The sequence below is a fragment of the Hyla sarda genome, chromosome 1 (genome assembly GCF_029499605.1).
Source record: "Hyla sarda isolate aHylSar1 chromosome 1, aHylSar1.hap1, whole genome shotgun sequence".
NCBI classification, from domain to species: Eukaryota; Metazoa; Chordata; class Amphibia; order Anura; family Hylidae; genus Hyla; species Hyla sarda.
Genome location: NC_079189.1, coordinates 153081039 through 153153127, shown reverse-complemented (window position 1 = coordinate 153153127; position 72089 = coordinate 153081039). Strand labels below are relative to the sequence as shown.

The 72089-nt window shown below is 43.1% G+C and overlaps 1 long non-coding RNA gene across 1 annotated transcript; it reads right to left on the bottom strand.

The window, feature by feature from the left end:
- Nucleotides 1–23953: 23953 nt before the first annotated feature.
- LOC130302802 (uncharacterized) lies at nucleotides 23954–63383 on the bottom strand. The gene is made up of 3 exons (XR_008852959.1): nucleotides 63338–63383; nucleotides 27299–27407; nucleotides 23954–24117 (listed from the first exon to the last, which is right to left on the bottom strand). It is a non-coding gene; the product is annotated as an uncharacterized LOC130302802 (long non-coding RNA).
- Between the last annotated feature and the right edge of the window lie 8706 nt (nucleotides 63384–72089).

The following is a 72089-nucleotide window of genomic DNA, read 5'->3' as shown; positions in this document are numbered from 1 at the left end:
TGTGGCTGCGCTCGCATACAGCCACCTGCGCTCCACACATGTATCGCTTTGTTTACACTGTTCACTCGCCGCAGCGGGCCGCTTCCTTCCCACTGCGGTTCAGTTGCTAGTGATGCTCAAACATAGGATTTCATGTTATTTTGCTGCAATTCTCACTGGATATGTCTGTTAATGTATATTTATGCTGTGTATGATTTGATTTTACTGTTTTATATATTCTACCCTATTTCAACCTCTTACTGTATTTGCCTCCCCTTTGTTTTGACGACCATTTCTGGGCTATATAAATCTGCTACCATTGTTATTACCTTACCCTCATCTTGTCCGTTTTTTATTTTCTCTTATAAAATGTCCTGCTGAGGACTTTTCAACTATCTCTGGCATCTGCCTCATCCTTCCACAAGAGCCAGCAGTGCCTACTTCAAGGTTTTTTTTTTTTTTTGCTTTGCTTACACTATTCACTCCCAGGATGACTCCTGTCCTTTCCTACAGCCCTTTGGCACAGCAGCGGCTCGCACTATTGGTACCCTGATTTAATGGTGGGTTATATGTGCATTTACAATTATTCTAAGGTGAGCGGACATCTATAAGTCCTTTCTCTTTCTATTTCCACAACCTTTGCTACTAAGTTTGAATCTCCCCCTTTTTCCCATTTTTTTAATACAATAATGTAAACAAAAATAAACATATGTGGTATCGCTGCATGTGTAAATATCCAAACATAAATGTCCAAAAACAGTATAGAGATATTGAAACCATACAGTCAATGGGGTAAACATAACGTCCAGAATTGCAGAATTTTGGTCACTTCAGAGTAGAAAAATTGTATAAAAAGCTATGAAAAAAATCCCATCAAAAGAAAAATGGAACCAACAAAAATAACAGATCACACTGCAAAAAATGAGCCCGTATACAGAAAAATTAAAGAGTTATTAGGGTCATAAGAGGACAATATGGAAGGGGTACTCCGGTGGTTAATTTTTTTGACTATATGGCATCTTCTTTGTAAGTTTATTTTTTTTTTGCAATATACATGTGTTATATGTTTTGGCAGCATGTGTGTGTTTTGCTTACCTGTTTGTTGGGCAGGAAGTTCTGTAGTTCAGAGGGTTTTCTTTTACTGTTGTCCAGTAGGTCAGCCATGTTCTGAGTCTGTTGTGGACAAGATGTCATCACTTTTCTTTCCTTTTTTTTTTCTCTGTCTGCATGAGAAATAAGCCACGCCCCCTCATCTCATCCAGCTGAGTACACAGCTCCTCACCTCACCTCCCCTCCCCCTGCTCTGTATTCTAAGGACACAGGTCTGCACAGGAGAAGATAAATGTGTTCTCTGAAGGATGATAAGGTGCATGGGCTGGGGATGTATGGACTGTAGGGGAATAAATCTCATACTGGGGATGATCTCTATATGTGAAGGGGGAGGGAGGGACTCCTGAATGACATGCTGGGAGTTGTAGTCCCTGTTGTGTGTGTGTATTCTAGTGTTTACAAACCAGTGTGCCTCCAGCTGTTGCAAAACTACAACTTCCAGCATGCCCTGACAGACTTTGGGCATGCTAGGAGTGTTTTTTTTGCAACAGCTGGAGGCACTCTGGTTGGGAAACACTGTTCTAGCCTATTCAGCATACACATCGTGTTACACCAGTGTTTCCCAAACAGTGTACAACTCCTAGCATGCCCAAAGGCTGTCAGGGCATGCTGGGAGTTGTAGTTTTGCAACACCTGGAGGCACCCTGGTTGGGAAGCACTGGTGTATGCCCTACAGAGGTGTGGGGAACTACAACCCCCAGGAGACTACAGAGGCAGCATGCTGGTGTTATACCACAGACTGAAGACTCCTGAATGACACATGCTGGGAGTTATAGTCCCTTTTGTGTGTGTATGACAGTGTATCCCAACCAAGGCTGATTTATATTAGTGTGCTGTGTATAAGGGGGCTGACCCGGGAAATTAGTAGGATGGGTAAAGGGCGGAACAAACAAACAAAAAAAGGAGCCGCCCCAAACCAGCAAGGCATGTGGCATGCTGAGATTTGTAGTTTTCAGCACAGCAAGAAACAGGAAATAGAAGCAACGATAGGAAAACAAAGTGGGGGATAAAAAGACAACAAAGAACAGAAATAGAGTAGCCTAAACAACAATAATAGAAATGAAACAAAACAAATAGGGCAAGTCAAAACTTTTTAAAAATGAAAACTTAAAAATTAAATTGTCTGAGTCCTTAAGGCCAAAATGGTCTGAGTCCTTAAGGGGTTAAGCATACAAAATATTTGCCCCCAATTTTTTTTTTTGTTTCACTGTAGATTTTGTGGCAAAATGAATGTCAATCATTACATTGGTGTCACAAAAAAAAAAAGTCCTCATATGGGTCTACAGGTAGAAAATTAAAAACTTATTAGAAGGAGAGTGCAAAAATGAAAAAAAAATGAGGTTTTTAATGGGTAAAAAAGGGTTTTCCTGGATTTTTGGCTCCTTAAAGGGGTACTCCGCCCCCAGACATCTTATCCCCTATCCAAAGGATAGGGGATAAGATGTCAGATCGCCGGTGTCCCGCTGCTGGGGACCCCGGGGATCGCTGCTGCAGCACCCCGCTATCATTACTGCACAGAGCAAGATCGCTCTGCACGTAATGAGGGGCAGTAAAGGGGCCGGAGCATCGTTATGTCACGGCTCCGCCCCTCGTGACGTCACGGCCCGCCCCCGTCAATACAAGTCTATGGGAAGGGGGCGTGGCGGTCGTCACGCCCCCTGCCATAGACTTGCATTAAGGGGACGGGCCGTGATGTCATGAAGGGCGGAGCCATGACGTCACGCTGCTCCGGCCCCTGTATCACCCGTCATTACGCACAGAGCGAACTCGCTCTGTGCAGTAATGATGGCGGGGTGCCGCAGCAGCGATCCCCGGGGTCCCCAGCAGTGGGACCGTGGCGATCTAACATCTTATCCCCTATCCTTTGGATAGGGGATAAGATGCCAGGGGCGGAGTACCCCTTTAAATATAAGAAAAGGTAGCAAAGTTACTCTAATTGCTAATATACTTCACTTACCTATGTTTGGTGACTGGTATTACATTTCTTTGTCTTTCCTTTCCCTGGAAGTTCATTTTTTACAGCCTAAAAAATAAGTGTTATCTTAGACCTTTCCAAGCTTGCTGTGCAGCCCGTGACGATGCATCACAAGTCAGGTGGTAAAAGGGGGCTTGGCTGCTTTTTCTGTTGTGTATGAAGCCAGCCCCCTGATGATGTTACCGGTACACATGCGTGTATTCTTCATCATGCAGATCCACAGCTTGTGTGTTAGGTTGTGCTGTGTTGCAATGGGTGGGGCGACTGATGTGTTGGAGAAAAATAAGTGAGTTCTTAACAGTGACTGGCAGCTCAATACATTTACATACACAGATAGCTGGCAATCACTCAGTAGGACTGCCCACTGGAATTTCAAACCCAAAATGAGCACAGAGTAAAATATTGAGCATTTCCTTTTTTTATAGGCAGTCTATATTTGGGCTTTGTTTAGTACTTTTAATAGACACAGTTGGGGGTGCTTTTGTATTGTATTTTGTTGCATTTGATGTCTTTTTAATTTGGTGTTGTTTATATCTGTGCAAAAGTAGTAAAACATTTAAAAAAAAAACCATACTAATCTGCAACTGACATAATTGTTCCAACCCACAAGTTTGAGAAAAAAACTAATTTTGCTAAATATTATATTATTTCATAAAATGTTATGATATCGTACGTGATAATGCAAATTTTCAAAATTTTAATAATTATTATCCATATCCATATCCAGACTAAAATTACAAACTATTTTTACACCCAGATTATCCAGTTAGTAGAGGTCACATCTGATTAACATGTTCTATCTCTTTGTAAGGGAAATCCTGCCATGTAATCAATGAACCTGTTCATGTAATGAAAATAATGAACGAAAATAACTGTAGTCTTGGAGAAATCATTTTCATGTCAGATTCTAGTCCAGGAGACATTATTGCGTAAGTGCAAGATGTCCATTTGTCACGCTATTCATTACCTAGTCACACAGTTCCTTAAGGCTTATTATTCAATGACTGCATGTTATCTCTAGTTAGACATGAGCAGGAACAATTTATTATTAGGTGGCATTTGCTGAAGTTAACTTGCTAAAGGTCTTAATGTTTTACTGATCTATGGTGTCTCCAGGCAATGTCCAGCAGCCAGCCTCCTCGTGTAATGTGATAATGAAATTTGAATCTTTTATTAGTTCTCATATGCAAAAATCGAATCTATTGATGAAGATTATGTTGATGATTTAATTAAGCAGTGTAGAATTCCGGGGCAGGTGGAATGATGAACCCCCTCTTTTCAGAAATATATACTAAAGCAGGAGACAGATGAAGGACAGGTACATGGGACACCTTGTTAGTCCACTTAAGGACACAGGTGGAGTCAAGGGCCAGTAATGGGGTGCAATTTTGAGGTAGATTACTCTCCCTAACAAATCTCAAAACAACTGTGCAAGATTATATCTATATGCAGTGGTATAAGGGAAATTCATGGCACCACTATACAATGCATGCAAATGAGTTTGCTTTTGTGGCCAGGAAAGTTTTTATTTAACAAGGAATCAGTAGAAAAATCAAGTGGTAATAATACTACTACTTCTGTAAAGTAGAAAAAATCCAGGCATATGGTGGGTGTGTCCATTAAAACACCATGTACATGCTAAAAATGTTACATGCAAAAATTAAGTATTGCCCCAAAGCAAACACACCAACCTACTAAAAATGCCAATGACATTATACAAGTGGCGCAATGGCACAAGGTTGCAAAGCAACAAAGCACAGTATAATAAGAAAATACAAGTGTAAAGCATATACAGTACATATACAGCAATAAAGTACACATGCATACCCACAGAATAATGATATGCCAAGACGCCATGGTAATGTCTGCCCCTACATATATTTCTCATTATATTGAGGTTTGTTGTTCTGTGGGCTGGTGTGTTAATTTAACCCCTTAAGGACGTAGCCGGTTTTACCTTAAAAGGGTACTCCGCCCCTAGACATCTTATCCCCGGGGTCCCGCCGCTGGGGACCCCGCGATCTCTCCTGCAGCACCCCCTTTTTCAGTATCGAGTATTGTGATGTCATGGCTCTGCCCCCTCACAACATCACGCCCCCTCCCATAGACTTGCATTGAGGGGACAGGATAAGATGTCTAGGGCGGAGTGTCACTTTATGCATTAATAACTCTGGGATGATTTTACCTATCATACTGATTCTGAGATAGTTTTTTGTGACATATTCTGCTTTATGTTGGTGGTAAATTTTTGTCAATACTTGCATCATTTCTTTGTAAAAAGTTCCATAATTTCATGATAAATTTGAAAATTTAGCATTTTTCTAACTTTGAAACTCTATGCTTGTAAGGAAATATAGACATTCCAAATAAATTATGTATTGATTCACATATACAATATGTCTACTTTATGTAGTTGACACATTTTCAGTTCTTGAAGACATTAGAGGGTTTTGAAGTTTAGCAGCAATTTTCTAGATTTTCCAGAAAATTTCAAAATCTGAAGTTTTCAGGGACCAGTTCAGTTTTGAAGTGAATTTGAAGGCCTTTGTTAGAAATCACCCATTGTGAAAACTTTACACCTCAAAGTATTCAAAATGACATTCAGTAAGTTTTTTTTTTTTTAACCCTATAGGCGTTTTCATCCTTACAATGGCTGCAAATTGGAGCAGAAAACTCAAAATCTGAATTTTTAACACTAACATGTTATTGTAGCCCCATTGTTTTCATGGGGTAACAGGAGAAAAAGCCCCACAAAATTTGTAACCCCATTTCTTGTAAGTATGAAAATACCTCATGTGGATGTACAGTGCTCTGCAGGCAAACTACATGGTTCATAAGGGAAGTAACAACATTAAGCTGAAATGGTTTGGGGGGGGGATGACACATTTAGGGAGCCCCCCATATTGCCAGAATAGTGGAAACCCCCCACATGGCACTCCATTTTGGAAAGTACACCCCTTAAGGAACGTAACAGGGGATACAGTGAGCCTTAACTCCCCCCAGGTGGTTCACAATAATTCGTTAAACTTTGAGGTTTAAATGGAAAAAAAAAATTACACTAAATTGCTGATGTTACCCCAAATTTAGTATTTTCACAAGGGGTAATAGGAAAAAAAAGCTCCACAAAATTTGTAGCCCCATATCTCTTGAGTATGGAAATACCCCATATGTGGACGTAAAATTCTCTGCTGGCGAACTACAGGGCTCAGAAGGGAAGGAGCAAAATTTGGCTTTTGGAGAGGGAATTTTGCTGAAATGGTTTTTGGGGTGTATGTTGCATTTAGAAAGCCCCTATGGTGCCAGAACAGCGGGAACCCCTGACATGGAATACAATTTTGGAAACTACACCCCTTTAGGAATGTAACCAGGGATACAGTGAGCCTTAACACCCCACAGGTGTTAAGGCTCACTGTATCCTTTGTCATATTCCTAAAGGAAATTTTGAGGTTTAAATGAAAAATGTGTTTTTTTACACTAATTTGTTGATGTTACCCCAAATGTAGCATTTTCACAAGGGGTAATAGAAAAAATCACTCCAAAATTTGTAGCCCCACTTCTCTTGATTTAGGAAATACCTCATGTGCGGACGTAAAATGCTCTGCTTACGAACTACAGGGCTCAGAAGGGAAGGAGCAAAATTTGGCTTTTAGAGAGGGAATTTTGCTGAAATGGTTTTTGGGGGGCATGTCGTATTCAAGAAGCCCCTATTGTGCCAGAACAGCAAGAAACCCCAACATGGCATAATATTTTGTAAACTGCACTCCTCAAGGAATGTAAAAAAGGGTACAGTGGGCCTTAACTCCCCACAGGTTTTTCACAATATTACGTTAAAATTTGGCATTTAAATGAAAAATGTGTTGTTTTTTTTACATTAAATTGCCGATGTTACCCCAAATTTTGCATCTTCACAAAGGCTTATAGGAGAAAAAATCCCCAAATTTGTAACCTCATTTCTTCCAAGTAGGGAAATATCCTATATGTAGAATTAAAGTGCTCTGCGGGCCCACTATAGGGCTCAGAAGGAGCAAAATTTGGCTTTTGGAGAGAGAATTTTGCTGAAATGGTTTTTTTGGGGGGGCATGTCGGATTTAGGAAGCCCCTATGGTGCCAGAACAGTGGGAAACCCCCACTTTGCACTCCACTTTGGGAAACCACACCCCATATAGAATCCATTTAGGGGTGTAGCAAGTTTTTTGACCCTACTGTGTTTGAGGAAAGTTTGTAGAACTAAGCAGTGAAAATGAAATTTTGGATGCATATTTTGCACTTTTAGCACCAATTTGTTTCACTTTCACAAAAATATAAAACTACACCTGCCAAGGTATTCATCTAGGGGTACAATGAGAATTTTTTTTTGTTTTGTTAGGGGTTTAGCAAGATGGTGAAAATATAAAACTATACCTGCCAAGGTATTCATCTAGGGGAAGAATAGAAATTTTTAGCTTTGTTAGGGGTTTGCCAATTAGATTTTTGGAAATAATGTAATGGAGAAATTACATAATTGCTCACCAATAAGTAATAATGTAATTCCAAGGGGGGGTTTAGAGTTATCCAAAGTCATTGTAAAAATAATTAAAGGGGACAAATTCAGTTATCAAAAGATGTGTGATAAATTTTGAAACAGTCACAGACCGGGCTTATGGACTATAACACAGGGTCACGCCGGCTGATGAAAGCCGGGACCCTGGGCTAATAGCGTGCAGCACCGATCATTGTGCTGCATGCTATTAACCCTTTAGACGCGGCATTCAAAGTCTAAAGTAACAAAAATACACTCCCGGCAGTTAAGTCGGGCTGATCGGGACCATTGCGGTGAAATTGTGATGTCCCGATCAGCTGGAACGCGAGCGTAGGGTCTGTTACCTGCCTCCGGCGCGTCCAATCGGCGATTGATTGCTCCAAGGCAGAATCACCACCTTTTCCCATTTACAAAAAAAAAACCAGTGTAAATAAAAATAAACATATGTGGCATCGCTGTGTGTAGAAGTGTCCGAACTATAAAAATATATAATTAATTAAATGGCACGGTCAATGGCGTATGTGCCCAAAAAAAATTCCAAAGTTCAAAATAGCGTATTTTTGGTTACTTTTTATATCATGAAAAAATGAATAAAAAGCGATCAAAAAGTCTGATCAATACAAAAATGGTACCGCTAAAAACTTCAGATCATGGCGCAAAAAAATTGCCCTCATACCGCCTGTTATGCAGAAAAATAAAAAAGTTTTAGGGGTCAAAATATGACAATTTTAAACGTATTCATTTTTGTGCATGTAGTTATTATTTTTTCCAGAAATACGAAAAAATCAAACCTATATAAGTAGGGTATCATTTTAATCGTATGGACCTACAGAATATAAAAAGGGTGTCATTTTTACAAAAAAATTTACTGCGTAGAAACAGAAGCCCCCAAAATTTGCAAAATTGCTTTTTTTCTTCAATTTTGTCGCACAATTAATTTGTTCCCTGTTTTGCCGTGGATTTTTTTGTAAAATGACTAATGTCACTGAAAAGTAAGTTGGTGGCGCAAAAAATAAGCCATAATATGATATTTTAGGTGCAAATATTGAAAGGGTTATGATTTTTAAAAGGTAAGGAGGAAAAAGGTAAGGACTCAGCGTTTTTCAGTTTTTGCATTTTTGTTTTTCCCTCCTTACCTTTTAAAAATAATAACCCTTGCAATTTTCCACCTAAAAATCCATATTATGGCTTATTTTTTGCACCACCAATTCTGCTTTGTAATGACATCAGTAATTTTACACAAAAATCAATGGCGAAATGGAAAAAAATCATTGTGCGACAATTAAAAAAAAAAAAAAAAAACATTTTGTAATTTTTGGGGGCTTCCATTTCTACGCAGTGCATTTTTTGGTAAATATATTTAGGTCCATACGTTTAAAATCATACCCTACTTATATAGGTTTGATTTTGTCTTACTTCTGGAAAAAATCATAACTACATGCACGAAAATGTATATGTTTAAAAATGTCATCTTCTGACCCCTATATCTTTTTATTTTTTCCGCATATGGGGATGTATGAGGCTCATTTTTTGTGCCGTCATCTGAAGTTTTTATTGGTATCATTTTTGTTTTGATCGTACTTTTTGATGGTATAAGTGACCAAAAATACGCTATTTTGGACTTTGGAATTTTTTTTACGTGTATGCCATTGACTGTGCAGTTTAATTAACATGATACTTTTATAGTTTGGACATTTACACTCGCAGCGATACCACATATGTTTATATTTATTTTTATTTAAATTATTATTTTTTTTAATAGGGGGGGGATTCAGACTTTTATTAGGGAAGGGGTTAAATCACATTTATTAACACTTTATTTTCAAAACTTTTTTTTGCAATGTTATAGCCCTCATAGGGGACTATAACATTGCACACACTGATTTCCTACAGTGATCACTGCCATGCCATGCATGGCATTGATCAGTGTTATTGCCGCTTGACTGTTCCTGCCTGGATCTCAGGCACGGAGCAGTCATTAGGCGATCGGACGTGCAGGAGGCAGGTAGAGATCCTTCTCCCGTCCTGCAAGCTGTCCGGGACGCCGCAATTTTGCGGGAGCCGGCACAGGACGTAAATATATGTCCTGCATCATTAAGGAGTTAGAATTGATTACATAACTTGTTATGCCTCCAGTAATAAGATTGCTTTCGCTCCACAGTATAATATTCCTGAGAAACAATAATTAATAACTGTAGCATTCATGTATCTGTGTCTCTGAAATAAGTGAAGATCAGAAAGATGATGACTCCTTATTTAAAACATATTTATTTATTTATTTTATTTTATACTTTTATAGAGAGAACATTTGCACCTTCCAGCACTTGCAGCAAACTTCTAGAAAATGATAGCTATTACTGTTTGCATCGCACAAGGCTGGCCATGCATAATATTCTACAAATGCCTGTATCATTTCAAAAATAAAATGAAAAAAATACAACATGTTGTATTTTTCATTCCTATAAAAGAGACGTTAACACATCTTGGAAGACAAGTCGTTAAGCAATTTCTTTTTTCTAAACCTATGACTTTATTGCTATTGATTTATGTGCCAAACTGTCATTTTATTGTGATGCTATTGCTGTCAGCTGTTAATAAAACATTAGACTGATGATAAATGTTTTGTCAATGTAATTTATTCTAAGCCTTTATAGACATGGAAAGACTTGGGAAAGGTTGGGATTATCTTTCTGCAGTATGAGCATTTGGATTTGCTCATTAATCTCCTGTGCTTTTTCTATTTGAGCAATGCATTCAATTTGAGGAGAAGACATTCATAAAGTTAATGTCAAAACAATGTGTTACTGGCACAGACTATAATTACTCTGCGCAGGTACAGACACTAAATTCAACTCACATTAAAAATTCAGCACGCTGGGTAGCAGAAACGCATGCATGTAGATTGTATAAAACTATATAGTAAAATATTATATAGCAAGGCCATTTATCTTCCAAGGCAGGGCTAGGCAAGTTTTTTTTTTCTTCTGTACAATCAGTTAACTGTACACTTGTTCAGCACTAAACTCCAAAAAGGAATAGAGAGCTTTATTTATGGAATGAAATTACAATCTTTTCAAACAGGCATTGTCACACGGAAAGTGTCAGTACATTTTATAACATACAGAAATAACATCAAATCGAGAGAAAAAAACAATACAATACAAAAAATAAAAAATTAAGTATTGCCAGGACAGGGTACCATTATCAGAATATAGTGGGATACAAAAAGAGTCCTCAGTCCTGTGGAGATGAAAAAAAGTTATAATAGGAGTATTCAATTCTACTTATAGGGGGATATTTATTAAAACCCGTCTAGTGGCAAAGTTGCTGAGTTGCCCATAGCAAACAATCAGATTGCTTCTTTCCTTTTCGAAAAGGCCCGTAAATTTTTTTTTTTTTAAATGAGTGTGGCCTAAAGTTTTGTGCATTTTACCCTAGATATTCAACGATTTATTTCCACTTTCTGGCACAAAAAATGTGTCTCAATTTATACCAGAGTTAATTGTGCCATCCTCTACAGTGCCGTGCTGTTGTTTTTTTTATTCTAAATTGCTTATTTAAATTTTTTTATCAAAAAAGCTTGTTTATTCTTTATTTTTCATAATAATATATATATATGTATATTTTTTTTAAATGTAAATTAATGTTCCTCAATAGGCTGCTCCACAGTTTAACCTCAAAACAAGACATACATGTACATCCTGGTTGCATTCCAGGAGTATGAAGTGCATTCACAAGCTGAGTGGGCTTCATACCCGCTGAGTTTTAGCTGCTATCAGCAGCCATCACTCACCACTAATACTGGACATCAGCATGATCAATATCATGGCAACAACTTACACTAAACCTTTAGATTCCACAATCAAAGTCAAATGCGGTATCTAAAACTGTTACAATAATGTTGCCGGTCAGAAAGTGGGGCTGTTCTGGACCTCCATAGCGCCTTTGCAGGCTCCCAAGCAGTTTACATGGTAGGTAACTTACCCTCCTCCCTGGTGTCAGATTAGTCCTCTGACTATACAGGCTATATAAGCATAGCAACAATAACATCAATCAATAATGCTATGCTAAGGCAGATCATTTAAAGTTTTTTTGATTGAAAGATTTGTAATAGTCCCTGATAGGCGCTAAAAATAGTGATAAAATCAGAAGAAAATAGCATTATGAAGAGGCAAGTTTTGGCTGTTGTTGGCAAACTGGCTACTATAACATTTTGAAGCAGCCCTGTCATATGGGAGGGTGTGACCATGGTGCTTTGTGACGATTCCGCCATCTTCTTTAACTTCCCAGTAGTGATTGGTGGTAAACTAGTTAAATGGTGTGTTTAGCACCAGTGGGGTAACAATAAATTTGGGGGCCCCCCTGCAAGATTTTTTGAGGAGGCCCCTAAGCTCCTCCCCCACAAGGCATGCCACGCCCATGCCAATATACCCCACCCATCACAAATTACTCTGCCCACACTGATTTGTACTGCCATAGGCATTTTCTATGGACTTATAAAGAGCATCTGTAGGTAATTCTTACATTTGTTTTTGCCCCCGAGCAGCAGCAAAGCGGCACACAATTCTCGGTAAGGGGCCCACGAGCGGCATTGCAGTGCAGCACCAGCGGCAGCTGCCCCTTTTGCCCCGCGTTAAAGACGGGCCTGGGCACACAATTCTTTCATGGGGCTAAGGGGTCCCAGCCTAGACGGGGCCCCCCAGCACCGCGGGGGCCCCCGCTACGCCACTGTTTAGCACATGCTTTGGGTGCAGGACAAACGGGCATTAGATTTTCAAAACTACAGACACCACCTTTAAAAATCTGGCACAAATAGCATTATTTGTGTGGCTAATAAAACTGTGCTTTATATACAACTCTTTGAATATGTCCTCCAGGTTATACTGTATATTTTGTTTGTTTGGTTGTTTTTGTAGTGCATTGAAAGTAATTATTTTTTTTCTCATTTGGCCACTTTAAAAAAGTGAAGCTTATTTTAGCAATAACAATATAGAAACACTAGAATGTAGACTGACCAGGGGTAACATTATTACACATTTGTGGGTGAGGTAAGGTTTCACAGTGCAGCACACAAAGTCCCACCAACATGTAATGGCAAATGGATGCAGGAATCTGACAGTAATCAGTCAGTTTTTTGGAAAAAGTGTAACCACTGGCCACTAAAGCTTTCTCTACATCCACATTGTTAAAGGGGAACTCCGGTGGAAAACATTTTTTTTTTATCAACTAGTGCCAGAAAGTTAAACAGATTTGTAAATGACTTCTATTTAAAAATTTAAATCCTTCCAGTACTTATCAGCTAATGTACAGGTTGGGCCATTTATATGGATACACCTTAATAAAATGTAAATGGTTGGCGATATTAACTTCCTGTTTGTGGCACATTAGTATATATGAGGGGGGAAACTTTTCAAGATGGGTGGTGACCATGGCGGCCATTTTGAAGTCGGCCATTTTGAATCCAACTTTAGTTTTTTCAATAGGAAGAGGGTCATGTGACACATCAAAATTTATTGGGAATTTCACAAGAAAAACAATGATGTGCTTGGTTTTAACATAACTTTATTCTTTCATGAGTTATTTACAAGTTTCTGACCACTTATAAAATGTGTTCAATGTGCTGCCCATTGTGTTGTATTGTCAATGCAACCCTCTTCTCCCACTCTTCACACACTGATAGCAACACCACAGGAGAAATGCTAGCACAGGCTTCCAGTATCCGTAGTTTCAGGTGCGGCAGAATGGGCAAAACAAAAATTGGAACAGGACCCTCAGTTTACGCAAAAAATTATGTTCAGTGATGAGGCAAACTTTTATGTGAATGGTGAAGTTAACAAACAAAACCACCACTATTGGTCTGACACTAACCCACATTGGATAGATCCCTCCAAGACTGTTGGAACACAAAAATTGATGGTATGGTGTGGTATATGGGGTACAAAGATAGTTGGGCCATTCTTCATCAATGGAAACCTCAAGACCACTGGATATGCAAAATTGCTACATGATGATGTGTTTCCCTCTTTATGCACTGAAGCTGGCACGTTGAGTTTTACCAGCAAGATGGTGCACCACCACATTATGGGTGTCAGGTCCGAGCATTGTTTTTCTTGTGAAATTCCCAAAAAGTTTGATGTGTCACATGACCCTCTTACTATTGAAAAAAAAATTGGATTCAAAATGGCCAACTTCAAAATGGGCGTCATGGTCACCACCCATCTTGAAAAGTTTCCCCCCTCACATATACTAATGTGCCACAAACAGGAAGTTAATATCACCAACCATTCCCATTTTATTAAGGTGTAGCCTTATAAATTGCCCACCCTGTATAGTGATGAGCTGCATTGGCCATATTCGAATTTGCGATATTTCGTGAATATATAGACAATTATTCATCCTATATCCGTGAATTTCGCGTATTCATATATTCGCATATTAGAATAGTTGCAAATTAGAATATTCGCATATTTGAATATTTGCATATTCGCATATTCGAGGAAGCAAAAAAAGTGAGGGGGTGGGTAACTTTACTATTGATTGCTAGGGATGTTGTTGACAGAAGTGATTGAATATTCGCATATTAGAATATTCGCATATGCGAATTTTCCCACGCGTGCCAGTCTGACACAGTGGCTAGTATTGGAGCCTTGTTTAGACCACAAGCTGGAAGCAGGGAGGGATGATCACTGTGATGTGTACTGTGAAAAAAAATGTGAATATTCGTAATTGTGAATATATAGCGCTATATTCGCAATATTCTCGAATTTTTTTTCGCATTGCGAATATTCGCACCCAACACTACTGATGCATGCTCCAGAGGAAGTTCTTTACTTTTTGAGTTTCTTTTCTGTCTGACCACAGTGCTCTCTGCTGACACCTCTGTCCATGTCAGGAACTGTCCAGAGTAGGAGGAAATCCCTATAGCAAACCTATCCTGCTCTGGACTGTTCCTAAAATGGACAGAGGTGTCAGCAGAGAGCACTGTGGTCAGACTAAAAATACATTTAGAAAAATGCTTTCTGTGAAGCATACAGCAGCTGATAAGTATTTGAAGGATTTAGATTTTTAAATAGAAATAATTTACAAATCTGTTTAACTTTCTGGCACCAGTTGAGTACCTCTTTAAACCATACAAAAATTCCTACAAAATCACACAGCTATTAATCAGTTTTCAAACACATGTAGCTGCCACCATGTATATTTTGGCAGCATATCGCTGTAATTCCATGTGTGCTTACACGCAGTCTCACAAAAACTGTGGCATTTTTCTGTGATTTTGACTGCACTGTGTAAATTGACCTAACTAAAATAATATTTTAGTGCTTGGGATAGTAAAATATATAAAAAACAAAACACTATACTTACCTACCCTAGGTCACACCAAAGCTCCTTTTTTTACTTCGGGTCCCCTAAAGCTTGTCTCTTCATTTTCCCGAAGCAAGACCTTCCTGCTCAGTCTGCATTGGTTATACTGGAATCTGTGGTTCGGATTATTGGTGGCTTTCTTTTTTGTTTTTGTTTTTTTTTTTTTGTTTCTTGGTTACCTGTGTCAAATTTATCAACCCCTGTGCTATAGTATGATAAATATGTTGCACATAAGCAAAACCGAAGCACAAAAAAAATATTTCAAAACACACATTCTAAAGACAACAATGATAAATGTCCCTCTATTTCTTAAAGGAAAACTGTCACCAAGTTCATTCAACTTAAGAAAAAACAGACATGGTCACACATCCATAACATGCACCTTGATCTATTGCTTCTCAGCAACATTTATTAAACTAACAGGTTGTTAGTGTACTTTATGATCATGAAGTGCAACCCTGCTAGCCACATCACGGCCACCTGTAAGTAGTTGGTCCCAAGCATCCCTAGCATAAAATGGTGCAGCACTGGGGGCGACCTCCACCGCCCCAACACCAGTGCCCACAGGGGGAACGGCCCAACTGGCAGAGCAGCCCCAATGCCACTCAAGCCAGTCCCTGGGACGAGCCACCCCACAGACACAGCACCGGGGCAGCAACGGACACCAAACAGCACCACACCTGGGGGAACAGATGTAAAAAGCTCACTCACCATGTGCTCCCAGTATGAGACTGGGAGGCTTCAAGGAGGAATAGGGCCCTAATGCAGCTTCCCGGCAATTATTTAGGCCTGGGCTGAGGGGGAGGGGCGGAGTGCAGACCAAGCAAAAACAAAAAAAAAGAGGGGATAGAAAACAGAATGTGAATTCAACTTGAGAAAAAACAGACATGGTTGCACACCCACAACATGCACCTTGATCTAATGCTTCTCAGCAACATTTATTAAACTAACAGGTTGTTAGTGTACTTTATGATCATGAAGTGCAAGCCCACTATCCACGTCACGGCCACCTGTAAGTAGTGGCGCAGCACTGAGTGGCCACCACCACTGCCCCAACACCAGTGACCACAGTGGGAACGGCCCGACTGGCAGAGATGCAACAATGCCACTCAAACCAGTCCCTGGGCTGCGCCACCCCACAGACACAGTGCCGGGGCAGCAACATACGCCAAACAGCACCGCACCAGGGGGAGCTGTCACCAAGTTCACCCACACTAAACCCAATACACTGGGTTATAGTATTTGCGAACAGGAGTCCATACATGGGTCAGTTACTTTTTTGTTTTCTTTCGCTGAGTTGTCATCCACTAAAGTTCTGCTGTTTGCCCTTCACTTGCGCTCTTAACCCCTTAAGGACCAAGGACGTACCGGTACGTCCTTGGTCCTGCTCTTCCGATATAACGCGGGGTTACACAGTAACCCCGCGTCATATCATGGCGGGCCCGGCGTCATAGTGAAGCCGGGACCCGCCTCTAATAGCGCGCAGCGCCGATCACGGCGCCGCGCGCTATTAACCCTTTAGCCGCGCGCTCAAAGCTGAGCCGCGCGGCTAAAAGTGAAAGTGAAAGTTCCCGGCTAGCTCAGTCGAGCTGTTCGGGATAGCCGCGGCTAATCGCGGCATCCCGAACAGCTGACAGGACAGCGGGAGGGCCCCTTCCTGCCTCCTCGCTGTCCGATCGCCGAATGACTGCTCAGTGCCTGAGATCCAGGCATGAGCAGTCATCCGGCAGAATCGTTGATCACTGGTTTCTTATGAGAAACCAGTGATCAACATAGAAGATCAGTGTGTGCAGTGTTATAGGTCCCTATGGGACCTATAACACTGCAAAAAAAAAGTGAAAAAAAAAAGTGAATAAAGATCATTTAACTCCTCCCCTATTAAAAGTTTGAATCACCCCCCTTTTCCAATAAAAAAAAAAACACAGTGTAAATAAAAATAAAAATAAACATATGTGGTATCACCGCGTGCGGAAATGTCCGAATTATAAAAATATATCATTAATTAAACCGCTCGGTCAATGGCGTGCGCGCAAAAAAATTCCAAAGTCCAAAATAGTGCATTTTTGGTCACTTTTTATATCATTTAAAAATGAATAAAAAGTGATCAATAAGTCCTATCAATGCAAAAATGGTACCGTTAAAAACTTCAGATCACGGCGCAAAAAATGAGCCCTCATACCGCCCCATAAACGGAAAAATAAAAAAGTTATAGGGGTCAGAAGATGACAATTTTAAACGTATTAATTTTCCTGCATGTAGTTATGATTTTTTCCAGAAGTCCGACAAAATCAAACCTATATAAGTAGGGTATCATTTTAATCGTATGGACCTACAGAATACATATCAGGTGTCATTTTTACCGAAAAATGTACTACGTAGAAACGGAAGCCCCCAAAAGTTACAAAACAGCGTTTTTTTTTCAATTTTGTCGCACAATGATTTTTTTTCCCGCTTCACCATAGATTTTTGGGCAAAATGACTGAATTCATTACAAAGTATAATTGGTGGCGCAAAAAATAAGCCATCATATGGATTTTTAGGTGTAAATTTGAAAGAGTTATGATTTTTTAAAAGCAAGGAGCAAAAAACGAAAATGCAAAAACGGAAAAACCTCCGGTCCTTAAGGGGTTAAAGGGGTACTCTGGTGGAAAAACATTTTTTTTTCTTTTTTAAATCAACTGGTGCCAGAAAGTTAAACATATTTGTAAATTACTTCTATTAAAAAATCTTAATCCTTCCTGTATTTATTCTTTTCTTTTTGGAATGCTCTCTGATGACATCACGAACACACTGCTCTCTGCTGACGTTATTATAATAATAATAATAAGTCTTTATTTATTGTTGTCCTTAGTGGGATTTGAACCCAAGGCCCCAGCACTGCTAGGCAGCAGTGCTAACCACTAAGCCACCATGCTGCCCTTAGCATACATCTGCTATGCACGGTTGCTAAAATGGACAGAGATGTCAGCAGCAAGCACTGTGGTCGTGATGTCATCAGTGTTCCAAAAAGAAAGGAATTTCCTCTGTAGCATTCAGCAGCTAATAAGTACTGGAAGGATTAAGATTTTTTAATAGAAGTAATTTACAAATATGTTTAACTTTCTGGCACCAGTTGATTTAAAAAAGAAAAAAAAAATGTTTTTCCACCGGAGTACCCCTTTAAGGCAGGTCCCCTGCCGGCAGCCTTGCTTTGGGTCCCAGGAGGAAGGGGCCTTAGCCCGCCCCCCCCCCCCCCTTGTTTGCATTTTCATTTTCCTCCTGAGCGCAGTGTGTCGGGAGAGAGCACCCTGTGCAGTGTAACTACGCATGCGCCGGTCCCTCGCTACACCCTGAAGTACTTCTTTCTGAAGTCTCGCTACTCCCGACTTCCGGGTGTAGCGAGGGACCAGTGCATGCGCAGATACACTGCACAGAGCACTCTCCCGATGTGCTGCGCTCAGGGGGAAAATGAATGTGCGAACAAGGGGGGCGAGCTAAGGCCCCTTCCTCCAGGACCCAAAGCAAGGCTGCCGGTGTTTTTTTGTTGCTGAGTTGTTGTTCACTTAAGTTCCTCTGTTTGCCCTTCACTCGCGCTCTGAAGGCTGGCCCTTCAGAGCGCGAGTGAAGGGCAAACAGAGGAACTTAAGTGAACAACAACTCAGCAACAAAAAAACATAAAAAAGTAAGTGACCCATGTATGGAATCCTGTTCACCCACACTATAACCCAATGTATTGGATTTAGTGTGAGTGAACTTGGTTAAGTTAGGAAGAAAGTGCGGAAAGGAGGTAAAAAAGAAAGGCTCTGACCATGTTGACCTCCTGTTTCCTCTGTGAACTTTATTCAAAGCAATACATTGATTCATTACAACTGCCAGCCAGGCCTCCCTTGTGACAACCAACTATTTAATGGTCACTTTGCTTTGAAGTTATATAACCATACAATACTTACAAAAGAAAAATGTTATTTTTAAAAATACTTACATTCACATACAGATGACCATTAGAAACCACACATTTACTATATCCTTGACTACATAGCATCACATGGTAAAAATGCACCTGTTACGAGACAAACATACATTCATAGGGGTATCTGTAAGATGGCCATGAACAGTTTTAACTTGCTACTGAAAATCTGATTTGGTGTACATTAAATATGTCACTTGGGTAAGAGGACAGCAAGAGGAAAGCTTTATCTGTCACATTCAGAAAATGAACAAGTCCAGGTTTGGCTAATTTCACCCCTTAAGGACTCAGCCTCTTTTCACCTTAACCTCTTAAGGACGCAGGGCATACCTGTATGCCCTGTGCCTGGTCCCGGTATATAACGCGCATCATACCGGGTCAGTCCCGGCGGCTAATGGCAGCCGGGACATTGGGCTAATAGCGTGCGGCACCGATCATTGTGACGTGCGCTATTAACGCTTTAGACGCGGTGTTCATAGTTGATTGCCGCGTCTAAAATGAAAGTAAAAGCTTCCCGGCAGCTCAGTCGTGTTGATCGGGACCATCGATGTCCCAATCAGCTAGAACGCAAGTGAAGGTCCCCTTACCTGCCTCCATCGTGTCCGATCTGCGATTGATTGCTCCAAGCCTGAAATCCAGGCTTGAGCAATCGACCGCCGATAACACTGATCTTTGCATTGCCAATGCACGGCAATGATCTGTGTATGAGAACGGTATGTTCAGTGTAATAGCCACTAGGTGGGGCTGTTACACTGCAAAAAAAAGTGTGAAAAAAAGTTAATAAAGATCATTTAACCCCTTCCCTAATGAAAGTAAGAATCACCCCCCTTTTCCCATTTAAAAAAAAAAAACTGTGTAAATAAAAATAAACATATGTGGTATCGCTGCGTGTGTAAATTTCCGAACTATAAAAATATATTGTTAATTAAACTGCACAGTCAATGGTGTACACATAAAAAAAATCCAAAATAGCATATTTTTGGTTACTTTTTATACCATCAAAAAGTCAGAGCAAAACAAATGTGTGATCTGACTAGTGATTTGTACAGTGGTAGAATTATTTCATTGTCGCGGGCATCTATGACCCTTTTGATGCATCCCATGATTTTATTTGCCTTGGCAGCAGCTGCCTTACACTGGCCACAACAGGTAAATTTACTGTTAACTAAAACTCCCTAGTCCTTTTTCATGTTTGCCGTTCCCAGTGTTTTACTATTTAATACATAATCCCAGCCAGGATTTCTCCTCCCCATGTGCATTACCTTACATTTATCAGTGTTGAACCTCATCTGCAACTTCCCAGCCCAAACTTCCAACATATCCAGATCCATTTGTAATAGTGTACTGTCCTTGTGTTAACAACTTTACATAGCTTCGTATCATCTGTGAAGATTGATACTTTATTAATCAACCCCTCTACAAGGTCATTAATAAATATATTACAAAGAATAGGACCCAAAACTGACCCCTGTGGCACCCCACTAGTAACAGCCACCCACTCAAAGTATGTATCTAAGTAAGCTGCCCTTATATATAGCATGCATTGACCCATCTGAGAGGGCTCCTAGTTAAAAACCAGCCCTGTTCAGGTGTCCCAGATATATTTTAACTCCTAACACTTTTTCTAGTAAACAGTAATCTTTAACTTATTACCAACATTTCCAGTTGGAGATTTTGGATTTAACTTTACAAAGAGGTCACTGAAAAGGGCTGTCATGGGGGATTTGAAAATAGACTTCAAATCCCCCATGACAGCCCTAGCAACTTTTAATGAATAGCAACTTTCAATATTATTCAAATAGGCTTATGTTCAGAAACAACATATACTATTAAATGCTGTTTATCTATCTATCTATATATATATATATATATATATATATATATATATATATATATAATATATATATATATATATATATATATATATATATATATATATATATATATAAAACTCAAGGTGTGTGTGTGTGTATGTGTGAATGTATGTGTGTATGTTCCAGCATCACGTCCAAATGGCTAAAGATATTAACATGAAACTTGGCACACATGTTACTTATATGTCAACAACAAACATAGGATAGGTGATTTAACCCTTACTCACCCCCATTTGCCAGGGGCGGGGTTTATGTTTAAAGTCCCATACAAGTCAATGGGAAATATATGTTACTGCATAACTTCCAAACGGCTTGAGATATATCGATAATACTTGGTCACAAGTTACTTATATGTCCACTTAAAATATAGGATAGTTAATTTAACCCTTAACTACCCCCATTTGTGAGGGTCAGGGTTTTTGTTTAAAGTCCCATGCAAATCAATGGGAAATGTATGTTCTCACATAACTTCCGTACGGCTGGAGATATTTCAATACCTGGTACACATATTACGGGTCGGGATGGGAGAATGGGATAGGAGGACGCGATAGGAGGACCGGAATAGGAGGACCGGGATAGGAGGACCGGGATAGGAGGACCGGGATAGGAGGTCGGGATAGGAGGACACGATAGGAGGACGGGATAGATGGACAGGATAGGAGGACGGGATAGAAGGACGGGATAGGAGGACGGGAAAGGAGGACAGGAAAGGAGGACGGGAAAGGAGGTCGAGATATGAGGATGGGAAAGGAGGACGGGAAAGGAGGACGGGATAGGAGGATGGGAAAGGAGGATGGGAAAGGAGGACGGGATAGATGGACAGGATAGATGGAAAGGATAGGAGGACGGGAAAGGAGGACGGGAAAGGAGGTCGAGATAGGAGGACGGGAAAGGAGGCCAAGATAGGAGGACGGGAAAGGAGGACGGGATAGGAGGTCGGGATAGGAGGACGGGATAGGAGGACGCGATAGGAGGACGGGATAGGAGGACGCGATAGGAGGACCGGGATAGGAGGACCGGGATAGGAGATCGGGATAGGAGGACGCGATAGGAGGACGGGATAGGAGGACTGGATAGGAGGTCGGGATAGGAGGACTGGATAGGAGGTTGGGATAGGAGGTCGGGATAGGAGGTCAGGATAGGAGGACGGGATAGGAGGTCAAGATAGGAGGACGGGATAGGAGGTCGAGATAGGAGGACAGGATAGGAGGTTGTGATAGGAGGACTGGATAGGAGGTCGAGATAGGAGGACTGGATAGGAGGACGGGATAGGAGGACGGGATAGGAGGACAGGATAGGAGGTCGGGATAGGAGGTCGGGATAGGAGGTCGAGATAGGAGGACTGGATAGGAGGACAGGATACTTGGACGGGATAGGAGGACGGGATAGGAGGTCGGGATAGGAGGACGGGATAGGAGGTCGGGATAGGAGGTCGGAATAGGAGGATGGGATAGGAGTACAGGATAGATGGACGGGATAGCAGGATGGGAAAGGAGGACGGGAAAGGAGGACAGGATACGAGGTGATGATAGGAGGACGGGATAGGAGGTCGAGATAGGAGGATGGGAAAAGAGGACAGGATAGGAAGACGGGATAGGAGGACGGGATAGGAGGACGGGATAGGAGGACGGGATAGATGAACGGGATAGATGGACGGGATAGGAGGATGGGATAGGAGGACGGGAAAGGAGGACGGGAAAGGAGGTTGAGATAGGAGGACGGGAAAGAAGGTCGTGATATGAGGACGGGATAGGAGAACGGGATAGGAGGACGAGATAGGAGGACGGGAAAGGAGGACAGGATAGATGGACAGGATAGAAGGAAAGGATAGGAGGACGGGAAAGGAGGACGGGAAAGGAGGTCGAGATAGGAGGACGGGAAAGGAGGCCAAGATAGGAGGACGGGAAAGGAGGACGGGATAGGAGGTCGGGATAGGAGGATGGGATAGGAGGACGCGATAGGAGGACGGGATAGGAGGACGCGATAGGAGGACCGGGATAAGAGGACCGGGATAGGAGGTCGGGATAGGAGGACGCGATAGGAGGACGGGATAGGAGGACTGGATAGGAGGTCGGGATAGGAGGACGGGATAGGAGGACTGGATAGGAGGTCGGGATAGGAGGACTGGATAGGAGGTTGGGATAGGAGGTCGGGATAGGAGGTCAGGATAGGAGGTCGAGATAGGTGGATGGGATAGGAGGACGGGATAAGAGGACGGGATAGGAGGTCAAGATAGGAGGATGGGATAGGAGGTCGAGATAGGAGGACAGGATAGGAGGTTGTGATAGGAGGACTGGATAGGAGGTCGAGATAGGAGGACTGGATAGGAGGACGGGATAGGAGGACAGGATAGGAGGACAGGATAGGAGGTCGGGATAGGAGGTCGGGATAGGAGGTCGAGATAGGAGGACCGGATAGGAGGACGGGATACTTGGACGGGATAGGAGGACGGGATAGGAGGTCGGGATAGGAGGACGGGATAGGAGGTCGGGATAGGAGGTCGGAATAGGAAGATGGGATAGGAGTACAGGATAGATGGACGGGATAGCAGGACGGGAAAGGAGGACGGGAAAGGAGGACGGGATACGAGGTGATGATAGGAGGACGGGATAGGAGGTCGAGATAGGAGGATGGGAAAAGAGGACAGGATAGGAAGACGGGATAGAGGACGGGATAGGAGGACGGGATAGGAGGACGGGATAGATGAACGGGATAGATGGACGGGATAGGAGGATGGGATAGGAGGACGGGAAAGGAGGACGGGAAAGGAGGTTGAGATAGGAGGACGGGAAAGAAGGTCGTGATATGAGGACGGGATAGGAGAACGGGATAGGAGGACGAGATAGGAGGACGGGATAGGAGGTCGGGATATGACAACAATATATGAGGATGGAATATGAAGTCAAAAGCTTCCTCCTTTGTTTATTTTCCTCCCCAACAAGGTTTAGGAAGGAAAAAACGGGCAACGCCGGGTACTCAGTTAGTAAGTTAATAAAATTGCTCCAAATTCGTTAGAATTAGAAATTTATCATAGCCATGTTTTGCTTTGCAGAGAATATAAGTGATCTCTGAGGAATGTACATACTGAGTAACCTACAGTCCCTGACACTGCTAATTTTTATCTCAGAGAGACATGAACTAATAGACCAGCGAAATGCTTGTGCTCAGTTCAGCACCATCTTGGGATTTATTTATGCGTAAAGCCAGAATTTTCATTACCAGACAAACTCACAATGGATAAACTTCTTTGACAGATTTATGTAGTCTAGAAGTCTGCGTCTTCCTTACAGCCAATGCTTCTTCCATTTTAGAGAAATGACAGGAAATATGCATTGCACGAACAGAAATCCTGGAAGAAAAATACATGTCTTTCATTGTTTTTTAATGCACTTTCTAATGTATGACATGCACTATATAAAACAGCATGAGGATGGTAAGACCGGCTATGTTTCCAGGACAAATTCACTGCACTATTTTTAGTTCTTAGCCTCTTTATGAGATCACTCCGATATCTGTCAGTCAACTGGTTAAATACCGTGATCTATACAGGTCACAGCATTTAAACATTAAATGCTGCTATTCCCTGGTGTCTAATGGTCCCATAGCCCCCCCCCCCCCCCACCAACAAATTGCACGGGGGCTATGGGTTGCTAGGGAAGCCTGAGGCCTTACCTTGTCCTTGGCATGTTCCCTGGCTCTGTGATCATTTAAGACTCCCTTTGGCAGCCCTTAGCAATCATGTAAATTTCATGGATCAATGTTATGCAATAGCTTTACATTGATCTATGTAAATATAATAATTTAATAGCTCAGATATTTTTTTTAAATTATGATGGCCAATCATTAGCCATCGGCAGATGACGATGGCTTATGATTGGCCATCATAATAAAAAAACAAAATATCTGAACTATTAAATTATTATGCTTCTGATCCTGCATGGTGAACGGCGTAAACGCAAAAAAATTCCAAACACCAAAATTGTTGATTTTTGGTTACACTACATCCCAAAAAGAATGTAATAAAAACTGATCAAAAAAGCCAGAACTACACAGAAGTAGTACCGTTAAAAACTAAAGCTTATGGCGCAAAAAACAAATCCTAACATACCTCCGTAGGTGGGAAAATAAAGTTATAGGGGTGAGAACATAGTAATGAACACTACATGGTACTAAAACTACAAAACAGTAGTCGGGGAACAGCTGGAGGCACACAAACTAACAGTGATACTGTCATGACCGACTGGGGGACAGGGAAAGTGAGCCCTAACTGACCTTAAAAAGACTCTCCCTTCCTACTTGCCCATCCATCCTAAATGATGGATCGACAACTGGGCGTCGGTCCCTTCCTGCACTAAAGTGCAGTGTCGTAAAAACACAATATACATAATCGGTCACAGGCCAGAAACTGAAAACAACTAGACAACCAGATATACCAGACAGAATACAAATACTAACAAGGCAGAATATAAACTCACAAACAGAGCAGAATATAGTGAATTAACAAACAGTTTATAAACCGGATATCAGATAAACGGCAGACATGATAAAATGAAGAAGACTAGGCATGATAAGAGAACACAGCAGAATCCAGGAGATGAATGGGATAAACATAAGAACTGAGAGCCAATACAATCTGAACAGGTAAGTTACCAAGAACTATCACAAGTACAAGTGCAGGTACAAGTACAAAGGACAAAGATCAGATCAACCAAACAGGATATAAATATAGGACACTGTTCCCACTGGGACACAGAACATACAAACTGCACTCCCCACTCCACTATAGGAGTAGCCATTAATAATAAAGCCAAATAGGCTACTGGCCAGCGGACACACTTCCAGCCAGGCCTGGGCTGCCTGGCTGAGGCAGCATTCAACAAATTTATTGCGGTTGCTTTTGCAACCAACCTGCGGCCAGCCAGGGCTTCTGGCCAAAATCAAATTTGTTGTGTTTGCAACCATCCTGCAGCCATCCAGGGCTGCTGGCCAAGTAAAAATTTGTTGTGTTTGCTTTTGCAACTTACCTGCAGTCAGTCAGGGCTGCTGACCAAAATGAAATTGACTTTTTTGCAAACTTGTTACTTCCAGCCTGACCCTATGGACTTCTGGCTCACTAGATTACACCATTGGCCAGAACTTGCCCAGTTTGTCCAGTTTGCCAAGACATGTTCTGTCTTGTCCACCCTCTAGTATGGCTTCGGAGAGAGTGTTCAGCACAGAAGGCAGCGCGGTCACCCCGAAGCCAACAAGATTGTGAGCCAGCAGCGTGGAAAAACTGATGGATCAGTGAGAAATTTAAATCTCCTGTGCCAGATGCCACTTAGGCAGTACTTCCACCACCTCTGCTGGATGGTAGTGACATCAGTCCACCATCTTATGCTGGACACCAGTGACATCAGTCCATATCGTGCTATACGCTATAAACTTACGCAACATCAGTCACCACCATCTGCTGTACGTGGACTACTAGTACCACCAATCCACCATCACCCTACTTCCAGCCAGGCCTACACATACACAACCCATTATCCCAAGAAAAGGGATATTTTTTTTTAGCTTTTCATACCAGAGCTATGTCTTCTCCAGTCTTTTTAGAATGCCAATTCTGTTACTACTCCCAAAAAAAGGGATAATTTGTTGGCACGCTGCGATAAAGCCACAGTATTATCCCTCGCTTTTGTCTGCATATTTACACTGGCAGGCATCTACCGACAACCAGGGATACTTTATGCTGCTTTATTTTAATGTGAATAAGCCTAAAAAATGGGCGAGCTGGAAGAGTTACAGTATGTCGCCACAACTGATCCTTAAAAACACATTAAAACTTCTTGAATACATTCCTAACAGTGCTAGACAGTGGTATAGAGCTGTTAGGCAATGTTATAAACGTGTTTAGGGGCTTATTACATTGCCGGTTTGAGTTGAACCGAGCTCGTTATTTTCTAAAAGTTTGGCGAGTCCAGCGAACTGAACTTTTCAAACGTTCGCTCAACTCTAGTGTTCTCAGGCAAACTTAAGATGGGCTGTAATGTTTATTTTAGACACCAGCAGCTTACTTTGTGGAATCCTTCTTGTTTTTCTAATAGTGGACACATTTTTTTTTTTTTTTTTGCAATTTGTAGAGTCTTATATGGTTCTTTTGCTGTTAAGCTTGGGGTTTTCTCACATATTTCTAAGCTATCTATTGTGCTCTTGGGTTGATCTTACAAGTACCAGAACTAACCATCTCCTAGTGAGAGTCACAATCTTCAATATCCTCAATTTACAGACAATTGGTATAACATGGATTAATGTAATCCCTATGTATTTAGAAATGCGTTTATAGCCTTTTCTAGATTCATGTGTCTGTACAACATGTTGTGGATAGAAAAATGTGTGCCCCTAGCTCCTCCAACATGGGAAAATTCCTCTTAGTTATTAAAACATTAAACTTATTAAACTTTACTAAGTATGCATTAAAAAATTGTGGATCCAAAAAATAAATATGAGATATAAATGTACAGTGAAACGCTAACGTGTTTTCGAGTTACCTTTAGCTACCTGTAGCTGTTATTCACCAGGAAGGGTAGGCATAATCCTAGGCTCTTGCCATGCTGTGAAATGTTCTCTCAACAATTGAGCCTCTTTCCCATAAAGTGACTAAAAGTCAAAAAAATAAAAATTTGGTGACATATAAATGCAAGTCACTCAAACGTTTATCTTTGTGTTCCTAATTTTGACAAAAGTCAAGAAGCCTATCAATGTGTTTACAGAATGTCAATGGTAATCTACATAAACTCAAGGAAAACATTTATATGGATGTATTTCCCTTAGATGAAATTGTTGGATTTTGAGCTCTAGACCTTAAAGTTATTAGGCCTCTGTCCTGTTTACATATATGTTTATGTGTGCATGGCATACTTCCCACTTTTCTTTAAAATTCTGACTTGTACATAGATAAAATATCCTTTTAACCCCTTAACGACCAAGGACGTATATTAATCGTATGGACCTATAGAATAAAGACAAGATGTAATTTCTACGGAAGCCCCCAAAAGTTACAAAATTGCGTTTTTTCTTCAATTTCGTCACACAATGATTTTTTTCGCGTTTCACCATAGATTTTTGGATAAAATGACTGATGTCACTGCAAAGTAAAATTGGTGGCGCAAAAAATAAGCCATCATATGGATTTTTAGGTGCACAATTGAAAGGGTTATGATTTTTAAAAGGTGAGAAAGGAAAAAAACGAAAGTGCAGAAACAGAAAAACCCATGGTCCTTAAGGGGTTAACATTAAGTATTATCTCTTCAGGTGCATTTAATCTATTTTATTAAGCAGGAAAAGTACCTGGTGCAGCAAGATCATTTTTATCAAGGCCACTCTGTCAGCCATAGAAAGGGGGAGCTTCCCCCAGACTTGCATCATTTTCTTTATTAGGGGATTAAAATTTACTTCCATAAATCTATAAGAGTCAGTTGTAATCTTAACTCCTAAATACTCCAGCTCCTGATCATCCTTTACTATTCCAAGTGGAACGTCTCCTTCCCTCATGCAGAAGCCAATGGGCATAATATATGACTTCAGCCAGTTAATCTCCAACCCTGAATACTTCCCGAAATTTAAGAAGACTCCGATAATCTCTGCCAAAGCAACCAGCGAGTTCTGGACAAAGAGAAGGAGATCATCCATGTACATAGAGAGTCTGTGTTCTTCATTATTCATAAAAAAAAAAAAACTCTACTGTAGAAAGCTTCCTAATCATATTAGCCAAAGGCTCTATATAATGCAAAAAGAAGAGGGGAGAGGGGACACCCTTGTCAGGTCCCTCTACCCAGTACCAAGCCCCGAGACATAGTCTTACCCCATATTATTTTTGCAGTCGGTTGTGCATTTAAAAGCTTGATCCACTTTATAAATTTCTCCCCAACTACTCTCAAAACCTCCCACATAAAGCTCCACTCCACCCTGTCAAATGCTATAGTAGCGTCCAGAGACAGGATGGAACGGAGCCTACCCTCCCCCTCTGAATATTACCATACGTTCTCTCAATATTAGAGAATAAAGTTTGATCCTTACTAATCAAGCTTCCAATAACACGACTGAGTCTATTAGCTAGGATTTTAGACAAAATTTTCACATCTGCATTCAATTGGTCCATATGATTCCACGTGTAACAATTTTTTTTTCTTTTGGAATTAACAAAATATGCGCTTCTAACATAGATTTAGGGAGCGACCCCCCAATACAGGATTCATTAATAATATCTAAAATTATATGGACAGTACATAACGTTTTTTTTTATAAATGCCAAACGGCAACCCGTCCGGCCCAGGGGCAGATTTCACTGGGGATGATAGTATAACCTCTCGCACTTCTCCCAGGCTAATAGGAGAGTCTAAGTCCAAGACCTCCTGTAGTGTAACTCTAGATAGATTCGCCCCTTGAAGATAGTCCTTACACTTCAACTGTCCCTCCTGAATTTCCAAACTATATAGCTTTCTAAAGAACTTCTCAAATACCTCAGCTACATTCTCAGACTCATTAACCATCTCCCCATCCTTGTTGTATCTATATACACTATATACACTGACTAGAACTCTGAGAGTTAACTAGACAGGCCAACATAGCATTCGGCTTCCCACCCTCACAAAAGTATTTTTGATCAGCAAAAGACACCTTATTCTGTGTTTTCTCCCTTTGCCAAAGTTCTAGCTCCCTTTGAGACCCTTTTAGTTTATTCAAATTGGGGATTGTATTTGAAACCGAAAATGCATTTTCTGCTTCCTTTGCTATATCTATGAACTCTTCCTCTCTTTTTCCTAAAAAACTTTTTTTTCTTATTAATTTCCCCAAATAATATCCCCCTAAAGAAAGCTTTAAACGCATCCCAAACTACCCAAATATCTGCCGAATTTCTTTTAATTTGCCAGAATGCCTTAATCTCTTCCTCCAAATATTCATCTTTCCCAAGGACTGTAAGCCAGTGGGCATTGATTCTTAGGGGCTGTTACGCCGAGTGCTCCGGGTCCCTGCTCCTCCCCGGAGCGCTCGCGGCGTTCTCCCTTCTGCAGCGCCCCGGTCAGACCCGCTGACCGGGAGCGCTGCACTGACATTTGCGATGGGGATGCGATTCGCATAGTGGGACGCGCCCACTCGCGAATCGCATCCCAAGCCACTTACCCGTCCCGGTCCCCGGCTGTCATGTTCTGGCGCGCGCGGCTCCGCTCTCTAAGATTTAAAGGGCCAGTGCACCAGTGATTGGTGCCTGGCCCAATCAGTCTAATCAGCTTCCACCTGCTCCCTGTGTATATAACCTCACTTCCCCTTTCCTCCCTTGCCAGATCTTGTTGCCTTGTGCCAGAGAAAGCGTTTAGTGTGGTCCAAAGCCTGTGTTCCAGACCTTCTGCTATTGTTATTGACTACGAACCTTGCCGCCTGCCCCCGACCTTCTGCTACGTCTGACCTTGCCTCTGCCTAGTCCTTCTGTCCCACGCCTTCTCAGCAGTCAGTGAGGTTGAGCCATTGCCGGTGGATACGACCTGGTTGCTACCGCCGCAGCAAGACCATCCCGCTTTGCGGTGGGCTCTGGTGAAAACCAGTAGCAACCTAGAACCGGTCCACCGACACGGTCCACGCCAATCCCTCGCTGACACAGAGGATCCACATCCAGCTAGCCGAATCCTACCAGTAGATCTGGCCATGGATCCCGCTGAGGTGCTGCCAAGTCTCGCTGACCTACCCACGGTGGTCGCCTAGCAATTGCAGCAAATTGCCCAACAAGGACAGCAGCTGTCGCAGTTGACCGCCATGTTACAGCAACTTCTGCCACTGCTACAGCAGCAACCATCTCCTCCGCCAGCTCCTGCACCTCCTCCGCAGCGAGTGGCCGCTCCTAGCCTCCGCTTGTCCCTGCCAGACAAATTTGATGGGGACTCTAGACTCTACCGTGGCTTCCTGTCTCAATGTTCCCTACATATGGAGATGTTGTCGGACCAATTTCCTACAGAACGGTGTAAGGTGGCATTCGTAGTGAGTCTTCTGTCTGGAAAGGCTTTGTCTTGGGCCACACCGCTCTGCCTGATCCTGCCACAGCCACAGTCCAGTCCTTCTTCGCTGAAGTCCGTAGTGTCTTCGAGGAACCAGCCCGAGCTTCTTCTGCCGAGACTGCCCTGGTCCAGGGTAATTCTTCAGTAGGTGAGTACGCCATCCAATTTCGTACTCTCGCCTCCGAATTATCTTGGAATAACGAGGCCCTCTGCGCGACCTTTAAAAAAGGCCTATCCAGTAACATCAAGGATGTGCTGGCCGCACGAGAGATTCCTGCCAACCTGCAAGAACTTATCCATTTGGCCACCCGCATTGACATGCGTTTTTCTGAAAGACATCAGGAGTAGTGTTGCTCGCGAATATTCGCAATTCGAATATTATTCGCGAATATCGCATATTCGCGAATTCGCGAATTTCGCGAATATAGCGCTATATATTCGTAATTACGAATTTTCTTTTTTCTTTTTTTTTTTTCTTTTTTTTTTCACAGTACACATCACAGTGATCACCCCTCTCTGCTTCCAGCTTGTGTGGTGTAAAGAAGGCTCTAATACTACTGTATGAGACTGGCGTGCGTAAATTCGCATATGCGAAGATTAGTGTATGCTAATTTTCACATATGCGAATTTTCGAGTATGCGAATTTCCTATATGCTAATTTTCACATATGTTAATTTTCGCATACGCGAAATTTCGCATATGCGAAAATAAAACGAGAATATGCGAATATTCGCGAATATATGACGAATATTCGTCCATATATTCGCGAATATTCGCGAATTCGAATATGGCCTATGCCGCTCAACACTAATCAGGAGCTCCGCCATGAAAAAGACCTTGATATCTGGGCACCTCTCTCACAGTATCCTTTGCAATCTACCCCTGTGCCTCCCGCCGAGGAGGCTATGCAAGTGGAGCGGTCTCGTCTGACCCATGAAGAGAGGACTCGCTGTAGGGATAAAAAGTTATGTCTGTACTGCGCTAGTACCGAACATTTCTTGGTGGATTGCACTATTCGTCCTCCACGTCTGGGAAACGCACGCACGCACCCAGCTCACGTGGGTGTGGCGTCTCTTGGTACGAAGTCTGCTTCTCCACGTCTCACTGTGCCTGTGCGGATTTCTCCTTCTGCCAACTCCTCCTTCTCAGCCGTGGCCTTCTTGGACTCTGGTTCTTCTGGAAATTTTATTCTGGCCTCTTTGGTGAATAGCTTCTGCATCCCGGTGACCCATCTCGTCAAGCCGCTCTACATTTCTTCGGTCAACGGAGTGAAGTTGGACTGCACTGTGCGTTACTTCACAGAGCCCTTGCTTATAAGCATTGGACTGCATCCTGAGAAAATAGAATTTTTCATCCTGCCCAATTGCACCTCTGAAGTCCTCCTCGGTCTGCCATGGCTCCAGCATCATTCTCCCACCCTTGACTGGACCACCTGGGAGATCAAGAATTGGGGTCCTGCTTGCCGCAAGAAATGCCTCACGTCTGCTCCCAGTCCCGTCTGTTGGGCCTCAGTGTCTCCTCGTGTGCCTGGTCTCCCCAAGGCCTATCAGGACTGTGCCGTGCCTCCTCATAGCCCCTGTCCTGGTGACACTCTGCTCTGTGACATGCTTCACCCTCTGCCCCACCTCCCCATTTCCATTTCTTCTGAACTACCTGCCGCTGATGTAGCTACCCAGGACTTTTTGTTCCGGAAGGAAACTCAAGAGGCGCCCCCTATGTTCTCCTTTCATTTGAAGGGACAAGGAGACAAAAAGAAGGGGAGACCTAAGGGGGGGGGGTACTGTTACGCCGAGCGCTCCGGGTCCCTGCTCCTCCCCGGAGCGCTCGCGGCGTTCTCCTCTCTGCAGCGCCCCGGTCAGACCCGCTGACCGGGAGCGTTGCACTGACATTCGCGATGGGGATGCGATTCGCATAGCGGGACGCGCCCGCTCGCGAATCGCATCCCAAGCCACTTACCCGTCCCGGTCCCCGGCTGTCATGTTCTGGTGCACGCGGCTCCGCTCTCTAGGGCGCGCGCAGCCAACTCTCTAAGATTTAAAGGGCCAGTGCACCAGTGATTGGTGCCTGGCCCAATCAGTCTAATTAGCTTTCACCTGCTCCCTGTGTATATAACCTCACTTCCCCTTTCCTTCCTTGCCGGATCTTGTTGCCTTGTGCCAGAGAAAGCGTTTAGTGTTGTCCAAAGCCTGTGTTCCAGACCTTCTGCTATTGTTATTGACTACGAACCTTGCCGCCTGCCCCCGACCTTCTGCTACGTCTGACCTTGCCTCTGCCTAGTCCTTCTGTCCCACACCTTCTCAGCAGTCAGTGAGGTTGAGCCATTGCCGGTGGATACGACCTGGTTGCTACCGCCGCAGCAAGACCATCCCACTTTGCGGCGGGCTATGGTGAAAACCAGTAGCAACCTAGAACCGGTCCACCGACACGGTCCACGCCAATCCCTCGCTGACATAGAGGATCCACATCCAGCTAGCCGAATTCTAACAGGGGCATTCTAGGTTCCCCACCTTTTCCAGTTTCCAAGCACAACACCAAAGGTGTGTGGTCGAACATAGAACATGGATAGCAGAGAATCTTTTTAACTCTACCTCTAACCTCTTTATTTCCTAAAAAGAAGTTGATACGAGAAGCAGCTTGAAAAGAAGCACTAAAACATGTATATTTGGTATATTCCCCATAGAGAGCCCTCCATAGGTCTAACCATCCCACTTCTTCCAGGAATTTACTAAGCATGGTCCTATTAGTAGAGAGAGATGATCTACCCACTCTATCCATTTGTGTATTCACAACCGCATTTAAATATCCTGCCACTATGAGAGGAATGCCGGACCTAGTCTCAAGAAAACAGCTCAGAAAAAATTTCTAGAGAAAAGGGAGGAGGAATATATAAAAAAGCCAAAATCATCTCCATCTGATCAAAGATGCCATGTAGGAATACATATTGACCCCTATTATCAATCTTATTTATTAAATCTTACATTTAACAGTATCTAGCAGAGCTGGCTATCAAGGCTACTGGCATTGTTTTGCCAACATTAGTAAACATGTAAAAAAACAGTATAAAAAATTAAATTGATAAAAAGTATTTGTTTTGATGTTGCACGAGCCCACTGTCTCTGGGACCAAACAGAAGCCAAGAGAGATGGAAAGTTGTTTCACAACAACCTACCATCTGTCTAAAAGATAGACAGCGCTAAGAAAAGACAGAAGAGTTTACTAATCTCCACTGAATTAATCCGGTTCCTTTTGAACCTTCTTCTTTGTTAGTCAAAGGTCGTTGCTCTGAGGAAATGTGAAAGACGAGGAGCCCACCAAGAAGTAAGAAACAAATGTTTGCTGACTTATTCAGTTATATATGGTGGTATTTTTCATACTTGTTTTATGAATGTATTGTATTCAGTGTATAGTAAAGCATTATCACTTATTCTTATTGCCTAGCATTTCACTTAGAATTTTTATAAAACAAGAACATTAAAGTTAAATTAAGTAATTAAGAGTAAATATTGATCATATACAAAAAATGATGCAGCTTACATTTACAAAATCACTGGCTGAGGTGGATTGGGCAAACACCTATACCCAAGGTGGAATAAATTGGATGCACATAAAATAAAAAGAGAAGCCCACACCTCAAGGACAGTGAGATATAATGGATTAAATAATAACTAAAAAAAAATGGTTGGCTGAGACCGTGCATCAAATAACGATGAAAATGAATTAATTAAAATATTATAAAATTGCATAAACATTCCCCTCACAGGGCCCTTGTGGGAGGAATATAGTGTAAAATTACATATAAAATAACATGAGACATAAAAACTATTTCAACATAGGTGGATGTTCTGAATATGTGATGTAAAATATGTGTAGCTCACTTAGGATAAAAGAAATAATGTGCTTGAGGTTAAAGGTGTTGCCTTCACCCAAAAGGCCTAATGTAATATGTAGAAATTATAAATATAAAATATTTATGTGAACCAGTCCTCAAAAGCACAGGGGAGAGAAAAAGGAAAAGACTAGTGGAGATGGGATCCAAGAAATAGTATTTATTATATAAAAAGGATATATATGACCAATCGCCTAGCAGGGCCCTTGCTAAAGGCGAATGGCATATACTGGGTAAAAAATAGATATAATAAAAAATACAGAATATAGTAGGATTAAAATGAAATAAATATGATGGGTAAGTAGCACCAAAGAAAATTCATTAATTAAATATCTGCTGCATATATCAGGAGAAAACGTTCTCAGTCCATATAATTCATAGGGATATTTCAATGAAAAATCCACAAGAAATGTCCAAAATGAAAAGTCACAATTAGTTTGGGTGTATCCGGAGTAACGGTATATGGTAGTTGTCACGATGCCGGCTGGCAGGTAGTGGATCCTCTGTGCCAGAGAGGGATTGGCGTGGACCGTGCTAGAGGATCGGTTCTAAGTCACTACTGGTTTTCACCAGAGCCCGCCGCAAAGCGGGATGGTCTTGCTGCGGCGGTAGTGACCAGGTCGTATCCCCTAGCAACGGCTCAACCTCTCTGGCTGCTGAAGATAGGCGCGGTACAAGGGAGTAGACAGAAGCAAGGTCGGACGTAGCAGAAGGTCGGGGCAGGCAGCAAGGATCGTAGTCAGGGGCAACGGCAGGAGGTCTGGAACACAGGCTAGGAACACACAAGGAAACGCTTTCACTGGCACTAAGGCAACAAGATCCGGCGAGGGAGTGAAGGGGAAGTGAGGTGATATAGGGAAGTGCACAGGTGTAAACACTGATTGGAACCACTGCGCCAATCAGCGGCGCAGTGGCCCTTTAAATCGCAAAGACCCGGCGCGCGCGCGCCCTAGGGAGCGGGGCCGCGCGCGCCGGGACAGAACTGACAGAGAGCGAGTCAGGTACGGGAGCCGGGGTGCGCATCGCGAGCGGGCGCTACCCGCATCGCGAATCGCATCCCGGCCAGAGGCGGTATCGCAGCGCCCCGGGTCCGTGGAACCGACCGGAGCGCTGCAGTGAGAGGAGTGTAGCGAGCGCTCCGGGGAGGAGCGGGGACCCGGAGCGCTCGGCGTAACAGTACCCCCCCCCTTGGGTCTCCCCCTCTTCTTGGAGCCTGAGAACCTGAGGACCAGACTTTTGTCCAGGATATTGTCCTCAGGTTCCCAGGACCTCTCTTCAGGACCACAACCCTCCCAATCCACTAGAAAGAAGGTTTTCCCTCTGACCTTTTTAGATGCTAAAATTTCTTTGACGGAGAAGATGTCCGAGGAGCCGGAGACAGGAGTGGGGGGAACAGATTTGGGAGAGAAACGGTTAATGATAAGTGGTTTAAGAAGAGAAACATGAAAGGCATTAGGAATACGAAGAGAAGGAGGAAGAAGAAGTTTGTAAGAGACAGGATTAATCTGGCGCAAAATCTTGAAAGGACCAAGATAGCGTGGTCCCAACTTATAGCTAGGGACACGGAAGCGGACATATTTGGCGGAGAGCCATACCTTGTCTCCAGGGGAAAAAATGGGAGGAGCTCTTCTTTTCTTATCCGCGAATCTCTTCATGCGTGAAGAAGCCTGTAAGAGAGAATTTTGGGTCTCTCTCCATATGATGGAAAGATCACGAGAAATTTCATCCACAGCGGGCAGACCAGAGGGCAAGGGGGTAGGGAGGGGGGGAAGAGGGTGACGGCCGTACACCACGAAAAACGGGGATTTGGAGGAAGATTCAGAGATTCTGAAATTATAGGAGAATTCGGCCCAAGGTAGAAGATCTGCCCAGTCATCCTGGCGGGAGGAAACAAAATGTCGTAAATAGTCACCCAAGATCTGGTTAATTCTTTCTACTTGTCCATTGGATTGAGGATGGTATGCAGAAGAAAAATTTAATTTAATCTTGAGTTGTTTACAGAGAGCCCTCCAGAATTTAGACACAAATTGGACGCCTCTATCCGAGACGATCTGCGTAGGCAACCCGTGAAGACGAAAAATGTGTACAAAAAATTGTTTAGCCAACTGAGGCGCTGAAGGAAGACCAGGAAGAGGGATGAAATGTGCCATTTTGGAGAATCGATCAACGACCACCCAAATAACAGTGTTGCCATGGGATGGGGGTAAGTCAGTAATAAAATCCATACCAATCAGAGACCAAGGTTGTTCGGGAACAGGCAGAGGAAGAAGAAAACCAGCGGGCTTCTGGCGAGGAGTCTTATCCCGGGCACAGATAGTGCAGGCTCGCACAAAGTCCACCACATCAGTCTCTAGAGTCGGCCACCAATAGAAGCGAGAGATGAGTTGCACAGATTTCTTGATGCCCGCATGACCTGCGAGATGGGAGGAGTGACCCCATTTGAGGATTCCGAGGCGTTGGCGTGGAGAAACAAAGGTCTTTCCTGGAGGAGTTTGCCTGATGGAGGCTGGAGAAGTGGAAATCAGGCAGTCAGGAGGAATGATGTGTTGAGGGGAGAGTTCAATTTCAGAAGCATCTGAGGAACGAGAGAGAGCATCGGCCCTAATGTTCTTATCAGCAGGCCGAAAGTGAATTTCAAAATTAAATCGGGCAAAGAACAGAGACCACCTGGCCTGACGAGGATTCAGCCGTTGGGCAGACTCGAGGTATGAGAGGTTCTTGTGATCGGTGTAAATAATAACTGGAAATCTTGATCCCTCCAGCAGATGCCTCCATTCCTCAAGTGCTAATTTAATGGCTAGAAGCTCTCGATCCCCGATGGAGTAGTTCCTCTCCGCCGGAGAGAAGGTCCTAGAAAAAAACCCACAAGTAACAGCATGCCCGGAAGAGTTTTTTTGTAGAAGGACAGCTCCAGCTCCCACTGAGGAGGCATCAACCTCCAATAGGAAGGGTTTAGATGGGTCAGGTCTGGAGAGCACGGGAGCCGAAGAAAAGGCAGACTTGAGCCGTTTAAAGGAGTCTTCTGCTTGAGGAGGCCAAGACTTGGGATCGGCATTTTTTTTGGTTAAAGCCACAATAGGAGCCACAATGGTAGAAAAATGTGGAATAAATTGCCTGTAATAATTGGCGAACCCCAAAAAACGTTGGATGGCACGGAGTCCGGAGGGGCGTGGCCAATCTAAGACGGCAGAGAGTTTATCTGGATCCATTTGTAGTCCCTGGCCAGAGACCAAGTATCCTAGAAAAGGAAGAGATTGGCATTCAAACAGACATTTCTCAATTTTAGCATAGAGTTGATTGTCACGAAGTCTCTGAAGAACCATACGGACATGCTGGCGGTGTTCTTCTAGATTGGCCGAAAAAATTAGGATATCATCAAGATATACAACAACACAGGAGTATAACAGATCACGAAAAATTTCATTAACAAAGTCTTGGAAGACAGCAGGGGCGTTGCACAGGCCAAAGGGCATGACCAGATACTCAAAGTGTCCATCTCTGGTGTTAAATGCTGTTTTCCACTCATCCCCCTCTCTGATGCGGATGAGGTTATAGGCGCCTCTTAAGTCCAATTTAGTAAAGATGTGGGCACCCTGGAGGCGATCAAAGAGTTCAGAGATGAGGGGTAAGGGGTAGCGGTTCTTAACCGTGATTTTATTAAGTCCGCGGTAGTCAATGCAAGGACGTAGAGAGCCATCTTTTTTGGACACAAAGAAAAATCCGGCTCCGGCAGGAGAGGAGGATTTACGGATAAAGCCCTTTTTTAGATTCTCCTGGACGTATTCAGACATGGCAAGAGTCTCTGGGGCAGAGAGAGGATAAATTCTGCCCCGGGGTGGAGTAGTGCCCGGGAGGAGGTCGATAGGACAATCATAAGGCCTGTGAGGAGGTAGAGTCTCCGCTTGTTTTTTGCAGAAAACATCCGCGAAGTCCATATAGGCCTTAGGGAGACCGGTTACTGGAGGAAGCAGAGAGTTACGGCAAGGGTTACTGGGAACCGGTTTTAGACAGTCCTTGGAACAAGAGGGCCCCCAACTCTTGATCTCCCCAGTGGACCAATCCAGGGTTGGGGAATGAAGTTGAAGCCAGGGAAGTCCAAGGAGAATTTCCGAGGTGCAATTGGGGAGGACCAAAAGTTCAATCCTCTCGTGATGAGATCCGATGCTCATTAGAAGGGGCTCCGTGCGGAAACGTATGGAACAGTCCAATCTTTCATTGTTTATACAATTGATGTAAAGGGGTCTGGAGAGACTGGTCACTGGGATGTTGAACCTGTTGACGAGAGAGGCCAAAATAAAATTTCCTGCAGATCCAGAGTCCAAGAAGGCCACAGAAGAGAAGGAGAAGGCAGAGGCAGACATCTGCACAGGCACAGTAAGACGTGGAGAAGCAGAGTGGACATCAAGGATTGTCTCACCTTTGTGCGGAGTCAGGGTACGTCTTTCCAGGCGGGGAGGGCGGATAGGACAATCCCTCAGGAAGTGTTCGGTACTAGCACAGTACAGGCAGAGGTTCTCCATGCGGCGTCGTGTCCTCTCTTGAGATGTCAGGCGAGACCGGTCGACCTGCATAGCCTCCACGGCGGGAGGCACAGGAACAGATTGCAGGGAACCAGAGGAGAGAGGAGCCGAGGAGAAGAAACGCCTCGTGCGAACAGAGTCCATATCTTGGCGGAGCTCCTGACGCCTTTCGGAAAAACGCATGTCAATGCGAGTGGCTAGGTGAATAAGTTCATGAAGATTAGCAGGCATTTCTCGTGCGGCCAGAACATCTTTAATGTTGCTGGATAGGCCTTTTTTAAAGGTCGCGCAGAGGGCCTCATTGTTCCAGGATAATTCAGAAGCAAGAGTACGGAATTGTACGGCATACTCGCCAACGGAAGAATTACCCTGGACCAGGTTCAACAGGGCAGTCTCAGCAGAAGAGGCTCGGGCAGGTTCCTCAAAGACACTTCGAATTTCCGAGAAGAAGGAGTGTACAGAGGCAGTGACGGGGTCATTGCGGTCCCAGAGCGGTGTGGCCCAAGCCAGGGCTTTTCCAGACAGCAGGCTGACTACGAAAGCCACCTTAGACCTTTCAGTGGGGAACTGGTCCGACATCATCTCCAAGTGTAATGAACATTGGGAAAGGAAGCCACGGCAAAACTTAGAGTCCCCATCAAATTTATCCGGCAAGGATAGTCGTAGTCCAGAAGCGGCCACTCGCTGCGGGGGAGGTACAGGAGCTGGCGGAGGAGATGGTTGCTGGAGCTGTGGTAGTAACTGTTGTAGCATAACAGTCAGTTGAGACAGCTGTTGGCCTTGTTGCGCAATCTGTTGTGACTGCTGGGCGACCACCGTGGTGAGGTCAGCGACAACTGGCAGAGGAACTTCAGCGGGATCCATGGCCGGATCTACTGTCACGATGCCGGCTGGCAGGTAGTGGATCCTCTGTGCCAGAGAGGGATTGGCGTGGACCGTGCTAGAGGATCGGTTCTAAGTCACTACTGGTTTTCACCAGAGCCCGCCGCAAAGCGGGATGGTCTTGCTGCGGCGGTAGTGACCAGGTCGTATCCCCTAGCAACGGCTCAACCTCTCTGGCTGCTGAAGATAGGCGCGGTACAAGGGAGTAGACAGAAGCAAGGTCGGACGTAGCAGAAGGTCGGGGCAGGCAGCAAGGATCGTAGTCAGGGGCAACGGCAGGAGGTCTGGAACACAGGCTAGGAACACACAAGGAAACGCTTTCACTGGCACTAAGGCAACAAGATCCGGCGAGGGAGTGAAGGGGAAGTGAGGTGATATAGGGAAGTGCACAGGTGTAAACACTGATTGGAACCACTGCGCCAATCAGCGGCGCAGTGGCCCTTTAAATCGCAAAGACCCGGCGCGCGCGCGCCCTAGGGAGCGGGGCCGCGCGCGCCGGGACAGAACTGACGGAGAGCGAGTCAGGTACGGGAGCCGGGGTGCGCATCGCGAGCGGGCGCTACCCGCATCGCGAATCGCATCCCGGCCAGAGGCGGTATCGCAGCGCCCCGGGTCCGTGGAACCGACCGGAGCGCTGCAGTGAGAGGAGTGTAGCGAGCGCTCCGGGGAGGAGCGGGGACCCGGAGCGCTCGGCGTAACAGTAGTGAATGTTGCGACAATAGCTACAATAGGAAATTCACGGACAGGTAATGCAGACAATGTGGCAAACACTGTCAGCGATGAAGATGTCAAGTCTCGGTGCACAGCACCACTCACCCTCCTTCGGAGTCCTCAGGTCCGGGCTGGCACGGCTGAGTCCGGCACTCAGGATATCGATGCCCGCCTGAGTGGTATGCTGGGTGAGTGGCTGAATCTCCGGGGGTCCGAGTGTCCTGGGCTGGCACGGGAGGCGTCCGGCCTTGGGGAGGATGATGTCCAGGAGTAACTCTGCCGACCGGGGCTGTGAGTGGATGCAGGTAACAGGTGGTGCGGATTGCACGTATGAATAAGGTGCTAACAGCGCGTGTGCAGCAGTGGTCCCGGAATAGCGGGCATCCAGCTGTTGCAATTGGAACATGGCAGATACAGTCTATTTGAAGTGATATACACTTATGGATAAGGTGCAGATAATGGGCTAGACGCGTTTCAAGGCCGCGGGCCTTTTCTTCAGTAGATAGTTGGTCACATGTTCTGAATATGTGACCAACTATCTGATAGTCCGACAATGTTCCTGCCCGTACGGTGAAACAATTATGGAGTGCTGTGTGAATGTCCGTACCCTAATAAAAAACAGTCCTGCCACTGATTAATGATACAATGTATTACCAGCTTCACTGTGGGTGCCGTTTTCTCCCACTGATGGATAGTGCCAAGCCAGCACTCGTAGTTGACAGGCTGACCTTGATACGCGTGCAAGCACTGAGTGTGGCTGGTCCAGACATCGCTGGACCTGGTGAATGCACAGGGGCATGTAATATATTGGTATGTGAAGTTATGGGAAAAGATTCAGCATAGTAGTTTATCTATCTCTATTTGCACATGACTACCCACTGGTCTCTTAAGCCTACAATGGGCAGGGATTAAAAGGTTTATACAATTTGACAGCTTTTACACAGGATCCTTTAGTTATCATGTGTTGCGAGAGTCAGGAAGACCCCTTCTAATAAAAGTGGCAATCTCATCCTCATTCCTTGTTTTTAAGACTTCATAAATACTAGATCTCAAAAGTTCTTTAAAATAATTCTTCCCTACTAAAATAGACATAACAGTTGGCAAGCGATCAAAAATAGCCATTTTCCATCTGCAGATTTTTATAGCAATTTTTTTACACCTAGGCCAGTAACCATGACAAGGGGACATCTTCTGCGTCTAGAGGAAAAAAGGTTTCTCCATCATCACAGATGGGGATTCTATCCAGTAAGACTATGGGACTCTGCCACAAGATGTTGTGATGTCTGATTTAATAAACAAGTTTCAGGGGGTCTGGAACTTTTTCTTGAAACATATAGTATTACAGGTTATTGATACTAGGTTTCTGGGGATGTTGATCCAGGGATTTAGTCAGTGTCAGTAAGGAAATTTTGCCCTGGTATGGGGTAATTGGCATTAGCTTCATAAGGTTTTTTTTTTTTTTTTTTTCTTTGCCTTCCTCTTTGGCACATTGCAGAGAAGGAATATTCTTAATGGCCAATACTTTAGAGATGCTTTTCTGGGGTGAGTATTAATTTTTGATAAAGGATGTGATTCACAAATATGTTACAGATCACACATATTGTGAAATGGAAAAAAAATTGTTTGAAATGACAGGGACCATTTAAGTGCAGTGTTCTCCTGTGATTGGCCAGATATAGAAAGTCTTTGTACTTCTCACAAGTCAGTTACAGGATGCACAACAGAAATAATGTTGGGCTAAACACAACAGGGCTGTTTGCATCAGTGTGTCTTATTAAATCTTGCATCAGCATAATAGAAGTAGGCCTTCACTTGGCCCCTGGCTGCTGTGACAACACATATTTTCCCCTTGATTGTGTTGGTGGGGGATGATTGGCAACAGAGAAAGTTAATTTCCTCTGTCTAAACTCAACTGCAGTATGGTGTCAATGGGAATAAGCAGTTAACACCAATTGCATTTGGGGCAGGTTCAGCTTCAGTGCCTATCCCATGCACTCTCTTGCACCTTTCACCATAGATGTACAGTACATGCGCCAAAGGGTTCAGTTGGAAGCTATAAAATAAAGTCACAATTTGAGATAAGAGTGGGATCACTAAAGAACCTGAGTTTCATTAGTAGATTTGGTTAATCAAAAAAAAGAAAATCTTAATCCCCTTTAAAAACACATAACATACAGCTATTGATTAAATATTATCAGGTCAAACTGATAAGTTATACACTGTAAAGCCAACTATCATTTGATTTATTACAGTCACAATAAGTATTGAAATTGTTAATACTGCAATAAAGGACAGCAACATATTTGTTCCATTTCAAGCGTATTATATATGCATCCCTAATGGAGAATATGAACTGATTAAAAATGTAAATTAAAATGTCAAGTCAATGAACATAAAGAAATTTACACTGAAAACACATTAATAATTAAATGAAATCAAAACTAAAATACTGATTTTAAATATGAAAATGCAAATAATATAAAGGATTCTAGTGAGACCTCTGCGGTCAACCATGGACTGTATGCAATCTACATGAATTTACACATGACCAACCTGATGGATTCAAAACTTTCACGGCTCTGTTGCATTTTATGCCTTCAGACTAAACAATTATAGTTTGTTTCATCATTTTCATGTCAGACTCAGCACTTCTTTATGCCCGGAGCCAAGAAATACAATTTTATATGACAGATGTAATCTTACTGTGCATGAGACAAGTTCTGAGAGATTATTAAGCCAGTAAAAATATAAAAGCAATGCAATAAAAAAAAGTACACTGGTCAAAAAAATTAAGGGAACACTTAAACAACACAATGTAGCTCCAAGTCAATCACTCTTCTGTGAAATTACACTGTCCACTCAGGAAGCAACACTTATTGACAATCAATTTCACATGCTGTTGTGCAAATGGAACAGACAACCGGGGGAAATTATAGGCAATTAGCAAGACATAAAGGGGTAGACATGCAGTTAGTGACCACAGGCCACTTCTCAGTTTCTATGATTCCTGGCTGATGTTTTGGTCACTTTTGAATGTTGGCGGTGCTTTCACTCTAGTGGTAGCATGAGTCTACAACCCACACAAGTGGCTTAGGTATCCAAGATGGCACATCAATGTGAGCTGTGGCAAGAAGGTTTGCTGTGTCTGTCAGCGTAGTGTCCAGAGCATGGAAGTGCTATCAGGAGACAGGCCAGCACATCAGGAGATGTAGAGGAGGCCATAGGAGGGCAACAACCCAGCAGCAGGACTGCTTCCTCCGCCTTTGTGCAAGGAGGAGCAGGAAGAGCACTGTCAGAGCCCTGCAAAATGACCTCCAGCAGGCCACAAATGTGCATGTGTCAACTCAAACTGTCAGAGACAGACTCCATAAGGGTGGTATGAGGGCCCGACATCCACAGGTGGGGGTTGTGCTTACAGCCCAACACCATACAGGATGTTTGGCAATTGACAGAGAACTGGTGCCTTGTGCTCTTCACAGATGCAAGCAGGTTCACATTGAGCACGTGACAGACATGAAAGAGCCTGGAGACACAGTGGAGAATGTTCTGCTGCCTGCAACATAGGTACCGAGATGAGATCATCAGACCCCTTATGAAACCATATGCTAGTGCAGTTGGCCCGGGGTTCCTCCTAATGCAAGACAAAGACATGTAGAAGAAAAATTAAGTCGCACTCACCCGAACAATTCTTCAGCATGATGAATAATTTTATTCCAACATTAATGCAGCAAGAAACAGAAATACAATTCCATGGCAGGGAGCGAAAGCCGGCAAGTTCTCAGATGAGTTGCATACCACTGATTGTCTACTAGTTTCTCGTCACTATGACGCGCAACTAGTAGCCAATCAGTGGTATGCCCCGCGTCTGAGAGCTTGCCAGCTCTCGCTCCCCGCCATGGAATTGAAGTCCTGTTTATTGCTGCATTAATGTTGGAATAAAAGTATTAATCACGCTGAAGAATTGTTCAGGTGAGTGCGACTTCATTTTTCTTCTACATGTCTTGCTATTGATGCCACATACGTCTTTGAAGTTTGCACCCAAGAACACAGCCAGCTGCAGTATATACAGTAGCTATCAGGAGCCATTTTCTACGATTACGTGTTTTTAGAGCAGTGCCTGGTTTAGATTCTACCTTTCCCATTACATTGAACAAATGCAAGACAAGGCATTGTAGGGAGGTCATATGGGCCCTTGGAGGCCACACACACTACTGAGCCCCATTATGACTTGTTTTAAGGACATTACATCAAAGTTGAATCAGTCTGTAGTGTAGTTTTCCACTTTATTTTAAAGGGGTACTCCGCTCCTAGACATCTTATCCCCTATCCAAAGGATAGGGGATAAGATGTCAGATCGCCGCGGTCCCGCTGCTGGGGATCCCGGGGATCCCTGATGCGGCACTGCGCTATCATTACAGCACAGAGCGAGTTCGCTCTGCACGTAATGACGGGCAATACAGGGGCCGGAGCATCGTTACGCCACGGCTCCGCTCCTCGTGACATCATGGCCCGCCCCTTTCAATACAATTCTATGGGAGGGGACATGGCGGTCATCACGCCCCCTGCCATAGACTTGCATTAAGGGGACGGGCCGTGATGTCACGAGAGGCGGAGCCATGATGTCACGCTGCTCCGTCCCCTGTATCGCCCGTCATTACGCACAGAGCGAACTCGCTCTGTGCTGTAATGATAGCAAGGTGCCGCAGTGGGGATCCCGGGACTCCCCAGCAGGGGGACCGCGGCGATCTGACATCTTATCCCCTATCCTTTGGATAGGGGATAAGATGTCTAGGGGCGGAGTACCCCTTTAAGTGTGACTCCTTATCCAGTCCTCCGTGGGTTGATAAATTTGATCTCCATTGATAATTTTTGTGTGATTTTATTGTCAGCACATTCAACTATGTAAAGATGAAAGTATTTCATACGATTACTTCATTCATTCAGATCTAGGATGCATTATGTTAGTGTTTTTTGTTAGTGTCTTTCTTTTTTGGAGCAGTATACATTCATCTCTACTCTTAGAAGGTCACTTATTACCTCTGAATTTTCTGGGGCCTAAGTAAAGATCAGATTAAGACAAGAACTGTTACTATGTGTAGACCTTAAATGGGCACTGTCAGATACAATAACTTTTGATATGTTATAAAGCATGCAAAAACAATATGCTTTGCAATTGCTTTTATCAGAAAATGTTCAGTATTTCATACTGAAGAAGCCAGTCAAAAAAAGTGGCCACTAGGGGTCCCCTGCCTCCTGGGACACATACCAGTCCGACAGTGTCCAGTGGTCATCAACACATCATGGACACCATGAGAGATTGACAGGGCTGCAGGCAAGTCCAGAGCTGCTGTGCTTGCTCATGGCCCTCTGCGAGTCAGAGCAGAGTGAGGGAGGGGGAAAAGGGTGAGAAGTCATCACTGTGAGGAGAAGAGAGGGGAATGCCCCATGCCTCTACATGGACAGAAACCTCACTGAGCAATGATGGCAAGTAAATAAAGGAAATTCTGAGAGAAATATAGGTCGTAGAAACATACAAATTTGATGTACATGATCAGGATGAGGTACTGAGCAACAGTTTTCTTGGGGGGGGGGGGGGGGGGGGGAGATCTGGCAGGTATGTTTTAAGTTAATATGACCCAAATGGAAAAACTCTGGTGGGAGAGCCCCATGGAACACCTTTGTAGAGCATAAAACTACATGTTACTATTCAAAGTAAGCAGAATAATATTAGGGGGTTGAAGGCTTCTTTCTAAAATGGTTGCTTCTTTTTTATAATGAAACTGGTCTGTGCCCTTTATTATTGTTACGCCGAGCGCTCCGGGTCCCTGCTCCTCCCCGGAGCGCTCGCGGCGTCCCTCTCTCTGCAGCGCCCCTGTCAGACCCGCTGACCGGGAGCGCTGCACTGACATTGCCGGCGGGGATGCGATTCGCATAGCGGGACGCGCCCGCTCGCGAATCGCATCCCAAGTCACTCACCTGTCCCGGTCCCAGGCTGTCACGTCCTGGTGCGCGCGGCTCCGCTCCTTAGGGCGCGCGCGTGCCAGCTCTCTAAGATTTAAAGGGCCAGTGCACCAGTGATTGGTGCCTGGCCCAATCAGCCTAATTAGCTTCCACCTGCTCCCTGTCCATATTACCTCACTTCCCCTGCACTCCCTGGCCGAATCTTGTTGCCTTGTGCCAGTGAAAGCGTTTAGTGTTGTCCAAAGCCTGTGTTCCAGATCTCCTGCTATCCTTATTGACTAGGAACCTTGCTGCCTGCCCCGACCTTCTGCTACGTCTGACCTTGCCTCTGCCTAGTTCTTCTGTCCCACGCCTTCTCAGCATCAGCGAGGTTGAGCCGTTGCCGGTGGATACGACCTGGTTGCTACCGCCGCAGCAAGACCATCCCGCTTTGCGGCGGGCTCTGGTGAAAACCAGTAGCAACCCTAGAACCGGTCCACCGACACGGTCCACGCTAATCCCTCGTTGACACAGAGGATCCACATCCAGCTAGCCGAATCGTAACAATTATCATATATCTTAAACTAGCTGGACTTGTTTACAAACCTGTATTAATACAACCAAGAGGATGAAGCACAAATCATTTCTTAAGTAATTGTGCCAAGTGAGTTTCTCTAAATATCTCCCAGCAACTTAACCACTTAAGATTTTTAGAGGATGTCTGCGAAATTAGTTCTACTTCACTGTGCCACCTTGGCTGAATATTTTAGGGTTTATTGTATTCGAAGGGGTCTTAGAGCACCTTTGAGACCCACATTATTTAAGAAAATACTGAGCACTGCAAGAAATTTGAGAGAACATAAAAAAGGTGCCGAAATTATGTAATGGTCTTGTAAATTGATTACTTCCAGAAAGCAGTTAATGAAATGAAATAAAAATGTATTTCCATTGAAAAGTAGCTGGAATTCATCCTACCTTAAGAAAGAGTGAGTGCCAAAATCTCAGATCAACAAAAAAGAAATTTAATAAAATTAGATCAACCTTTATAAGGAATACAGAAGATTTATTTTTTTTCATAATATGGAAGGCAGATGGCAGCATACATCAGTTTGCTTTTGTTTCATTTTTTTGTTCCTTTTTTGCAACAGTTCTAGGATTCTTTCACACTGCTGAGAAAAATTAGTGTGTGCCGTCTTTTTCTCACAATATTCATAACAGCGCCTGGCGGCCCCCATAAAAGTAAATGGGAGCCGCCGGGACCCGTTGTTGCCGTTGCTCCCTGTCATGAAGGGGAGCAACGGCAGTGGAAAAGGGGCCTCTTTTTTAGGCTGTTAGAAAATGGCCCAAATACATGCTATATAAAGCTAAGTTCACATCAGGTTTGTTCTCCATTCAGAGAAGCTCCGATATAAGAGTGAAGAAAAAAAAAACTCCAAGCAGTAATTTTTTTTTCTGTTCAACTCCAGCAAAACAACAGACACTTGACCGAAACCCGATGGACCCCATTCAAAGTCAAAGGGACCTGGCAGTGTCTGTTGTGCTCCAAACCGTTAAGGGTCTATTTGGTGCAAAAAAAAACTGAATGGACAAAGAGTGCAGGACAACTGGACAAAGCATAATGCTGATGTGAGCCTAGTCTTACCTTGAATTTGTTTATAATAATGATAATAGATTTACAAAGAAAATGGTTCAAAATACTGTTTGTGAAAAATGTAAAATAAAAAAATCTAAACAATGAGGATTTAATTTGTGTGAATTTTATCACAGCATGTAACTGTTATGTATTTACCTAGGCATGCTCAAGCTGGGCCATCCCCCAACACTTTTGACACTAAAAGCCATGTTTCATTTTTAGGGCCACCAGCGCCGCTGTGAGTGTAGCTGGTTAGCCTATCAGAGAGCAGAGATGCTTGGTCAATCACGATCTGCCTTTGCATCCCATGTTCTTAGAGATGGGATTATTTAGAACAGGAATCCGCCTATGGTAGATGCCTGTTATTTTCTATTTTAGAGCCTCAATAGCATTTGTTCTGACACTAGGACCTACTGTGTATCTAGTCCCTCTGCTTGGACTTCAGATTTACCTCCTGCTCATTGTACTGATACGTGACCTCCTGGCTACTTCACCCTGGGATTGTACTTAAATTATCTTTTGCCTTCTGATTCTGCTGATACTGAACCATCAGCTTCCTGTTGGCTTGCCCTTACTTTTAGTCGTAATGTCACTGGAACTTAGCTTAAAAATGGACTGTCACCATAGTCGGTCTTGTCAGACCGGGTGGGGGATGGTTAGGATATTCCAAGAGATAGGGACAAGGGTTTGGGTATAGATTAGAACTTCAAATCCCTTTCTCTGTCATTACAGTAACTCAATAGTGTGTATAGCTCTCATGTGCCTGTATGCACTCCTAATGTCTGGGCATGCTCCCAATGAGATGATAGATAGTGTCCAGGGGATCTTCTCCCAAAATGGGATGAAAGCATCAGTGAGCACCTGGACAGTCTGTGTTGTTACTTAGCAGCATTGGATGCACTGAAAAATACCATCCCAAAAGTTTTCTACTGAGTTTAGGTCTGGGGGATGTAAGGACCAGTCAATGGCATGAATGCCTTTATTAAGGCTGCATTCACACCACGTTTTTTACATACGGGTGCCGGCAGGGGGAGGGGCAAACTGGGCGCTCCCGTACCCCAGCCAGATCAGCCCGTGACTCCATTTACTTTAATGAGCCGGCCGGAGTCAAACGGTGACCCGTATGCAGTTTTGGACCGGACCTAAAACCGTAGTATATACAGTGGTCCCTCAACATACGATGGTAATCCGTTCCAAACGGGCCATCGTTTGTTGAAACCATTGCATGTTGAGGGATCCGTGCAATGTAAAGTATAGGACAGTGGTCTACACCCTGCGGACCTCCAGATGTTGCAAAACTACAATACCCAGCATGCCCGGACAGCCAACGGCTGTCCGGGCATGCTGGGAGTTGTAGTTTTGCAACATCTGGAGGTCCGCAGTTTGAAGACCACTGTTAGAGGAAGTTGTACTCACCTGTCCCCACCGCTCTGGACCGTCACCGCTCACCACCGCTGGCCGGGATGTCGCCGTCCATCGTTGTCGCCGTGACCCCGAAGCCCTGGCAAGGCCTCTGCTTCCCCGGCATCCTCGCTCTCCGTCGCCGCCATCACGTCACTACGCACACCGCTCTTATTGGATGACGGGACGGTGTGCGCAGCGACGTGATGACTTCGATGAAGAGCGCCGACGATGCAGGGGATCCTGAAGAGGACGCTCCAGAGCCCCGAGGACAGGTAAGAAACCCTCACCGGAGCAGACGGGGCACCGTAAACGGCTATCCGGTGGTAGCTGAAGCAGTCAGCGCTGCTGGACAGCCGTTTATGCGATGGCCCCGACATACAAAAGCATCATATGTTGATGCTGCCTTCAACATGCGATGGCCTCTGAGAGGCCATCGCATGTTGAAATTATTGTATGTCGGGGCCATTGTAGGTCGAGGGGGTCACTGTACTACGGTTTTGTGGCCACCAACTGCAAAACTGTTCCCTTTTAGGGAGTTATCCTACTGTTGCCTCTCCAGTGCACATGTTGTCACTTTCATTTTCACCAAGGCAGATATCTTTTATGCAGCTTGATAGCCCTGAAGTTTAATTGACTTGTTGTTATACTGTGATTCCTTTTGGATATATAGGCATTAGGTATTCCTTTTGGAATACCCAGGCAACACTTTTTAGGGGCGGCATCCACTGCGCTGCCACCAGCCCCCTATGCCATGGCTGCCAGAGCACAGAAGCAGAAGACTGTGTAATCAATTGCGATTTATCACTCACAAGGGGCTGGAACTTCCTCTGCACTCCGGTGCATGAGTGACGTCATCAGACGCTGGAGCGCAGAGGAAGAGGAAAGAAGATGCCTGAGTGAGCTGCCGTGAAAGAAGAAGAATGTTCCAGAGGAGGTAAGTAGAGATCAGTGAATCAAAGCTAATGAACCAAATTTGTTATGAATTTCATGAAAAGTTTGATTCTCAATGAATGCGAATATCGCCGTGATTCTATTGCGCAAATTGCTTCATTAAACTCCATTTACTATGGTCCAGGCTCCAGGGCTAAAATTGCAGATCCACATGTTAGTACATGGGGCAATGAATGCTGGGAAGACAGGAAGGCAAGGCGGGAAGGGAGGTAGGCGGGATGACCCTGAATCACATGCAGGATGCAGCCTATCAGCAGCCAGTCACCCCTGTGATGTCACAGCCCTATATATTCAGCAGCCATTTTACGACACATCATTTAATTCATTACACTGCAGAGAGATAGGATGGACATCGCTGTGTGTGTTACACAGAAAAGCTTGTTACTGCAGCTTTCACCTCTTAGTCACCTCAGCCTTCTGTAGGACACAGAACACAGCTTTTTTGCACAGAAAGTAATTCTTACTGCAGCGATTAACCCCTCAGTCATTGTGAACAGCATTGTATTCCAGAGAGGGGCAGAGAGCTGTGTCTTGCCTCAGCTGCAGGAATGTTCTCAGAGGAGGGAGAAATAATGTTTTAGGGCAAATCTGTATCTTTGTTCCACAACAACTGGTCTGCCGGTTATACTAGTCTGTAGACAGTATAATCCAGGGATATGGAAACTTAATAAAAAACTACTTGTCCACAGGACTATAACGGAGCTAAATCTACTTGTCCCTCATGACAACCCAATTGTCTGGACCAATTTTCGCTTTTACACTCTCATTTTTTCCTCCTCGCCCTATAATAGCCATAACTACTTACTATAATGATACCTTTTAATTTTTCAATAACATATTCTCCGAACCAATATATATATATAATCGGTGAAGTGAAATTGAAATAGTAAAAGATAATTTAGCAAATTTGGTGGTTTTCTTTTCTACACCATTTACCTTGTGGTTGAGCTAACGTTGTTTTGATACTTAAGGCCGGCCTGTTTACAGCAATACCAGATTTGTATAGTTTCCACCATGTTTTCCTAATTAAAAAAAAATTCTGAACTTTTTAGATTTCGATTTTTTTTCATTGCCATTTTTTTTACCCCTGAAGCTTTTTTTTCTTTTTTATTGTCGCATACCAGGCTGTATGAGGGCAAATTTTTTGCACCATAATCAGTTTTTTGTATCTGTACCATTTTCGTATTGATTTGACTTTTTAATCGCTTTTTAACTTTTTTTTCTGGGATATTATAAAAATAGCAATTCTGTGGTTTGGTTTATTTTTTTTACATTTACTTCATTCACTGTATGGGATACATAATGTTATATTTTAAGGCTAGTTTCAGACTACGGAATTTCTGGCTGCAATCCCGCTTTGAAATTGCAGGCGGAAATTCTGCTTTCTAAAATGTACTGCATAGTGAATGGGTTTCCGTTCACAAATTCACACTTCGGAATTTGTGAAGCGGAATTTGTGAACGGAAAATCCGCTTGGAAATTTCCGCCTGAAGAAAGGCGTTGCTCTTTCTTCAAGCGGAAATCCGCGCGGAAAACATTGCAGTCTAATGGAGACTGCATTGTCCGCGCGGTCCTAGCGCCGACTGATTAATTCAGCGCTGGCCAAACTCAGAATCTCCGGGCGGAAATTTTCTGCCCGGAGATTCCGTAGTCTGAACATAGCCTAATAGGTTGTACAATTATGCACGCAGTGATACTAAATATGTTTACTTTTATTATGTTTACATGTTTTTACATAGGAAAAGGGGGTGATTTGAACTTTTAACATGGAAGGGGTTAATGTGTGTCTTTTAAACTTTTATTAAAACTTTTTTTTGTTTTTGTTTTACACTTTATTAGACTTTTAGGTGGAATCACTAGATTCCTCATACAGATCAATAGAGCTCTATTGAACACCATTGATTTGTGTGCTCTGCGATCCATTGATAGTGCCTAGTCCAGCCAGGCTCCATCACTGACACAGCTACAGACACCAGGAAAGCAGAGGTAAGCCCTCGGGCTACCTCTATAGTGGATCTCCCCCCCCCCCCCGCCGCGATCATGCTGCGGGGGGGCGATCCACCCCACTAGCCCACCTGGGAACATTCACATGTCCCTTTAGATGCCACTGTCAGCTTTGACAGGGGCGATCTAAAGGGTTAATATTCAGTCGCTGCGACGCCACGCATGCTGGCTATTAGCGGCACCCCCAGCCACTGAAAACAGCTGGGGGCTGCAGAGTATGGAGCGTGCAGGAGTTGGAAGCCTACTCCATACAGACTGCTGAGCGCCACCGTGCTTGTCAAGTCCGGCCCTGCTTGCCTGAAGCAGGGCTAAGGGCTAGAAAAATTCACCTGCCCGGAACTGCATGTCCCAGGCATCAGGCATTGGGCGTCAGGCGATAGGAATTCCACACCCCTGTAATCCATACCCAGCAGTCCATTCCTAATAGTATTTGAGAGAGAATTTTTTTGCAATTTTGGGTTTAGTACACAGTGACTGTGCTGCAGCATTGCTGTGTACTGCTGGTGTTGTGGGCAATTTTTTTTTTTAGCTTACTGTAGCACATTTTTCTGCCCTCACAAGTGCATACCACATACCTACATCTAAGTGGTGTATTATTTTGTACCTGTTAATCTGTCAAGGGCCTACATTCTGTGAATGGACAGCCAAAAGTAATCACTGGCTGGTGTTTTTCTCAAATAATTTTTGAAGTGTACAGTAGCGCATTTTCTGCCCTCATAAGTGCATACCACATACGAACATCTAAGTAGTGTACTATTTTGTACCTGTTAATCTGTCAAGGGCCTAGATACTGTGAAAGGCCAGGGAAAAGTAATCACCGGCTGGTGTTTCACTAAAATAAGTTATTTTTAAGTGTACTGTAGCGCATTTTTCTGCCCTCTTAAGTGCATACCACATGCCTACATCTAAGTAGTGTACTAGTTTGTACCTGTTAAACTCTAAAGGGCCTAGATACTATGAAAGGACAGCCAATAGTACACACCTGCTACTGTTCTAGACAAATTCTGTTTTAAGCGTAGTGAAGCGTATTGTACTCCCCTCATGTACGCAATAAAAATGTCAGGCAGAGTAGTGTTAGGACGTGCACAGAGGAGTGGCAGAGGCCTAAATTCATCAGGGCAGGCAGAGGTCGCAGCAGAGTAGGGGTATGTGCCAGCCGGAGTCGCAGCGAGAGGTCTGAGCTCCCTGTGTCAGCTAGCAGTTGTGTCACGACCAGCAACCCAGCAGCCATGAATGATCAGTTCATTCGGTCATCCACTTCATCCCAAGTGGCATCCAACACCCCCAGTCAACAGTCGGTGGGTTCCTCAGACTCAACCCTCAGTTGGAATGGCCTTCATGCTGCTGCTCATGCTTCAGGCTCTGTCATTGTGCTGCTCTATGGTCTCCTCATGCTGATGCTACCACCTCCAGGCACTGTCATTGTGACAGCATATGGTCACCTCATACTGATGCAGCCACCTCCAGGCTCTCTAATTGTGCTGCTCTATGGTCTCCTCATGCTGATGCTGCCATCTGCAGGCTTTCTAATTGTGCTGCTGTATGGTCTCCTCATGCTGATGCTACTACATCCAAGCTCTCTCATTGTGCTGCCATGGATACTGTAAAACATAATGAAGGTGCTGGTCCCCAGTTTCTGAAATTCCTCTGCATTAAGGTCACTTTCAGGAGTCCTAATGTTGCTGCTGCCACCTCAAGGCTGTTTCATTCAGCCACTATATGATCTCCTCAAGCTTCAGCCACCTCCAGGCTGTGCCATTCAGACACTATATGGTCTCCTCATGCTTCAGCCAACTCCAGGCTGTGCCATTCAGCCACTATATGGTCTCTTCTCATGCTTCAGCCACCTGCAGGCTGTGCCATTTAACCACTATATGGTTTCCTCATGCTTCAGCCAACTCCAGGCTGTGCGATTCAGACACTATATGGTCTCCTCATGCTTCAGCTAACCCCAGGCTGTGACATTCAGACACTATATTGTCTCCCCATGCTGCCACATACTCCAGGCAGTCATTCAGCCACTATATGGTCTCCTCATACTGATGTCACCTTCAGGCTCTGTCATTGTGCTGCCATGTGACATGTGACTTCTTGTTAGATTTGGTCCTTTGAACCAACACACCGGGGCCCGGGACACTAAAACTTAGGAGCTAAAATTTAAATTTCAAAATTCTCAATTAAAATTTAAAAATCTTAAATTAAAATTTAAAAATCTTACATTTCAATGGTCTCCTCATGCTTCTGCCAACTCCAGGCTGTGCCATTCAGACACTATATGGTCTCCTCATGCGTCAGCCAACTCCAGGCTGTGCTATTGAGACACTATATGATCACCCCATTCTGCCACAAACTACAAGCAGTCATTCAGTCACTATATGGTCTCCTCATACTGATGCCACCTCCAGGCTCTGTCATTGTGCTGCCATATGACATGTGACTCCTTGCTAGATTTGGTCCTTTGTACCCACGCGCCGGGGTCCGGGACATTAAAACTTGGGAGCTATAATTTCAATTTCAAAATACTCAATTTCAATTTCAAAGTCTAAAATTTTAATAAAAAAATGTTTAATTCCAATGGTCCCCTCATGCTCCTGAAAACTCCAGGATATGCCATTCAGAAACTATATGGTCTCCTCATGCTTCAGCCACCTCCAGGCTGTTCCATTCTGACACTATATAATCTCCTCACACTTCAGCCACTTCTAAGCTGTGCCATTAAGCCACTATAGGGTCTTCTCATGACTCAGCCACCTCCAGACTGTGTCATTTAGCCAATATATGGTTTACTTATATTGCTGGGTCTAAAAAAAATAATGGTAGCACTAGTTACCATAAATCTTCAATTTCAATTTCAAAATTCATTTTTAAATCTTAGGGATTGTGAAGCCCTACTGTCTACCCATGCTGTTGCCAGCTCCAGGCTGTGTCATTCAGCAACCATATGGTCTCCTCTTGCTGCCAACACCTCCACACTGTGTCATTTAGCCACAATATGGTCTCTTCATGCTACCAACACCTCCAGGCTGTGTCATTCAGCCACTATATGGTCTCCTCATGCTGCCAACACCTCCATGCCATGTCATTCAGCCACTATATGGTCTCCTCATACTGATGCCAACTCCAGGCTCTGTCATTGTGCCGCTCTGCGGCAGTGATTCTAAGGCTGTGTCATTCAGGCAATGGGTCTGGGAATTAAAAATTTTCTCATAGGTAGCACCCGCTATCCACGCTGTGTCATTCAGCCACTATATGGTCTCTTCATGCTGCCAACACCTCCACGCTGTGTCATTTAGCCGCTATATGGTCTCCTCATGCTGCCAACACCTCCATGCTATGTAATTCAGCCACTATATGTTCTCCTCATACTGATACTACCTCCAGGTTCTGTCATTGTGCCGCTCTGCGGCAGTGATTCTAAGGCTGTGTCATTCAGGCAATATATGGTTTACTGATGCCGCTGTGGTGGCTTGTGAGATTTGGTACTTCGTACCCACACGCTGGGGTCTGGGACACTCAAAGTTTGATTTAAATTTCAAATCAACAAATCTGACATTTCAATGGTCTCCTCATGCATCAGCCAACTCCAGGCTGTGTCATTCAGGCAATATATGGTTTACTGATGCCGCTGTGCAGACTGGGTCTGGGAATTTCAAATTTTCTCATAGGTAGCACCCGCTATCCAAAATCTTTTTCAAAAATTTCTAAAATTGTTGTGTTTTTTGGGGGGGATTGTGAAGCCCTGATGTATACTCATGCATCAGCCAACTCCAGGCTGTGTCATTCAGGCAATATATGGTTTACTGATGCCGCTGCTGGGAACGGGTCTGGGTATTTCAAATTTTCTCATAGGTAGCACCCGCTATCCAAAAGTCTTCTTCATAAATTTCTGCAATTGTTGTGTTTCTGGGGGGGGATTGTGAAGCCCTGGGGTGTACTCATGCATCAGCCAACTCCAGTCTGTGTAATTCAGGCAATATATGATTTACTGATGCCGCTGCTGGGCCTGGGCCTGGGAATTTCAAATTTTCTCATAGGTAGCACCCGCTATCCAAAATCTTTTTCAAAAATTTCTAAAATTGTTGTTTTTTTTTTTTTTTTTTTTTTTTTTTTTTGGGGGGGGGGGGGATTGTGAAGCCCTGATGAATGCTCATGCATCAGCCAACTTCAGGCTGTGTCATTCAGGCAATATCTGGTTTACTGATGCCGCTGCTGGGCCTAGGTCTGGGAAATTCAAATTTTATCATAGGTAGCACCCGCTATCCAAAATCTTCGGTTTAAATTTCTAAATTCATCTTTTAATCTTAGGGATTGTGAAGGCATCGTGCCTACTCATGCTGCCGGCAACTCCAGGCTGTGCCATTCATCCACTATATGTTGTCCTCATGCTGCCAACACCTCCACGCTGTGTCATTCAGCCACTATATGTTGTCCTCATGCTGCCAACACCTCCAGGCTGTGTCATTCAGTCACTATATGGTCTCCTCATGCTGCCAACACCTCCACGCTGTGTCATACAGTCACTATATGGTCTCCTCACACTGATGCCACCACCAGGCTCTGTCATTGTGCTGCTGTGCGGCAGTGATTCTAAAAGCGATGCTGGTAATCTGCATGTTATTCTGAATAACAGTATTATTTCACTACCCCAGCACACTCCATATGCATTTTAGAACACAGTAATGTACCCCTATTGAGGCTGTATGTAGGCTAGAAATACCCTTTTTTAATATAGATTTGCCGCAAAAAAATTTGCATCGAAACAAACTTTTTCGGAAAATTCGGCGAATTGGCCAAATCGAATTTTTCAAAAGTTCGCTCATCTCTAATTGACATCTATGTCAGCATTACCCTGGTGTAGATTTTTACAGTGTTCCTGTCATATCACAGAAAAAAGAGTGCTTTCTTTTATATGTTACTATATGTTACTTACTTATTTTTTTTCATGTGTCTAGCATCTGTATTTGGCTTACAAATCCCCCTGTTCTGCTGCTCAGTCATTCTGACATCCACTGCTCAGGAAGGGGCATCCCAGGAAAGTACTGAGCCTGCTCTCATTCATCATGCATTCACTTCCTCCCTGAGTCGATTGTACTGTGCTGGGTCTCTTCATCTAATCATTGCAGGCTGCTCTGTTACCCCCCTCAGGAGACAGTATGTAAAAGTAAAATAATAAAAATGTAAAATCTATTTCTAGGTTTAGTTTTATGCATAATGTCCATCTCTTATGCAAAAATCTGTATATTTGTATGGTATATTTGAAGGTCAGAGCTGCACTGAGCCTCTGTACTCACTCCCAGTGAGTGCTCTCTGCAGTCTGATAGTCCCACCATCACTTCCTGGACTTTATTCATGCCTGTGCTTTAGATGGGACAAAGATAATGCTGCAGCCGGATAGGACCATGTTCTGGATAGTATAGGGACCCCTAGTAGTCTTTTTTATAAGCCAGGATTTCTATAACAAGGAGATTTATTTTTTTATTAAATATATTAGAACAGTTAATGTTATCTAAAATGTACAATATATAAAAGGTTTGAATCTTACAGTGCCCATTTAAGGCAAAGGAAATTTAAATAAATCCAGAGAAGCTGACACAGGTGAACTGCAATTAAATACGTTTTTTAATATGTTAATTAGTATGAAAGTATAACCTTATAATAATACAACAAAATATGCTTAGATACAAATAAAGTACATATGAATAGTTTGGTGCTTTTTAATTTCAGTATTAAAGATTGTATTGCTAGTAGGGTACAGTAGAACATCTGATGACTATTTTCCTCAAGGCATTTCACATACAGTATATCCTCAGATGTATGGACATTTCTGCCCATAAACAATTTTGTGATCAATAGGAGTTATAGCTCTATTGACCCATGTTATCTATGGGGATTCTTAATAGACCACAATTCAACCTTTTCCATTCAGTACTGATGTTATACATATTTCATGATCTTGTCCTTGTAAATTTACACATAAAGTATAATTATTTACACCGGAGCTGTTTATTCTTTTTGCTTATTTTAACATTAGCTTTGTGGTATTTTTCTACATAAATGGTAAGGATTATTGTTAACATTATAATTTATTTATTATTATTATTATTATTATTATTATTATTATGAACATAAGGAAGCAGCTACACTATGTGATCAAAACTTTATATTTATTGTAATATATTACTGTATTTGGGTTGAACACTACAATTCTGTTGAAAGGTACAGCTTTCTTTATTGCTCAAATTCACCATTAAAATGGGCTTCTACAGTTCAAAGAATCATGTGCCTCCTGCTTCATTAAACTTAAAATAAATGATCCAGATAACATAATAAAATTGGAGAGGCATCTTCAGGCATCCTGTTTCAGCTTTTTGTGAATGTTAAAAAACAGTTCCTTTCGACAGGAGGCAACATGATATGAACAGGGCCCTAGATAGTAACAAAGTAACATAGTTAATAAGGTTGAAAAAAGGCCAGAGTCCATCAAGTTCAACCTATATCCCTGATGAGTCCCTACTGAGTTGATCCAGGGGAAGGCAAAAAAAAATCATACTAGAGGTAAAAAAAAATTCCTTCCCGCCTCCAAATATGGCATCAGAATAAATCCCTGGATCAACGTTCTGTCCCTATAAATCTAGTATACATAACCAGCTATGTTATTACTCTCCAAAAATGTATCCAGACCCTTTTTTAATTCTTTTACAGAGTTCCCCATGACCACCTCCTCTGGCAGAAAGTTCCATAGTCTCACTGCTCTAACAGTAAAGAACCCCCGTCTGTGCTGGTGTAGAAACCTTCTTTCCTCAAGACATAGAGGATGCCCCCTTAGAGGATGCCCCCTTAGATATTGTGCTGGACTTCTCCATAGCTGGATACACAATGATATTGTGATGAACAAGACCAAATGACAAACCCTGCTATGTTACTTTTTTGTTTATTAACATTTATTATGTACACATAGGATCTAAAATACAGTAAAACCTTTCCATAACACCACCTCTTTGGGAAAACTAGTAATTCACTATTTCTTACATACGTTTGCTCTTGTCTACCCCTCCAAAAAACCAATTTTAACAATTATTTTTGAATTTATTTTAACACTGTATTGTGTTACTTTTACTGTACTTTTTTTGTTTTTCAAATAATAATTATTTTTTACAGAACTTTGTAGTTTCCTAAACCACACATATTTTTTGATATTAGGGTTGCTGACAAAGTTGAGAATGTTACTATGTTGTATTCTAATGGTGTATTTGCTTGTATTCATCCTCACATTCTGTCTGGAATAAGAATGTTGTAAATAATGAAAAAGCCATAATTGCTAGTACCACATCTCATGTCAATTTTCTCGAAAGTGCTCACCCTCAGCTCTCATTTGTTTCTTCCACTATTTGTACAAGATGCTTTTATTTGACAACTGACTGACTTGAGACACAGCATTTGAATACAAAGACAAGTGCCTGAGGATTGCCTCCCATCTGTGCTAGAACACTTCTAAATGTATAAGAGGAACAATCTGTCATGATTGCAAATATTTCTTTATTTGAAGGATTGAGACAAAACCATAGAAGATTCCTAAGCACACTAGTAACTAATAGAGTGTGATACAGAAATATTTAGTTTAATTAGTTATACATTAACTCTTTACCCTGGATATTTTCTGTTCCTAGGCAATAGGCTGGGTTCACACGTTTCAGTATTTGGTCCACATTATTCCTCCCATAACAAGGGAGGAAATACAAGATTTGCACCTTTTTCTGTGTTTTGGACCAACTCCTGATCAAAATTCTATGTGTGAATCTAGTCCCAATAACCATCACAATTAATTTCTTTCCTTTGGATTTGTTGGTTAAACGGCAACACTGTCTAGACATTTTTTGGGTTATAAAAATAATTTTTGTGTCTTTTTGAAACCAATAGGACAATAATTATTAATCTTTTCTTTTTACCATTATTTGTATTTTAGTATATGAAAAAGGAAGCATAACATACATTTAATCTATTTTATTAACCCCTTCCTGACACATGACATACATCTACGTCCTCAGGGACGTGCACAGGAATTTTGAGGGGCAGGGGCTCAATGTGAAAAAAAGGGCACACCCGATCCATATGCAACTCCCTAGACCAGTGTTAACCCAAGCACGGTCCTTAAAGGACAACTGCAGCCAAAATTTAAGTTATCCCCTATCCACAGGATAGGGGATAAGTGTTTGATCGCGGGGGGTTCGACTGCTGGGCCCCCCTGCGATCTCCTGTACGGGGCCGAGGCTGTGCTGTGGCTCTCCCATGCAGGGGGCATGCCGGCCGCAGGATGATGTTGAGGCCGACATGCCCCCTCCATACATCTCTATGGGAGAGGCGGGGAGGTAGCGTTCATGCCTCCCCGCCTCCCCCATAGAACTGTATGGGGACAGGGCGGGGACGGGGCGTAAACTGCCAAGCTCAGAGCTCGACGCTACGCGCATTAGCGCTCACAATGAGCGCTAATGCCGGCACCCCGTTAGGGAGATCGCGGGGGGTCCCAGCGGTCGGACCCCCCGCGATCAAACACTTATCCCCTATCTTGTGGATAGAGGATAAGTAAAATTTGGCTGCAGTTGTCCTTTAAATACCCCCAACAGGTCATGTTATCAGGTGATATAGTTGTAGAGATGCCTGATGCACAGACCAGAATTATATCACCTGTGAAAGACTAAGGGAATCTTGAAAACATGACCTGTTAGGAGGACTTGAGGACCGTGCTTGGGAAATCTACAGGATAGAGGATAAGTGTTTGACCCCCGCGATCTCCCTAACAGGGCCCCCACATTAGCACTCAGTGAAAGGTCGACAGTTACGCACCCTCCCCTCCCTGTCCCCATACAGTTCTATGGGAGAGGCCAGGAGGCACAAACGCTGCCTCCCCGCTTCTCCCATTGAACTACATGGAGGAGGCGTGTCAGCCGTGACACGCAGCAATTTCCCATCTTGACCAGTGATACAATGAGCGTAGTGTCACATAACAGGTCAAGGCTCCTTATATGACATGCGCTCAGCCTATTACTGACCGAGGTGGGACATCACTGCGGCTGGGGATAAACTCATTGCAGTGTCCTGGTGCTGTCCACACCTCGTGTCACACTGGGTCTGGTGCTACATAAGCTGCATATGGACTATGCTCAGTTATCAGCTGTGGATAGTTCCAGGAGTGGGGAGAAAGGAGCCCTGTTAAAAGGGTACTCTGTTGGAAATTTTTTTTTTTTTTTTTTATCAACTGGTCCCAGAAAGTTAAACAGATTTGTAAATTACTTCTTTTAAAAAAAATCTTCACCCTTCCAGTACTTATTTGCAGCTCAATACTACAGAGGAAATTATTTTCTTTATGAATCTCTTTTTGTCTTGTCCACAGTGCTCTCTTCTGACACCTGATGCCTGTATCAGGAACTGTCCAGAGCAGGAGAAAATCCCCATAGCAAACCTCTCCTGCTCTGGACAGTTCCTGTCATGGACAGAGGTGTCAGCAGAGAGCAGTGTGGACAGGACAAAAAAGAAATTTAAAAAGAAAAGAATTTCCTCTGTAGCATACAACTGCTATATTATTAAATAGCAGTAATTTAGAAATCTGTTTAACTTTCTGGCACCAGTTCTTTAAAAAAAAAGGAGTACCTCTTTAAGGTATTTAGAAGCCAAATTGGTTCTGCACAATAGTTATTTATCATAAGCAGCAGAGTTGTGCTTTACAGTGTGAATCCAGCCATTGGGATTTTGCTACAGATTTTTTTGCTGCAGATTTTATACTGTGGATTTTGTTATTGAATTACCAGCAGAAATTCTGCAGCAAAATGGGGGAGATTTATCAAAACCTGTCCAGAGGAAAAGTTGTCCAGTTGCCCATAGCAACCAATCAGATTGCTTCTTTCATTTTTAACAAGGCCTTTGAAAACTGAAAGCATCAATCTGATTGGTTTCTATAGGCAACTTTTCTTCTGGACAAGAAAGGTGGGACAGTACAAAGATTGTAGGGACTGATGATGTGGGGAAGATACAGATGTGGAATGGCATTATAGGGGCACAGGTGGGTAACACTATTGGTTTATAGCAGTGTTTCCCAAGCAGGGTGCCTCCAGCTGTTGCAAAACTGCAACTCCCAGCAGTCGTAGTTTTGTACCAACTGGATTGGGAAACACTGGTTTATAGGGAGGGAAAGAACAACTATGCTGGACTAAGCTTTTCAGGTACTGTAGGTGGGGGACACTATGGGGGAGATTTAACAAGACCTGTCCAGAGGAAAAGTTGCCCATAGCAACCAATCAGATCCTTTCTTTCATTTTTCAGAGGCCTTTTCAAAAGTAAAGTAAGCAATCTGATTGGTTGCTATGGGCAACTTTTCCTCTGGACAGGTTTTGTTAAATCTCCCCCATAGTGTATATCAGAATAAATAAGGAAAAAAACAAAACAACACAAAACACACTATAATTTCCCTGAAGCTGCTTGTACAGAGGAGGCCAGTCCTCCCTAACAGACTACCCTGCTGATCATCAGTTATTGTCACTGTGGACTCTTCTAAGTCCCCTCACACAGTCCACTGTCCCTTCAGTCCTCCCTGACAGACCCGGCTGATGATCACTTACTGTCCCCTCATGGCAGCTCCAGCTGATCTTCTATCCTCCATCTCTTCCTTTCCTTACCCAGAGAGGAGCAGGGAGGGGGAGGGGCCGTCAGCAGCAGCAGGACCCCGGGAGACAGTGTCCATGACAAGATGTCACTTCCTAACAGTATCTGCTCTTTCTTCTTGTCCCCTGCTGTTATCTCTACCAGCCTCTATACACTCCTGCCCCTGTGCCTCTGTGCCTCACACCTTTAAAAAAAAAAAAAAGGGCATTAAGGGGCAGGTGCATGAAAAGGCAGGGGCTCAAGCCCCCTTTGAGCCCTATGTGTACACGTCCCTGTACGTCATGACCGAGAAGGTTTTCCCGACCTAGTGTATACATATGAGTGTGTATATATATATATATATATATATATATATATATATATATATATATATATATATTCAGAATTCAAGTGGTCCCTAAAAAATTTGATTTTGAACTTTCGCATAAAATTTGAAAAAATGCTCATATTATTAAAAGCCTTCTAATGTCGTAAACAAGTAAAAGAATGTTTAACAAATGATGCCAGCATAAAGTAGACATGTTGTGGATGTGAATTAATAACTACATTTATTTGACATGACTATTTCTCTTACAAAGAGTTTCAAACATAGAGAATTGAAGATTTTTCCAATTTTTCACAATATTTTAGAGTTTTTCACAAAAATCATTTCATGTATCAACAAAAATTTACCACTCATATAAAGTACAATATGTCTCAAATAAACAATCTCTGAATCACTTTGCCAGGTAAAAGCAGTTCAAAGTTATTACCACTTAAAGAGACACATGTCAGATTTGAAAAAACGGACAAAGTCATACAGGCCAAAACTAGCTGGGTCATGAAGGGTTTAATTTTTTATTAATTATTAATTTAAAAAAATTAAAGCTTAATGAAAATGTTATTTTTTTTCTTTATTATTTTAATATATGGCAGCCCTATGGTAATTTCTTCCCACTTGTCCCACGTAAATTAACAGGAAAGGTCAACATGTGCCAGCTGCTGTCTACAGCTGATACCTGCTGATGTCACTCCGTTACCACCTTAATACCATAATACATAGCGAACACAGCATTTAGAGGGTTGTCTCACAGGTTCCCACTCTGTCAGATGTCCAAGGTGCCAACCAGTAACCATGGCAGTCGGAGGCCTTCTGAAGGCCTTTGTGCATGCCATGGTGGACCTGTTGGTGCAGCCTTCCACAAGCAGTCTCTAAGGGGACTTCAACAGTGTTAAAAAAAAAGTTAAAATGTTTTGAAAATAACAAAAATAAACACTCCTAATAAAAGTTCAAAACAACCTCTTTTCCATTTCTTAAAGCGTACCTATCATAGTTCCAAAAAAAGCAAAAGCGATACGTTACCCGGTCCCTAATCCTGATCATGTACATATATGTTTTATGTCTCTAGGATGTTTTATTTCCAGAGATATAAGCATTTATCTGTTGCTCAGTAACTTTTTTCATAGTGCAGACTGGAGGGGGCATGTCTGTCTGTCTCCCTCACTGTGTCTGCTCTGAGTCTCGGGAGCGAGCATGAGCTGTCAGACAATTCTACTCTGTAACCCTTTTCTCTCTGGTTTCATGCTGTACTTGTTACACAGAGAAAGATGCTTGGAGCTTGCCTGCAGTATTCCTAAGACATTATGGCGGGTTCATAACAGGATAAAATGTATAAATATAATAATAGTTCTAGTGCAAGGATTTTATAGATAAAAGTAAAGCATTTTTATCAATATGTTTTCTATCTGTTTTATCTTTTCCTAGTATAGTTGGATGCTAATCAACATAGCTGTCACTGGCTGGCACCGGAGTTCCACCCACAATAGGGACAGGCACCATAGTTCCCCCACAGTAGCACAGTTTACCCACATTAGGTAGCAATTCCCCCACATTAGGTTGCAGGTTCCCCAACATTAGGTTGCAGGTCCCCCAACATTAGGTTGCAGGTCCCCCAATATTGGGTTGCAGGTCCCCCACATTAGGTTGCAGGCCCCCCACATTAGGTTGCAGGTCCCCCACATTAGGTTGCAGGTCCCCCAACATTAGGTTGCAGGTCCCCCACATTGGGTTGTAGGCCCCCCACATTGGGTCGCAGGCCCCCCCACATTAGGACACAGGCCCCCCACATTAGGTTGCAGGCCTCCGACATTAGGTTGCATGTCCCCCACATTAGGGTGCAGGCCCCCCACATTAGGTTGCAGGCCCCCCACATTAGGTTGCAGGTCCCCCACATTAGGTTGCATGTCCCCCACATTAGGTTGCAGTTCCCCCACATTAGGTTGCATGTCCCCCACGTTAGGTTGCAGGTCCCCCACATTAGGTTGCAGGTCCCCCACATTAGGTTGCAGTTCCCCCACCCCCTTAATACACACAGAGACACACATACATACAGACACAAACATATATACATACAGACACACACATACATATTTACATACACACACATACATGTACACATACAGACACACACATACATATATACACACACACACATATATACATACAGACACACACACATACATATATACATACATACACATACATATATATACATACACACTAGAGATGAGCGAACTTACAGTAAATTCAATTCGTCACGAACTTCTCGGCTCGGCAGTTGATGACTTTTCCTGCATAAATTAGTTCAGCTTTCAGGTGCTCCGGTGGGCTGGAAAAGGTGGATACAGTCTTAGTAGACTCTTTCCTAGGAATGTATCCACCTTTTCCAGCCCACCGGAGCACCTGAAGACTGAACTAATTTACGCTGAGCCGAGAAGTTCGTGACGAATCGAATTTACTGGGGGGGGGGGGGTGCAGCACACACGATCACAGAACCAGTGAGGGGTTGTAGTTGCAGTTGAGAACTGGGGGGTGGTACACGGGAGTGCACAAGATTGCAGCTGAGAACCGGGGGGTGGGGTGTCATAGCAGTTGAGAACGGGGGGGGGGGGGTGCCGGCACACACGATCGCAGCTCAGACGGGGGCGTGTAATGGTGGTTGAGAACCGGGGAGGGGTTGAGTACGGGGATGGGGGGGCATAATGGGACACAGTATCTGCCTGTATCCCGCACTGCCTGTGTGTGCGCGCTCCCTGAGCTCGTTCACAGGCAGTGCGTGCCCATGCATAGGCTGTATGCATACAGCTGAATTCTCCTATACTGATACCGGCCTGTATCTGGTATACGGCCGGTATCTGGTATACTGCAAAATCAGCACTAGTCTGTCTAGCTAGAGACAGACGACCCCTAGTGGTGGCTATTTTTAGATTACATTTCTGGGGGAAATTGACATTTTTTTAAAATACATTTTTATTGCAAAAAGCCATCATATGATGTAACATATAAAAAAAATTCAACTGTGACAGTGCCTCTTTAAATAACTAAAAAAAATCTTAACTACAACAAAAAATAACATATTTTTTATCACCACATGCAGAAATTATCTATCCATTCTATAAAATATAAAATTATTGATCCCATATGGTGTACTAATGGTAAAACTGGTGAATTGATACCATATGCTGAAATACCAAATGCCGGAATTGACAATCTTTGGTTTACTCACCTCTGGGAAGTAATCAAATAAAAAGCATCCAAAGTTCCATGGATACCAACTGATAAAAACTACAGAGCTCTGCAAAAAAAAAAAATCCCTCACATAGTTTCATAGACAGACAAATAAAAAGATATAAAGGTAAGAATATGTGAAGATGTTTTTTTTTTTTAAATATATAACTTTTAATTTTGGAAAAAAAAATAATAATAAACTTTAGAAATAGGGTGTGACTGTAATCATATTTATAGGAGGTCGGAAGAAATGCTAATTAGCACGAAAACATCAGTCGTTGCCACTGAGCCCCGTCTGATGCAGCGATGGACGAGTGCAGGATTCTATCTCTATTATTTGCTGCTGGTCATGAATTGACTTTCCATTTAATTGCGCACCACCCACACATCCTACTTCATAACATTGTTTTGCTGCCTTCACCAGGATACTCCTTTTCATGTGCTGGACTTTGTATCCGATTTAGTTGGAACTGTGCCTCCTTCCTCTCCTCATTACTTTGGAAATCATATTTTTCTGTACAATGTAAATTTAATGGGGGGGGGGGGGATTCAATTTAACTCCACAAATAAATTTTTTTTCCATTGTACAATTTATAGTAAAATGAATAATTTCATTAGGTCCAGCCTTGAAGGAGAAAAGATATGTGTTCCGTAAGGTCAGAATTTTTTTTTCTCGAAGAAATGGAGCCAGTGGAAAACATTTTTTTTAAATCAACTGGTGCCAGGAAGTTAAACAGATTTGTAAATTACTCCTGTTTAAAAGTATTAATCCTTCCAGTACAAATCAGCTGCTGTATGCTCCAGATGAACTTCTTTTCTTTTTTAATTTCTTTTCTGTCTGACCACAGTGCTCTCTGCTGACACCTCTAGTCGTGTCAGGAACTGTCCAGTAGGAGCAAATCCCCATAGCAAACCTATCCTGCTCTGGACAGTTCCTGACATGGACAGATGTATCAGCAGAGAGTACTGTGGTCAGACAGAAAAGAAATTAAAAAAGAAAAGAACTTCCTCTGCAGCATGTAGCAGCTGATAAATACTGGAAAGACTAAGATTTTGAAATAAAAGTAATTTACAAATCTATTTAACTTTCTGGCACCAATTGATTGAAAAAAGTACCCCTTTAAGGGCCTCCATAACAAGGCATTGCAGTGGTCCTAAATGGATCAGAAAAAAAACATAGCATTTTTTATTGTGCCCACATGCATCTTGTTCCAATGATAAATTTCAAAGTGCAGTTCAGATTTTTCAGTTGCCAGACAACTATTCCAAATAAGCACCAAAAAGACATGCACATTTGTCTTGGACAAGTGTGTATTTGTTTTAATTGTAAAATGGGGAGCAACATTCAGACATTTCTGGTGGCAACTTTTTTTCAGTAAGGGTCGAGTTTTGAAAATCATCATGCCCATAACTTTCTTACTCCGATATTATCTGGCAGGTGATAGGAGCAAGACTTTACATACACATAAAATAGTCAAAGTTTTCAGGTTTGGCCAACTTTTCTCTATTGAGCATTGGGGCAGGAAGCATTATGCCTTGTTAATGTACTTCAGGGCAGGACACTGCTGTGGCCAAGCATGCAATTGTGGTTTTGCCCGCAAGTAATGATTCTGACTGATACCCCCTCCCGCTCATCTTAGAAGCAAATTATTCTTTGCCTCTCATGGCAAAGAATTTTCTGAGGTTCTGGAAAAAAAGAATTGTTGCTCTACATAAAGATGGCCGAGACTATAAGAACATTTCCAAGACCCTGAAACTGAGCTACAGTACGGTGGCCAACACCATACAGCAGTCTCAAAGGACAGGTTTAACTCAGAACAGGCCTCACCAAGGTTGATGAAAGAATCTGAGTTCATGTGCCCAATGTAATATCCAGAGGTTGTCTTTGGGAAATAGATGTATGAGTGCTGTCAGTATTGCTGCAGAGGTTGAAAGGGTAAGGATCAGCCTGTCAGTGCTTAGGCCATACGCTGCACACTGCATCAAATTGGTCTGCATGGCTGTCATCCCAGAATGAAGTCTCTTCTAAATACGAAGCACAAGGAAGAATGTTTGCTCAAGACAAGCAGAAAAAGGACATATATGACTGGAATCATGTCCTGTGGTCTGATGATACCAAGACTGACTTATTTTGTTCAGATGGTGTCAAGTGTGTGTGGCGGCAACCAGGTGAGGAGTACAAAGACAATTGTGTCTTGCCTACAGTCAACCATGGTGGTGGAGTGTCATAGTCTGGGGCTGCATGAGTGCTGCTGGCACTGGGGAGCTACATACAGTTCATTGAGGGAACCATGAATGCCAACATGTACTGTGACATACTAAAGCAGAGCATGATCCCATCCCTTCAAAGACTGGGCCACAGGACAGTAACCCAACATGATAACAACCCCAAAGATTGCTCTAAGACAACCACTGCCTTGCTAAAGAAGCTGAGTGTGAAGGTGATGGACTGGAAAAGCATGTCTCCAGACTTAAACCCTACTAAGCATTCGTAGGGCATTCTCAAATGGAAAATGGAGGAGCAGAATGTCTCTAACATTCAACAGCTCCATGAGGTAATCATGAAGTTGTGGAAGAGGACTCCAGTTTCAACCTGAAGCTTTGATGAACTCCATGCCCAAGAGGCTTTAAAGGGTACTCCGGTGGAAAACATATTTTTTAAATGTACTGGTGCCAGAAAGTTAAACAGATTTGTAAATTACTTCTATTAAAAAATCTTTACCCTTCTAGTACTTTTTACCAGCTGTATGCTCCAGAGGAAATTATTTTCTTTTTAATTTATTTTGTGTCTTGTCCACAGTGCTCTCTGCTGACACAGTGCTCTCTCTGCCCATATCAGGAACTGTCCAGAGCAGGAGAAAATCCCCATTACAAACCTATGCTGCTCTGAACAGTTCCTGACACGGACAGAGGTGTCAGCAGAGAGCACTGTGGTCAAGACAAAAAAGAAATTAAAAAAGAAAAGAATTGCTGCTAAAAAGTACTGGAAGGGAAAAAATCTTTAAGTCAGTGCTGTAAAATAATTGTGGCCACACAAAATATTGACACTTTGGGCCCAACTTGGACATTTCCACTTGGGGGTGTACTCACTTTTGTTGCCAATGTTTAGACAGTAATGGCTGTGTTAAGGAATGGCTTTTGGTTTGGCCTTGAATGTGAGTGACTGCCGCTGTCCATATTAGTATATGCTGAGTGTCGACACCAGGAATGAACACCAGACAAAGAGTTGGTATAAATCTCCTTCTCAGCAGAGGTTTTGCTCACACTGGCTAGGGAGTTCTCCCAAGGAGTTCTGTTTATTATACAGAAATACATTGTTTTATACAGTGATCAAAAAGGGGAGGTTGGTTATCACATCAAAATCATCCTGTTATATTTTTATTGGTTACTTAGGTATATACGTTCATATAAGGCAAAAACATCTTATTAATCATATATCATGTGCATTCTTTCCTGGCATTGATATTAACTTCTTTTTCTTCAACTTCTTCGCATCAGGCACTGTTCTGACCACAGGCACAGTCTTCAGTTACTTGCAAAAGCTGGTAGTTTTCCTCTGTTTCTCCTTGCTTCTAGATATACAGTATTTCCAAAAGCAGGCTCCATCTTAGTTACTAGCATAAGCTGATATGATGGAAAAGGGTAAAAAAAAAATGTCTTCAGCATTTACAATAGCATGTAAGCATTGATATATTGATCATAAATCAGAATCATCATAGTCAACCTCAACAGCTGTGTGTTGGGTTATTTTGAGGGAAAGAAAAATTAAACACTGTTATACAGGCTATGCACTACCTTACAAAAATGTAATAACTTATGTGAGATATTGTAGGTCAGAATGCTGCTTTTCCAACAGTTGCCTCCCTCTCACTTGTCCTCTGCACTATTTCCTCCTTCCACCGGTAACCTCCGGTAATTTGCGTTGGCAGTCTCAGTGCCATTCAGCTGCCTTGCCAGGCTTCTCTCCAGGACCCCTCAGTACACTTACCTCAGCTTTTCCCAACAGCTGTGTGAAGAGGCGAGGGGGCCTTCCACTGCCGCACTCCAGCCACCGATTTCCAGGTGACCAACTCCTGCTTCGGAAATCTCCCTGCAATTCCTTCACCTTGTTCAGCTTCTTTCTGGGTCCCTTCTGCACTCTCCTTGGTCATCGGCTTCCAAGTGCCTCAATACCTCAGTCTCTGTCTGTCAATACTTTTGAGCAGAGTTAAAGGGGAAATCCCAGTCAGAGCCCCACCTACTCCCACGTCAGTATGGCACACCTCTCAGCATAGAAAACCCTAGATCATGTGTTGATTCCTACTATGTCTACTTTATGTTTGCATCATAAAGTTGACTTTTTTTTAGTTTTTGAAGACATGAGAGGGCTTCAAAGTTCAGCAGCAATTTTCCAATTTTCACAACATTTTCTAAATCGGAATTTTTCAGGGACCAGTTAAGGTTTGAAATGGATTTAAGGGGTCTTCTTATTAAAAATACCCCAAAAATTACCCCATTTCAAAAACTGCACCCCTCAAAGTATTCAAAATTACATTGAGAATGTTTGTTAACCCTTTAGGTGTTTCACAGGAATAGCAGCAAAGTGAAGGAGAAAATTCAAAATCTCCATTTTTTACACTAATATGTTCTTGTAGACCCAGTTTTTGAATTTTTACAAGGGGTAAAAGAAGAAAATGCCCCCCAAAATGCGTAACCCAATTACTCTTGAGTAAGCAAATACCTCATGAACCTAAAGTGATCTTTGGGTGCACTTGAAGGCTCAGAAAAGAAGAAGCAACAATGGGATTTTGGAGAATAAATTTTGTTGAAATGGTTTTTAGGGGGCATGTCGCATTTAGGAAGCCCCTATGGTTCCATAACAGAAAAAGAACACATGGCATTCTATTTGGAAACCAAACCCCTCAAGGCACGTAACAAGGAGTACAGTGAGCCTTAACGCCCAACAGGTGTTTGACGACTTTTCGTTAAAGTCAGATGTGTAAATGAAATTTATTTTTCTTTCACTAAAATGCATTTTTTCCCCAAATTTCCATTTTTTACAAGAGGTAATAGGAGAAAATGCCCCCCGTAATTTGTAACCCCACTTCTTCTGAGTATGGAAATACTCAATATATGGACATCAAGTGCTCTGCTGGCGCACTATAATGCTCAGAAGAGAAGGA